The sequence below is a fragment of the Sander lucioperca genome, chromosome 15 (assembly GCF_008315115.2).
Source record: "Sander lucioperca isolate FBNREF2018 chromosome 15, SLUC_FBN_1.2, whole genome shotgun sequence".
In the NCBI taxonomy this organism is placed as follows: Eukaryota; Metazoa; Chordata; class Actinopteri; order Perciformes; family Percidae; genus Sander; species Sander lucioperca.
In genome coordinates, this window is record NC_050187.1 from 19,695,965 (window position 1) to 19,763,915 (window position 67,951).

The window sequence follows — 67,951 nt, forward strand, 5'->3', positions numbered from 1 at the left end:
TATACACTGTCACTGGCTCCAGCTGAGTGCTGATAGATGTCGCTGTGTCCCCTCATAAATAAAAACACTTTGGTCCCTGCTGTGAGAGACTGTATATCAGGGTGTAAATAGCTGAAGGTATCATGTGCTGCAGTACGTCAAGCCCACAGGATTTTTCTCTTTCTCTAACCCTTCACATTTTGTGTCAGAGAATTCTGCAACCGGAAATTGATGCGATAAACTGCAACACAAGAGCCATCAAGATAGGTAAAAGCAGTATTGACTATGGGTCTTTAACTTAATTTTATAGTCCGGAGCCAATATGCAGTAATATACAGCATGGAGACGCTTAACATTGCAGTCATAGTATTTGCATTGTTTGAGTCACAGCCACCTGCCTGTGGATTTACACCAGTAGATCACAGACAATAACAGTAAAGACAGAAGTGCACTGGTTTATGACTTCAGCGCTTTCAGTTTGAAGTCTTCCAGCACCAGTGAGTTTAAATTATGGTGGGAGACGTCCTTGAGATGTGAACATCTCATTTCACCAGGCTGTGCGCAACCACACACACACACACACACACACACACACACATACCTCATTTCATTGGGGGTCTCTGGGAGGCTGGACTCAGTGAAGCATGACATAAGAATTATACATCTGGCAGCAGTAAACCTGCAAACTCTCTCTCTCTCTCACACACACACACACACACACACATACACACACACACACACACACTTGTGACTATTATGAGACAGAACACTAACTTTTTGCTCATCACACTCATCACTCATAACAAAGAATTATTTATTATTTTTGAGGACAAGTGCTTGTAGCTCTGCTTTATGCAAATGTGATGCTGCTTTTTTCCATTAAACTCCTCAAAGAGAGCTGAAACAGCTCTCTGGTTCTTCTTAGATAACGTAAAAGAGTTTTATTTACTTTAATTACTTCTTCAGTCAGGTTGTTGATACATCAAACTAAAAACCAATAAGTTGTGTTATGTCTATATAAAGAAATATGTTCACATAGCCTATACAATTTAAGATTTGACATAAACATTTGTGTTGATGAACTGATTTTTATTTAAATATTGCTCTGTTTAATGCTTTGTTTACAAGCTGCAGTGTTTTATGTCAGATATGAGCACATAGAGTATGGAGTGAGTGACTACTCGACTATTATTGATGATATAAACAGGTTGAAATTGTCATGTCAGTGACCCCCTAAAACCAGGTTTACGCCACACGACTGCATGCGCATCAAGGTTTTACCACATTATTTCTTACACTTAGGTTTATTGCTCAGATTTTATATTCAAGCATTCATTATTCCTTAAAAACTAAGAAATTATGAATATCTAATGCTTGAATATAAACTTTAGGAAAAAATGCAGGATTAATTAATTTCATCTTCATAACTTGATAATTCAAGTTAATATGAAATGTGGTAAATTGAGCTAATTATTAATTAATCAAACTGCAGAAGACAGTCCGCATGTAGATTACAATACTTTGACAGAGGAAAAAAACAGAATGTATGGTCGCAGGTGGATGGAGCAGGAGTCAGAGCATCCGAACTGAACCGAGGAGACTCTGCATCCCCATCCCTGCTGCTCCCCAAGCACTGCCATTTCATAATGAGCACCTGGGGACACGCCCACCCACTGCTTCACAGCTCTGTCATTGGCTATGTGTTTAAATAGTTCGAAGGCTTTCTCCGGCGATTGGCTCAAATATCACACAAGTGATTTCATAAAGCAAATCTTTTGGAAGTTGTGTAAAGGGAATAAGTGGGGGGAAAAAACCCTTGAGATAACCGCAGCATCCACCGCACAAGTAGCTGACTGTAACTCCTTCTCGTTCTCTCTCTCTTTTCTGGCTGTCAGTCGCTGGAGGATTTGTTGGAGTTTTCGAGCGTCTCTGCATCTGTGAGTACGTGAGTTTGTTTGCTGCTGAAGCTGCTGGATGGCTGTAGCGCTCCGCTGGATCTGCTCACGGAGAGCAGATAGAAAGTTGATCTCCGTCCGGATTTGACTGCAACTTTCTGCTTAGAGCAAATCATAAATCCAGATGAAGATGCTTGCTCATCAGTTTTCAGTCAGATAGCTCATTATTCTGTTTTATCATCACCTGCAGTTACTGCCACGGAATAAGTGCTGCTTCACACAAAGTGGATTCCTAAAAAAACCGATAAGCAGATAGTAAAAGGAAAGACGCCCTCAGGTTTCTTTTGTACAGAGACTATTTAATGCAGCAATTATTTTTAAATCGTTGCACATTTTTTTCTGTTTCTTATTTTTAATTAGTTGCTATTTGCTTTTGAACTTATATTCATTTAGAGTTGTGAATTTTATATAAGTTCATGTTTGAAAAACACAAGAGTATATATAGATATTATTATTATTATTATTATTATTATTATTATTATTATTATTATACATTCAAAAGGTATTCAGTATCATGCGTCATATTGCTGATAAATTCAAGAGTTTAACTTTTTACAAAAACTTCTACAACTAACAAAATTGTTTTCATCGTGACCTTTTGTTCATGACATAAAATGTTTTAAACGCCACGATCAGTTGTGAGGCAGATGAGGCGTTATAATGAGTTGCTGCACTGTGTATTTGCTGGGATGAGGTGTTTTTTTTTATTGTCTGATATCCATGGTGGTAAATGATGGATGAATTGGAGCTTAACGTCAATGGCAATTGTTGATTGCTCAGAGTGACTGTTAAGTGTAATTCACTATGCCTGGTACAACACTACTGTGTGTGTGTGTGTGTGTGTGTGTGTGTGTGTGTGTGTGTGTGTGTGTGTGTGTGTGTGTGTGTGTGTGTGTGTGTGTGTGTGTGTGTGTGTGTGTGTGTGTTCTGCAGTGAGGGTGTCCTTCACAGAGAAGAGCCTCTGGAAGTGTGTGTTTGAATCTGAAGATATTGCTGGCTCTTTGTCGCAGTGATCAGAGCTTGGCTTGAACGCTCCAGAAAACACATGCTGATGTTGCACGCTGTGGTAATGGCCTCTTAATGCCAACATAAATAACCAAATCGAAAACATTTCTCTGCTTCAAACAACATTTTTTTCCAGGGCTATTTCATGGCTGTTTTACTACAAATTACGTTATTTGATGCTTGCTATTCTATAGTGGGACAAATTGTTGTTGACCCTGCAAATGTTACATCCTAAAACCCCAATGAGTGCATCAATTGTTGAAAAGTCACATTGCAACTTTACTTGACGACTCAAGGAGGGTGTCTTGGTTTTTACTGCAGTGAATATGGGGAAAAGTGACTGTCCTTGAATGGATAATATAGTACTCCACCATATCAGGTTTCAATCTGTCTTTTTTCTACATCCCTCTTCTATCTAGTTATTACTTAGTACGGCTTAACTATTGGGAATATTTTTCTTTTTCACACTGGTGTTGAACTGAAATATGCTGCAGTTTCAATAGAAGCAAAGAGCCGTCTTATAACGTATCCTAATTCGTATGGCCATTAAAGTTCAGCTGCCCACCTGTGACGGTATTATCTAAAAGTAGTTGTTTTTTTCTCTAACTGTCTTCCTTAAAATGATTCTCCAAGTGCATCTTCCCATACAATATACTTGAAAAGAGTGTACCCTTTTCCACCACAATTTTCTTTTTACTTTTAAAGTTTCCTTTTCCTCCTTTTTTAATTTATAGCTTGCTGCCCCTATCTAACATGGAGTATACGAGCAAGTTCGTAAAGCTGCCTTCTGTAGCCTGGAACTGCTCGGCCCATTTGTCATAACATCATGCACTAATGGGGAGAAACTGCCTCATTTTGAGCTCCCAGTGTTGTTAATTAACCCTTGTTGCTAACAGCCACAGTCTACATTGGCACCAGCTCTCCAGCCAGCGTTATCATTGTGCTGCCTGCCAGCAGAGCTAGTGCTAAACCTGGCCATATTTCTGCAGGTGTCAGCGGAGGTGCTTCCTCTCCCTGCCGACGTGCTTCTAAGAGTATTACTCAAACAGCAATGCGGTTTTTATCTTAAATTGAATTGTTGAGATAGATGTTAAAGAGCCATACATCACCTGGACACTCAGAGAAGAAAGGAAGAATCTGCAGCAGTATAGAAGCAGAGATGGGAATGGCTCAATGGCATTACAGTTGGAACGACGGCCTGCGTTCATAAATCCACAGGCAGAGCAAATCAAGTTGTCAGCTTGTAAAATACATTTAGTGTGTGTGTTTGTGTGTGTGTGTGTGTGTGTGTGTGTGTGTGTTGTGTGTAAAGTCTTGCAGTGCTGTTGGTGATGAGCGTTTTATTTTAGCCTTAATGAGGTGACCTTTCTCTTTCCTCTCTCCCCTCAGTCACGTTTCTCTTCTCTCCTTTGAGTTTGAGCATCAGAAAGCCCACCTCTACCTGCCTGCACTTCAAAAGTCGATTGGATCAATTCCTCTATGTTCACCTTGTATCTACTGACCACTAAAGGACACTTAGACATCACACAGCACTTTTATCCAAAAAAAAGCTTTTCCAATTTAGAGTTGGTCAGTGTCTCTGAGGAAACAGCACCTCAGTTCTGTTATATCAGGTCATATTGGTTCCCTCTATGTTCACTTGGCTTCTGGCTAATGCCCTGCTCCATTTATGGATTTTCTGTCCTGTAATTCCTCAGCCCGTCGGCCTGTGATGGGTTGTTCAGATCTAACCCTGCAGAATGCTGCTGATTGCCGTGGTATATCTTCATCTTTATGTCTGAGTATAGGAGGAAGCTCTGCCAACGATGCGCTGATGTTTTCTTCACGATGGATTTGGAGAATTAGCGACAAGGGCATGTGTTGCAGTTTGCAAGTGTATGATCTACACATTTGTTTCAAATTTATCTCAACTGCATGGACAAAAGTGTGTGTAGTTCAATCGAAGTGTGTTGTGTATGAATTTGTTGGATGGAAATTATAATTTTTTTTTTTTTTTTTTTTACAGATTTACAGCAGCAATGTTCTACTTTTTAGTTCAGACATATTGCTGCACTTTAGCTCTTTGGAAAATGCATTTGAGTAAAAGTGGCAGAGATTTATGAAGCAGCAAAAAAGACAAACAGCATGATGGTTACCTTCCTCCAATTCAGCTGTTGCAAACGGTGTGTTTTTTCCTTTAGGTGAGGATGTTGTGGCTGGTTTTGTTCCTGCCTGCCATCTCCTTGGCTCAGCGATCAGAGCCTATGTTCTCAGCTATAACCAACACTGTCCTTCCTCCTGACTATGACAACAACCCCACCCAGCTCAACTACGGTGTGGCCATCACTGATGTGGACGGGGACGGAGACCTGGAGATATTTGTTGCTGGGTGAGAAAGGGGCAGGCAGGTTGGGTAAAACAGACTTTTGTTACTCAAAATTAGTTTTTTTTTCCCTAATACCCCCTTTGCTCTTCTCACAGTGTTACAAGTACAATTCTTTTTTTAATTATGCACAATAAGAGCAATTAATTAACTGTTGAGTGATATCTAACTCTAAATCAGAGGCTAGATTAAAAGTACGCAGTCCTTTTCCAAGCTAAAGGTTCAAGACAAAGGCAAAAGACTAAAAGACGAGAGATGGCAATAGTGCCTTGAGGCTTGCTTAGCTGATGAAATGATGGGAACAGTCTGGCAAGCCTGCCTCTATCCAGTGAAGCAGCAATGAATTTCCCAATGCTTAACAGAAAATAGATGGACCATAATGACCCTGCTTAATAAATGTCATTTAGCCAAGACACCCTATTCAGCAGGTATGCTGGACAAGAGGGCATCACAAAACCTCATGGAGGATGTCATTTCATTGGGTATTAGAAGTATCTTGGGATAGAGTGTCTTAGTTTATATTACACTGACCATCAGTACTTAAGTATAGCACGGTAAAAGTGTATTCCTATTATTATACAATGGCTGAAGGGACAAGTTAGTGAAGTCACTGTGGTCCCACTTTTTTCACTTATAATCAGACTGTATGGTCAAGTTAACAGTCAGAACAGAGATGAGTGTTAAAAGTGTTGATGGATCTGATTGTGCCCTTTTTTCTGTGTCACTCTTATTGTTATTAACAGATTATGTCCCAAATATCCCATTGGCAGAGTTTTAAAAGCTTTTTGATATATATCCAAATGTGTATGACATTTAAGTAATTTTTTAGAACGTAAATATTTTGGCAAAATCTGATTTTGACTGAAAGCTGTTGCTTGGAAGCTGGTGCAATAAAAGGATGATAGATTAAATTGTTACCCTGAAGAAAATCTAGAATTAGCTGTCAAATTGAGGTTATAGCGATGCCATTACTAAAAATCTATACTGATTGTAAAACATGCAGAATGTTAAAGGCCCTGCCAACTTCTCATTGTAAATGATGAGATCCTTCATGCACACGTTTATTGTAATCAAGAGATTTGGTGGGTTATCTGCTCATAATGCCAGACCACTGTCAACCAAATCTGATCAAACCACACCCACACCGTCCTGATGTAGCAGATCAACATACTTTTAATAAATAAAACTTTTTTTGATTTAGCTTAAGATTGTTGCATATTTAGTCATGGATATTTAAGTTATAGAGACATATTTACTATATATATTTACTGCACTGATTTGGCACTCCTAAAACATTGTTGGACCCCACAATGCAACTCCACTGAGTTACACTGTGATGCAGCTAAACTGCTGACAGTTTGTTTCAAGATTTAGTGGAGCGGTTATGTTAGTAGCGGCTAATGTAGCCTCGAGCTGCTAGCCTCAAGCAGAAGTGAGCAGCGAGCTACAGAGGTCTGGTAAGCTGACTTCTTTCTAACTCCACACTCCCAGATTTATTTTTTCATTTTCAAACTTGTAGTCTTGTAGTGTACTAGGCTTTATACAACTTTGTGCAGTAGTACTATTCACCAAGATATATGAACAGACTTTGATGTGTAAAATCAATCAAATGAGTTCCCCTTTACGATTTAAAATTAAGTTTTCAGGGGCTAAAAACACTTTTACAAAATACAGCACAACCAGAAATTTGAGTACGCATTAACATTGTTTTCAGGAGTTTTAGGCAACATCATTAGTCACTACTCATGAATTGTAGAACAAAAAAATCACACTCCATGATTTAGGCTTCGAAATTCCTGCTGACAGTCTCATGTAATGAAGCTCTAACAGCTTGCCATTGGTGCCTGTTGACAGCTACAATGGCCCAAACCTGGTGCTAAAGTACGACAAGCAGAAGAAAATGCTCATCAACATTGCTGTTGACAACCGTAGCTCCCCGTTCTACGCCCTGCGAGACCGCCAAGGCAACGCCATCGGAGTGACAGCATGTGACATCGATGGAGACGGCCGGGAGGAAATTTATGTCCTTAACACCAATAATGCCTTCTCTGGTACAGTACATGCTTTCACACACACGTGGACACACTTTACCAAAAACATTGACAAATGTTTTTGTGCACACACTCCCATAGGGGTTGTGCCTGTTCTCTGATACAAAGACAAAGAAGGAGAATCACTGTGCAGATATTAAGCTTATCTCATCTGAGTCTTAATCAGATAACAGATAAGCTTTGTGCTGCTATTAATCAATCCAAGAGCTACAGTGCACCCACTGCCAAAACTACAACACCTCACATTCAAGTCACTTTTAGCCACAACAACCACTTGTGTTTCCAATCACCCACGTTTCTTGTATTGCATAACACCACTTTTCTCGCCGCAAAATCTTTGCCTCTCCTGAACTCTGCTTCTCTCCGAATCAAGGTCGGGCGACATATTCAGACAAGCTGTTTAAGTTCCGTAATGGACGCTTTGAAGATCTGCTGAACGATGACATTAATGAACACAGAGATGTTGCCAACCGTATGGCTGGGCGCTCAGTGGCCTGTGTGGACAGAAAGGTACTACACACACACACACACACACACACATACACACACACACACACACACACACACACACACACACACACACACACACACACACACACACACACACACACAAAGTAGAGTCTATGCAGATCCACACTACACCCCACACACACAAACTCCCCAGAGTGTCTTCTGCGTACATGCATGGCTGCTTCTGTTTGTTTACCAGTGATAACTCATGCCCTGCCTACGCCGCCCTACTCAGCATGTGCTATGACAGTTCATTTGGGGGAATGGTGTGCCATTTTCTCTCTTCTGTCCATCGCACCACTGTAATTACAGAGGCCAGGGCTCGTTTGTTTTATAGAACATCGTACGAGGGAGGAGTGATGACTACACACTCCTGCTTTCTGCCTGTAGCAATTTCTCTCTTTCTCTCAATCCCGTTCCCATTGTTTTCTTCCCTCTTTTTACCTCCTTTACTCCCTTTTTTTAAAATCTCTGACTGATCCACTCACTCTCTCTCTTTATGTCTCTAATCTCACATGCATGCATACAGTTCTTACTTCCAATCAGGGGAAGGGATTAAGAAAGTAATACTAGGAAGAGGACAGCAGGGATTACAATATATATTTTTTTCAACCACAGTCCCATCTCACTGAACACTGATAGGTTGTGCAGCTGCCAAACCGATTGGAAAGATATCTGCTTTTAATGGCATAATGCTTTTAGAGAAAGCCAAAACCCTGATGTGTGTTCTTCCATGCTAGTTCCAGCAGACTGACGGAGAGAGAGAATAGATTTTCCTATTGCTGAGCAAGTTTTATTAGAACAGATTTGGCAGAAGGTTACATAGGCCAAAACCAAAGAATGCTGTATAGTCGGTTAGATAGCTAATGTGTTTGGTCTTATTTGGTCATAAATAAAGTGTTATCATTCAGAATAGAAGAGGGATAATTAGTCATCCATTTCTTTCATCCCTCCCAGTCTCCTCGAAAGTGACGTCCCATCATTAGTCTTATACAAACTGATAAAGGTGACATATTGAGGGGTCTCACGTTGAACTGATGGATCCGTTCACTTTGCAATGGCAGGCAAGATGGAGCTTCTGAAAATGAGTGGATTTTGATAGCCAGAATAATTGAAATACGTTCGATAAAAAGCACCTTTGAAAACGAATAAATGAATGTATATGTTACGGTTTAGGGATATTTCTGTTACCAGTTTGTTCATTTCTGTTGCCTTTATTGTTTTATTGTGTACGATTCCTGTGTTCTGTGTTCTGTGTTGTCAAGTTTCTGTGTTTAGTTGTGATTTTAGGTTTTTGTTAGTGTTCCTGTTTCCTGTTTTATTTTGATAGTCTGTTTTCTGTCCTGTCATGTCTAGTTTTACTTTTTGCCTTTGTTGATTGTCCTGCCCCGCCCTGATGTGTTTCACCTGTCGTGTCACCTGTCCCTCATTTGTTCATTACCTCTTGTATTTAACCCCTGTGTTCCCTTTGTCTCTTGTCAGATCGTTTTGTATTCCCCCGTGTCAGTGTGTGTGTGTCTGCGTCAGTCTCTCCTTTTTCTCCCTGGTATCAGTTTTTGCCTGCAGCTCACAGGACTCCTTGATTGGTTTTTGTTTTTTGAGAAAATAAATCTTTGAGTTTCTACACTGCTCCTGCCTGCCTCTCTCTCTCTGCGTTTGGGTCCTCTACCTTCCGCCATCACAACAGAACAATCTGACCAGCCATGGACCCAGCGGAGAAGCTTCTCCTTAAAAAGAAGGTTTTGGAGTTTGGCTGGACCGTGCAGTGTCCGCGTTGCTCTGCGCCGGACCAGCACCCTCCTCTTCTGAAGAAGCTCACCATCCAGCAGCAGTGGTTGTCGGAGAGACCGTGGGTGAATCACTTTGTTCCCCAGTTGGAGGCGATTAAGCACTGGCTTAATCACTTTTTTCAAGCCACCTCCAGTGACTCACCCACCAGCCTGCTTCCTACCCAGTCAGCGTATGCCCCCAACCACCAGCCGTCCTATGAGGGTACCTGCCTGGCGGTTTTCTCTGGGACCCGCGGAGGTCGCAGACGGGGAAGAGGAAAACATGGCTCCCGTCACAACGCCTCGCTCCTCACCCCAGAGTCCTCGTTCCCTAGTGTCCCTGAGCTGACGTGCATCTCTTCTGTTCCCGAGCTGACGGGCAATCCTTCTGTTCCCGGGCTGACGTGCAGCTCCCCTGACTCCGGGCTGGCGTGCAGCTCCCCTGACTCCGAGCTGGCGTGCAGCTCCCCTGACTCCGAGCTGGCGTGCAGCTCCCCCTGACTCCGAGCTGGCGTGCAGCTCCCCCTGACTCCGAGCTGGCGTGCAGCTCCCCCTGACTCCGAGCTGGCGTGCAGCTCCCCCTGACTCCGAGCTGGCGTGCAGCTCCCCCTGACTCCGAGCTGGCGTGCAGCTCCCCTGACTCCGAGCTGCTAGCTAGCATTTCCCCAGAATCCAGGCTAGCTAGCAGTCTTCCTGATTCCTGGCTAGCTAGCAGCCTCTCAACTTCCCCGCTAGCTAGCAACCTCCTTGAATCCGGGCTAGCTAGCAACCTCCCTGAGCCTCGGTTAGCTAGCAACCTCCCTAAATCCAGGCTAGCTAGCAAACCCCCTGAATCCAGGCTAGCTAACAGCCTTCCCGAGCCCCGGCTAGCAACCTCCCTGAGCCCCAGCTAGCTAGCAACCCCCCTGATTCCCTGCTAGCTAGCATCTCCCCTGAATCCAGGCTAGCTAGCAGCCTCTCTGAGTCCCGGCTAGCTAGTAGCCTTCCTGAGCCCCGGCTAGTTAGCAGCCCCTCTGAGTCCAGGCTAGTTAGCAGCCCCTCTGAGTCCAGGCTAGTTAGCAGCCCCTCTGAGTCCAGGCTAGTTAGCAGCCCCTCTGAGTCCAGGCTAGCTAGCACTCTCCCAGAGTGCTAGCTCTCTCCCCGCCCCCCTGAATTTAGGCTGGCTAGCAGCCTCTCAGAGCCCCAGCTAGCTAGCAACCTCCCGGAATCCTGGCCACCTAGTAACCCCCCTGACTCCAGGCTTGCTAGCAGCCTTCCTAGTATCCCCGAGCTTCCTAGTGTCCCCAAGCTGCCCAGTGTCCCAGCACTGCTTAGTGTCCCCGAGCTTCCTAGTGTCCCCAAGCTGCCCAGTGTCCCAGCACTGCCCAGCGTCCCCGAGCTTCCTAGTGTCCCCGAGCTTCCTAGTGTCCCCAAGCTGCCCAGTGTCCCAGCACTGCCCAGCGTCCCCGAGTTTCCTAGTGTCCCTGAGCTTCCTAGTGTCCCCAAGCTGCCCAGTGTCCCAGCACTGCCCAGCGTCCCCGAGTTTCCTAGTGTCCCTGAGCTTCCTAGTGTCCCCAAGCTGCCCAGTGTCCCAGCACTGCCCAGCTCCCCCGAGCCTCCTAGTGTCCCCGAGCCTCCTAGCGTTCCCGAGAGTTTCCTGGAGTTTCCTGGAGTTCCCGAGTTTCCTGGAGTTCCCGAGTTTCCTGGAGTTCCCGAGTTTCCTAGAGTTCCTGAGTTTCCTAGTGCCCCAAGGCTGTCCTTTATCCTTGATCCCTGGCTGACTAGCAGCTTTCCTGATCCCCGGCTGACTAGCAGCTTTCCTGATCCCCGGCTGGCTAGCAGCCTCCCTGAATCCAGGTTAGCTAGCAGCCTCCCTAGTCCCCGGCTGGCTAGCCACCCTCCTGAATCCTGGCTGGTGTCCAGCCCCTCTGAACTGGCTATAGCCACCCCTGAGACCGCCCCTGAGACTTTGCCGGTCCCCGGCACCCCTGTGACCGCCCCTGAGACCGCCCTTGAGACCACCCCTAGGACTTTGCCTTTGATCTGCCCCCCTGAGACTTTGCCCGTGGTGGTCAGGCCCACTCCTGCCCCTTGTGCCCTGTCGGCGGTCAGGCCCACTCCTGCCCCTTGTGCCCTGTTGGCGGTCAGGCCCACTTCTGCCCCTTGTGCCCTGTCGGCGGTCAGGCCCACTCCTGCCCCTTGTGCCCTGTCGGCGGTCAGGCCCACTCCTGCCCCTTGTGCCCTGTCGGCACCCCAGTCAACCTCTGCCCCGGTTGCCTGGCCACCTGACTCCGGCCCAGCTGACCCGCCGCCTGACTCCGGCCCAGCTGACCCACCGCCAGGCCCCGGCCCACCTGACCCGTCGCCTGGTCCCGGCCCAGCTGCCCCTTCACCTGCGCAGCCTCCCAAGGGGCTCCGCCTTTGCCGACCTGCAAACCCCCGGAGGGGCGCTGCCCTCGACGTCCTGCCTGGCCGCCTGAGTGCCCTCAACGTCCAGTACGGTCTCCTGAGGGATTCTGCCTTCGTCGCAGGCCGCCAGGGATTCTGCCTTCGTCGCCAGTGGCCAGAAGGTTTCTGCCTCCGTCGCAGGCCGCCAGAGGGATTCGGCCTTTGTCGCCGGTGGCCAGAAGGTTTCTGCCTTCGTCGCAGGCCGCCAGAGGGATTCTGCCTCCGTCGCCAGTGGCCAGAAGTTTTCTGCCTCCGTCGCCGGTGGCCAGAAGTTTTCTGCCTCCGTCGCCGGTGGCCAGAGGGATTCTGCCTTCGTCGCCGGTGGCCAGAGGGATTCTGCCTTCGTCGCAGGCCGCCTGAAGGTTTCTGCCTCCGTTGCGGCTCTGTCCCCTGTTGCCGAGGCCTCTCTGTTCCCTGTGCCCCAGGGACTCTCTGTTTCCCCCCGAGTGGCCCCTCTGTTTCCCCCAGGCCTCACCGGCCCTCTGTTTCCCCCAGGCCTCACCGGCCCTTTGTTTCCTGTGCCCCCGTGACTTTCTGTTCCCTGTGTGCCAGTGATTTCTGCTCCCTGGTCCCCAGCGACTTGCTGCCTCCCCCGAACTCTCTTTCGCCCTCCCTGGGTTGTTTTTAGTTATGTTTCTTTGGACGTCTGGTATCCGCCCTTGAGGGGGGGCCCTGTTACGGTTTAGGGATATTTCTGTTACCAGTTTGTTCATTTCTGTTGCCTTTATTGTTTTATTGTGTACGATTTCTGTGTTAAGTTTCTGTGTTTAGTTGTGATTTTAGGTTTTTGTTAGTGTTCCTGTTTCCTGTTTTATTTTGATGTCTGTTTTCTGTCATGTCTAGTTTTACTTTTTGCCTTTGATTGTCCTGCCCCGCCCTGATGTGTTTCACTTGTCGTGTCAGCTGTCCCTCATTTGTTCATTACCTCTTGTATTTAACCCCTGTGTTCCCTTTGTCTCTTGTCAGATCGTTTTGTATTCCCCGTGTCAGTGTGTGTGTCTGCGTCAGTCTCTCCTTTTTCTCCCTGGTATCAGTTTTTGCCTGCAGCTCACAGGACTCCTTGATTGGTTTTTGTTTTTTGAGAAAATAAATCTTTGAGTTTCTACACTGCTCCTGCCTGCCTCTCTCTCTGCGTTTGGGTCCTCTACCTTCCGCCATCACAACAATATAGAGGTGGTAGCTTATTCAGGCTTCTCGGTGATAGCTGTAAAGATGGATGTAAAGGGCATGCAGCCAATTCCAGTGACAGAAATTAGCCTTGGGTGAAGACTTATTGAAAAATCGTTGACTTTTAAGTCTGTTAAGTAACTGCCAGTGGCCTTCAGGTCTTTCATTGTAGTTCATTCTCATTTTGTCGTGTGTGTAAGGAAGTGCAACCCTCTCCTCCCACCTCAGCAGGCCATAATGTGATGCTTCATGGCATTTACATCAACAAGACTCATTTACTTTTCTTGTCTTGTAAAAAATATAGTAAAGTTAACACAAATGGTGAAATGGTGTGTGTGTTTGCATTTGTGCATGTGTTTGTATTGATTGAAATATGTTAGGGACTGGTAGGAAAGCTCATTGAAATCCAGTGTGTAGTCTATTAGTGTAGTTCCGTCTGTGAGTTTGTGTCTGCAGGGACTCTGACTGATAATGGAGTGTGAAATTAATCTCCAAAGGGAGGCAGAGGAAGGAGTAGGGAGAGAGACTGAGAGAGGGTGTAAAGGGTAGGAAACAGGGTAAAGGGAGATCAAGAGGGAAAAAAAGGTTTGATTGAAACTGTGCATAACAAAAACAATGGTTGGAGTATAAGCCTGGCATTACACGTAGCCTATTTAATCCTGTTTTAGTTAGCAAAAAATGACTGTGCCCAACCTTTTATTTTGCTTTTTATTTAAAGAAAAAGAGGTTGCTCGCTGTGAAGAAACCATACAAAGAATTATCAAGTGAATCTGCGAGTTTCAGCTCATTGTTTAGCTGTCTGGCCTGTTTTGGTTCACTCTCATAATGTTGTTTTCCGCCACAGCAGGCAGCTGTTTTCAGTGAAAAGCTCTAAAAACTCACTGTACACTAACTGCTCAGCATCGGCTGGCAGACACAGTTAGAGACTAGCTGGTAAACATAGTGGAGCATTTAGCCTTACATTCATCAGGTGGACACAAAGAAGACTTCAAGTGAAACACAATGTTGCTCTGAAACTGCTGGATGTGTAAATAAGCAGCTGTTTGCTATGTTCACTATATTAACTTGTTTCTGCTGCCTTAAGAGGCCAAAAACATCTGTTATTGCAAAAAGAATATATATTTATGGCCAGATTCACATATTCAGGAACAAACAGGCTTGAGAGACAGACAAGGTAGAGAAGATGGAAAGTAGAATTGAGAGATAGACTAATGCATTGTTGGGTAAGACAAATATTAAATATATTATATATTTTATATTTTTCTTTTTAAAGTTTAAAGGGACGATTCACCTAAAGTAAAAAAAAAGATGTTTTGTCACTGGTCTGAGATTTCTGACTGACAGTACTGAAAAAATAAAAAATAAACAGCATCAATGTGTCTTTCCAGAAACAATGTCATTTTAACTGTGGTAAAAGGGAGTTTCAATAAAAACTAGTGACTCTGAAGAAAATTATGCAGAGCATCCAAGATATAGTTTCTGAAAGAGATGGTGCTGTTGAATTGTTCAAATAGCCATTGACCTACATTGTACTTGGGTGGCAGTAGAAATCTACAGTGCCAGAGATCTCAAACACTTGTAGTTGTACTTGAAGTGTCTAGTATTAAGTCATCTAATCTAATATATATAATCATCATTAATCATAATCATCTAATATATATATATATAAATATAGATTTGTAAATTGGGTGAACTGACCCTTTAAGGGTTTTGCAGAATCATGAAATTATATACCAACTAACATTTAGCTACACATGCCATTCCTGGTTTCTCATTCGCATTCATTCTCAGTATCTTAAATATACAAGTACAGTATATTAATAAATGTAAACCATATTTGTGTTTTTCTCCCAGGGTTCAGGCCGTTACGCCATCTACATAGCCAACTATGCCAGTGGCAACGTAGGTCCTCATTCTCTCATTGAAATGGATGAGGCAGCGAGTGATCTTTCACAGGGCGTCATTGCCCTCTCCAACGTGGCAGAGCAGGCCGGAGTCAACAAGTTCACAGGTAGGTATGAATAAATTGTGTGCATGTGTGTGTGTGTGTGTGTGTGTGTGTGTGTGTGTGTGTGTGTGTGTGTGTGTGTGTGTGTGTGTGTGTGTGTGTGTGTGTGAGTGAGGGAAAGACGTAGGCCATCATCCAGCAGGACTGGACCTTCAGTCTGATTTACAGAGACATCTGCAGAGGAGCATGTGCGTGTTGTACATATGGAGTCTGAAATATAGGACTTCAGTACACAGAGGGTGCTAGAGGGGAGGCAGTAAGGGAGAGCTGGAGAGGTGCCAGGTGAGAAAAAAAACATGAAAGAGAATGTGATGAGTGTAAGCGTGAGAGAAGAAAGAGAGTGTTAGTGGGCTCTTTGGCCCTGTCAGCTGTTTACTCCAGTCAAAGTCACAGGGAAGCAAAGGGCGACAGAGACATACATCAGACCAGCTCAACGGCCCAGAGATGGCATCTATCACAGCCGGGTGTTGTTCCCCCAGACTTCTGAAGGTGTGAATACAAGTATGTGGACGTCACTACAGCACAGGGTGTTTTATGTGCAATCAGCTCAGTCAGTCTGATCAAAGTGTTACTGTACATGCCAGTAAGGGAAACAGAGACTGTATTTCCTGCAGAGGTGAACATGTTTTTAATACTGGTGTTATTTTAGAGATTGGTCATAAAATCACTCCTGAATCCTACTGATTTGTAATGGGATGACCAGTAAAATCACTGGTGAGCAGCAGCCTTCCCTGTTGGACATTTTTGTTGATAAATCACCCAAAAAGCCAAATCCATTTTAATTTCCCCTCATCTCTCTTTAAGTAAGATACAAGCTTCTGAAACAGTTTCATTTATTCCATGTGCAAACATTATATACCATTACCTGCCTCTCACATCCCACCAAAGCCAAGCACTGTATCTTATTCTTATTTGTTACATTTTATTTTATCTCGTGCATTGTGTTCACCATTTCAATGCCTCCTATTGTCTTAAATGTTGAATGTGTTTTTATTGTTTTTCTGAACTGCCATTGAAATGCTTTTGAAACTGAATAGATGACCTTGAACTAGATTTTTTCTTCACAAGTAGCACTGAAATTCATCACCGCACTTCACCTCACTTCCCTGGCTTGGATCAACACTTCACTTAACCCTGTGATGGATACCTGTTTGGGTATCGAAGAGGAGAACAATAAATGCCAAAATGAATGATTTCGCCATTATTTGTTTCTTTGATAATAGTGCTGCCTCTATGATACTTTATTGTAACCATTGAAAAGTCCTTGACGCTAATGTCCAAGTAAGTTTTGGAAATGGTAGACGACTTTTTATTTGGAGATAACAAAATCAATCTTCATCAACCATGGATCTTTTTACATGCAGGATGTCATTTAAGCCACCAGAGGGGCAGGGTGAGCCGGCCCAGAATTGCTGTGAATGATGTACGGTGGGCGGCTTTGTCATCAAACTGCCGTTAATCAGAGCAGAGTGACAGGCAGTGAAGTTGTATATCTAATGGTTACATATCTCTGGAGAGACATTAGTGGTTTATGGCCATAGGGGGCGAGTGATATTTGTCTGGGCTGATGGAGCGGGCCAGTAAATCATGAGCGAGGCCTGACTCACAGCACTCAGTCTGCATACTTGGAAGGGCAATCAAAGCCCTTTCAACTCCATAATTAGACTCTGCTGGTCTCAGATGAGACACTTTAGTGAGACACATCATTTTATAGAATGTCATTGGAAAATCCTGGGGTGATATTGAGAGTGTATTGAACAGTCACACAGATATTTTCATGAAGAAATTACTGTTAGCTTTTGGTTAACACAAAATATTCTCAGCGTGTCACGTCTGCGTTTTTGTATTTGTTTGCCCTTGTGCCTATATGTGTTTATCTTTGTGTGTAAGTGTGTATGTGTGTGTGTGTGTGTGTGTGTGTGTGTGTGTGTGTGTGTGTGTGTGTGTGCGTGCGCGCACGTGCGTGCGTGCGTTTGTGTGTATCCCATCAGAGTCAGTGTCAGCAGAAAGACCTTGCCTGCTTAGAGGAAATGGCCTGGAAAGACAGTAATGATCTCTTGCCGTTCACCTTTGTTATGGCGCTGATCTCTCTCCCTCTAGTCTCTCTGTTGTTTCACCTATCCTGCTTCATTTTCTTTCTAAAACAGTCTATTCACCCTCTTTTAAAGTGACAAATTTTCTCTTACCGTTGAGCCTTGTCTCTCTGTCTCTGTTTGTGCAGGAGGGCGAGGTGTCGTGGTGGGGCCCATTGTCAGTCAAACCTTGTCTGATGTGTTTTGCGTCAACGAGTACGGACCAAACTTCCTGTTCAGGAACAACGGAGATGGAACTTTTACTGATGTAGCGCAGCAGGCTGGTAAAAGGAGCATGTACAGTTTAACATATCATAGGCGTAGATCTGTAATTCTATACACACATTCTGCAAAAACAATACACAAGGTAGGCTTTATCATATGATAGAGTGTATTACCATGTACCTGTAGGTGTGGAGGACCCCATGCAGCATGGCAGAGGGGTTGCTCTGGGAGACTTCAATCGTGACGGAAAGACAGACATCATCTACGGGAACTGGAATGGACCCCATCGCCTGTACATGCAGCTGAATAACCGCAAACAGAAGTTCAAGGTGGGTCCAAATGTGTTTCCTGGGTATTTAACAACTCCTAATGCACATAAACAGCAATAGTTACACAAAAAACTTTTGTATCAAAATCGGCTTTAAAGTCTCGGTATGCTTCAAACGAACACGTGGTTTGATGCATCACATGTATATTCCTGTTCCAAATGTTCACACAGGCAAAAAGGCTGCCGTCAAAGAGAGATGCAAGACAAAATGAATGGCAACACATTTTCCGTTGTACATGCAAAAAGTGACAGAATTAGTTGTATGAAGAGTGAAAAAATGGAGCTTTAGAGGAAAGTTCAAACTCTAATAACTATTTACACCTTTGCACGCCAGGTGGAGTGGGCGCGATTGTCTGATATTTGGTTATGGAAAGTAAAGAAAAATCACCCCCCCCCACATACCATCGCCATTAATAAGGTTTGACACGTAGACAAGCACTTTGTTTGAAGCATACTGAGGCCTTTATTATCAGTTGACAACTTACTAAATGCATACGTTGTCACATATCTTGTGGTATCTAACCATGTAGATACTTGTCAAACGTTTTGGTTGGGACTATTTCTTTGGTAGAAAATAGTTCCAATGAAAACTGTTGGTAGGTCGGACAATAATCCAGAGTAATCAGCACTCACTTATAATCTACAGTCTTTGGTTCGAGTGATTCCCCCATCAGGCACTGCAAATGATGTAGAAGAGTTTCAGAGTAAGGTTGTGGTTCTCTCTTCCTCTCTCTCCAGAATCAATGTCTAATGAACAAGCAGCACAAAGACAGCAAGTCTCACCTATTAACTCTGTGAATCCGAGAGTTATCAATGCTAATGCATGGCTAATGAATTAGCACGAGTCAGTCAGTGCTGGCCAACTTTGGGATTGAGTGAAATTTAAAGACAGACGGCCAGTGATATTTACTCAATCAACGACTATAAACTACTCCTGTGAGACAGCCAGCAGTGTGCAGGTGTTTGTGTAGTACGGTTAAGAGCGGCAGAGACAGAGACGGGCTCTGCTGTGTGTAAATCTGCAGTGGTTTCTTGCTTGGTGATCTATCTGTCAGCACCTGCGACTGCATCTTTTACCAAAGAGATAAATGTCACAGGAGGCATCTTTATAGGGGTCAAATAAGGGGTTAATGTGTGATGCTTAGCCCAGAGACAATTCCATCAGTGACACACACAGACGCACAAACACACACACGCAAACACACACACACACACAAGACAAATTGAATTAGCTAACCAATTGTTAAATCACAAGCCCACAATACATTTAAGACCCCTTTCCCCCCACACACGCTGACACTCCTACTAGCCGTGTTGACCTTTGGCATGTATAATGAAGCTGTTGTATCACTCCAGTAAACCGCTAATTAAATTGGGCTGAAACAGCAGCTTGCCTGGGTAGTTGAAAGTGCCGATTAGGCCTGTTTGTGTTTTAATTCCAATCTATTGCTGAGGTTTAACACGCACGGATGCACACACACACGCACAAACTCACTCACACATACGGATGCACGCACGCACGCGCACGTGCACACACACACACACACACACACACACACACACACACACACAATATGTATTTAAAGAGATAAATGCCCCAGATAGAAGTTTCGATTAGTTAATTATTGTGTACCAAAATCAAAGCATGAATAATCTATTATTTACATGAAAATTCCAACTAATCAAACAGTATATTAATGAAATGTACAAAGTAAAAGTAAAAGTACACAATTACAGTAAAAATGCACACATTTATAATATAATTGATGATATTGATTTAATATTTAATATTGTAAAATTTATAATTTATCTTTCCTTATATATTAAAAGTAGAACTGTCCCTCCCTCCCTTGTGGCCCTCAGTTGGCCATCCCCTCTCCTTCACCTGAGAAGCAGAAGGTCACTGTGAGCCCTCCCCACCCCTGGCTTTATGAGCCTTATAATTAAAACAGGGAGTAAATACTGGAAGGAGTGAAGGGCTGCTCTATAACTCTTCCCCAACTTATAACCGTGTCACTGAAGCAAGGTGATATCCGTTACTTTCTTGTGCAAAAACTCCTCTGCTGAGGAGACTTTCTCTGGGCAGGAGAGCTGCAGTTTACTTTTCAGATGTAAAAAAGAGCTATTGTTTTTATCTTTAGGCTTTAGAGTGAGTGAGTGAGTGAGTGAGTGAGTGAGTGAGTATGTGTGTGTGTGTGTGTGTGTGTGTGTGTGTGTGTGTGTGAGAGAGTCAGTGAGTGAGTGAATGAGTGATTGAGTGAGCAGATGACAGATCAATGTCTAACTCAAGGACTGGACACTGATTATTGATGTTGTGGAAATTGAACTTGTGACCTTCAGGTTATGGAACAGTCTTTCTATTCAGTTCAGCTCGTATCACCTGTCATGTTGGACTGAAAACATGTAGGATGCAAGATGTAGATCTGTGGTGTTCTTAAATTACACTACATTTTGTGCATCATCCTCATCTCTCTGAGTAAAGAAATAAATAAAAAATGTAATTTTAAACTGTCATCAGCATATAGAGTAACACAAAGTTCCTGTATGTTTATGAAAGTTTTGGACTATTACTAAATACCTCTGAACCTTGATCTAACCCAAAAGCGACAATAAATAATTAAATACAATTAAAATAATTGAAAACAAACAAAAAAAACAGAATATGAGAGAAACCAACCACATGCACAAATATGTGATGAGCATTGCAATAAACATTCTGTGATTAATACACCTGCAGTACAGGTCAAGTCGGTGATCACAATTTGGTTAATAAAAGGCATTTCCCCCACCTGTGTGTGTGTATGTGTATGTGTATGTGTGTGTGTGTGTGTGTGTGTGTGTGTGTGTGTGTTTACTGACGTACCACGTGTTTGCTTTTTTTCTCAGGACATAGCATCCCAGAAGTTTTCTATGCCATCCCCGGTTCGCACCGTCATGGCTGCTGACTTTGACAATGACAACGAGCTGGAGGTCTTTTTCAATAACATCGCCTACAGGGGCCCCTCCGCCAACAGGCTCTTTAGGTATTCACACATGTTATACAAGTATGATAGTAAGTTTTAATAGCACTTTAATCATGAGCTTAATGGACTACTCTCGTGTCTTGATTTAATATTCTAAAACTGGGCTTGGAAGCTGAGAAGAATTTAAAATTCCAAGCCAAGGATACTTATCTAGTCTGGCATCCCGCCTCCTCTTCTACACATGACTGAATCATTCATTAAGACAGTTTTAGGTCTCTTTTTTGGCTTACCGTTTGGCTTCCTCTTCAGATAATATTAATGAATTCAGGTCTCACAATGCATGAAACATATCAATTGTTAGGACTTAGTAGTAGAATAAACCCATCCTGTCTGAATAAAAATCTGATCTGGCATATTTTTCTGAACAGGATGCAAACGTCATGATGAATGTTACCATGAGCTGGTGGGTCAATTCATACTGAATATCAATAATCAGTGTAAGCCCCAGAGGTTTCCTGGATCAGAATATTCCTGCAGGCCTGGTCATTGGAGAAGAAATTATCTTTCTGGACACAATGATGTCCGACAGGGGTCACTGCTCCACAGCCTGTGGCTCTGCCATCGTCTAGTGTGAGGATAAATCAGCTAATTAAACTCTGCTCTTTGGCACTGACAGAAAGCCGACACTATTGTGCCCAAGCTAATTAATTCAATACAACTAATCAATATTTAGCTAAGCTGAGGGGTTTAAAAGCCAGGATCAGCACATTATTATGCACTGTAAAATGAAATTATAACTTAAGGATACTTGGATATAAAATGCATTGTCACTAAAGGTAAAGGCACTAAAGGTAATTTGTGCATGATTTCTTCCAACTAATGTTTTTCTGAAGACATTCAACTCAAGGGCACATTTTAAAACGTTGGGCCAAAAGTGCTTTACAGAAAGACAACATTCTACGCAAATAAAAGTATGAAAGTATTGTCAGCAAAATGTATTTTCTATTTATCAATAGTTAATTGTGAATGGGCTATTAGGTGTTATATTATATTATTATATATTACATTATTCGGGTGTTATCACTGATGCAAAATATGTAATCAACATTTTAATGTTACTTTATAACAGTTTATCATATTTTATAAACTGATCATATGTTTTATGTGTACAATCTTAATCTGTAAAGTAACTACAGATGCCAAATTAATGTAAAAGTACAATATTTCTTTCTGAAATATAGTGGAGTAGAAGTATAAAGTAAAATGGAAATACTCAAGATCAAGTACTTCAAACTTATTGTGTACTTAGTACACACTGCTTGTATATTTATAGTGGCATTAGTATTGCTGTTTTACAGTGTTTTGATGGGTAACACTGGTATGTTGATTTGATAGGGTGAGCAGGAGAGAGCATGGAGACCCCCAGATAGAAGAGTTGAATGTTGGGGAGGCATCAGAGCCTGAAGGACGAGGAACCGGTGAGTGTGGCAGAAGAGATGGCTGTCTGACAATGATGATGAGCAGTGCAAGAACAAGCCTCATATCTGCTGTTCCAACATCTTACCATTAGATGGCACCAGAGCTCCACTGGGGTTTCCTTATGCGCTTTACACTCACCTAAAGGATTATTAGGAACACCATACTAATACCGTGTTTGACCCTATCCTATCAATATGGGCCAACATTTCTAAATAATGCTTCCAGCACCTTGTTGAATCAATGACACAAAGAATTAAAGCAGTTCTGAAGATGAAAGGGATCCCCCACACCATTACACCCCCACCACCACAAGCCTGCCCAGTGGTAACAAGGCATGACAGATCCATGTTCTCATTCTGTTTACACCAAATTCTGACTCTACCATCTGAATGTCTCAACAGAAATTGAGACTCATCAGACCAGGCAACATGTTTCCAGTCTTCAACTGTCCAATTTTGGTGCGCTCGTGCAAATTGTAGCCTCATTTTCCTATCTTTAGTGGAGATGAATGGTACCCGGTGGGGTCTTCTGCTGGTGTAGCCCATCTGCCTCAAGGTTGTTCATGTTGTGGCTTCACAAATGCTTTGCTGCATAACTCGGTTGTAACGAGTGGTTATTTGAGTCAAAGTTGATCTTCTATCAGCTTGAATCAGTCGGCCCATTCTCCTCTGACCTCTAGCATCAACAAGGCATTTTCGCCCCCCAGGACTGTAGTTTACTGGATGTTTTTCCTTTTTCAGACCATTCTTTGTAAACCCAAGAAATGGTTGTGCGTGAAAATCCCAGTAACTGAGCAGATTGTGAAATACTCAGACCAGCCCGTCTGGCACCAACAACCATGCAAAGCTCAAAGTTGCTTAGATCACCTTTCTTTCCCATTCTGACATTCAGTTTGGAGTTCAGGAGATTGTCTTGACAAGGACCACACCCCTAAATGCATTGAAGCAGCTGCCATGTGATTAGTTGATTAGATAATTTCATTAACGTGAAATTTAACAGGTATTCCTAATAATCCTTTAGGTGAGTGTATAAATTAATAGAAAAAAGATTTGTTTCACATATTTAGTTCTCTGACTGTTAAAACATTAAGTCTCCCTGCATGAGGATAATAAATGTTATGTAGGCCGTTTCCTGAAGTGTTTAGCTGCATTATTATAGGAGCTGTAGCCACAGACTTTGACGGTGATGGCCATCTGGAACTGCTGATATCTCATGGTGAAAGTGCTGCACAGCCACTCTCTGTCTACAAAGTCAACCAGGTGAGTGTTTGTGAGACCTTAAAAGTCTCAAAATCAGTTTGTCATTCAGTGTAGTGTAATCTTAACCAAAATCCTCCCTTTTCTCATTCTGTCTGTGTCTTAGGGGACCACTAACGCCTGGCTGCGAGTGATTCCCCGGACCAAGTTTGGTGCTTTTGCCAGAGGAGCTAAAGTGGTGTTGTACACTAAAAAGAGCGGACCACACACACGGATCATTGATGGTGGCTCAGGGTACCTGTGTGAGATGGAGCCTGTTGCCCACTTTGGCCTTGGTAAGTTTTTATTTCAACAATTAAAGAAAAAAAAACTGTTGCAGTGAGAAGGAAAATGAAAGCTCCATGTGGAAAGCATTGTTTTAATACCTCCAGCCTGATTGGACACCCATGGGAGACTGTGTGAGGGAGCTAAGTGGACAAAGTGGGAAGAGATAGCAGACAGGTGCTGCAGCTGGAAGCTGGCCTGGTTTGTAAGGAACCAGCTCCCTGTCACCTTCTGCCCTAGTATCAACTGGTGGTCACCCAGGCCTGGTAGCTCAGTCCCTACTGCTTCGCAATCATATTCTGTATTAGGACTGTCCAAGCACTGATCAACTAGGGCCTCAATTTTAATGCAAACGTTCTACACCACAGTGGCTTCAGGACAGACCTCCACATTAGCAAAAGCTTCACTACTGATAGATGTGAAATACTTCTCTAAACTCCACTGTAATATTCTTTGGCTCTCAGGAAGCATACCTGCTGAGTAGATCACTGTCTGGCAAGGTAACTCAATATCTGTTTACATTAGAAATGCCACTTTAATTAAGGGCTGCAGAGGCCCTCTGGAGAGGGGCTTTCTCTATGTCTGATTAAAATAGTTAATGACTCTCACTGTGTAGTCTTATTTTGACCACGTTTCATTTAAGGGATTGTTCAGGTGCCGCCGGAAATTCCGCCTGATGTCCCTCATTTCAGCCGGATGTCCGTCACCTTCTGCTTTCTTTGTGTTGGCATTTTAAACTCTGGTCGATTTAAGAGGACTAGGGTTAACTGCTCCTCAGATCTCTACAGGGTAAATCCAGTCAGCTAGCTAGACTATCTGTCCAATCTGAGTTTTCTGTTGGACGACTAAAAAACCTTTGAACGTACACAGTTCCATCAGAACAAGTTCCTTCCTGAGGCTATTTTGCAGAGGCACCGTTGCTCCGTCCACCCAAGACAAGTGTGATTGGTTTAAAGAAATGGCAATAAACGAGAGCATGTTTTCTTCCATCACGGAATGCTGTGAGGACTAGCCAGAGCCTCCGCAGCGCTGTGCTGTGGAGGAAGGTCTGGCAATGCGAGACTAGTGAAAAAGATAAAAAGGGGAAAGCTTTATGAGCCCTCAAGAATCACTAAAGGACTTATAAATGTTCCTCTGTGTGTTGTGTCTGTGCTGTACGTCTGACCAGGTAAGGATGTTGCCACCAATGTTGAGGTGTACTGGCCAGATGGTCGTTCAGCGGCCCGACCCCTGGAGCCTTCAGATGTCAACACAGTGCTGGAGATCCACTATCCAAGAGATGAGGAAGAAGTCACTCCTACTGTGGAAATAGAGGTACAACAGTGCTTCATAATAATCCTCAATTTGCATCATCTCAAAGATCGTTAAGCTTTGCAGAATTGGCTGGCACTCCCAGTGGTAATGTCAAACAAGTAATTTAAGAATTGCACTAAGATGAGAGGGTTCAAAGGAGCACATAGACTCCAGGCTTACAATGTGTTACCTGGTTTGTGCCAATTAAATTGAAAATGTCTTTTAGGAACAGGAGCGGACAGTAATATGATAAGTGCACTATCTGCTTTATTACCTGATCTTGTGTTTGGAAGATAATCCCTGAATCAAATAATAGTTTTAACAGTCTTAAAAGATGCTACAGATGGGTGACAAATGAAATGAAAAACAAACATAAAGTGTCTTAATAAGGTGTTGGGTTCTCCAGAGCAGCTTCCATGTTTGTTGTCATAGATTTATTATTCCCTCATTTGGTATTTGGATGATGGTGGTTGAGAGTGCTGTCTAACATCATTAACACAATTTCTATATTTATCAAGCCATTCAGTGACTCCTCATGTCCTGTGGATCAGGGCATTAGTTATGTCTCCAGCTATTTTATCAGGTTTTTCCATTATTTGTCACCCGTCTGTATAATCACATACAACATCTACACTTCTCATTCAAAAAACATGCTTGTTTCTAATCAGACTGGCTGTGTCTTACAGTGTGGTCATGGGTTTGCTCTGAATGAGAATGGCCGTTGCACAGGTAAGTTGCAAAGATGTTTCCGTTGACCACTCTATGCTTGTGTCAATTAAAATCAAAGTGTCTTTCCTTCCCTCGCCTCCCCCTCCCTCAGATAAAGATGAGTGTACCCAGTTTCCCACTGTGTGTCCCTCTGACCGCCCTGTCTGCACCAACACCTATGGCAGCTATAAGTGCCGTGCCAAGAGGAGATGCAACCAGGGCTTTGAGCCCAACGATGATGGGTCAGCCTGTGTGGGTGAGTGATCCTGGCAGAGTCAGGGTAGACTTAGCTGGATTACCAAGATCAGGAGAACAAAGGAAGCACTGCAAGAGAACGAGATGCCTTAAGCTGCCTTAATTACTCTGGTTTTAAGTAAAGGCTTAGAGGTGCTAACATTCCTCTGACCTTGTCCCCTCTCTGCACCCTGCTGTCTTGCATGACTAACTCCCCCATGTGAATGAGCTCTCTTTCAGCCATAAAGACGCAGAATGTTGGCTAACTTTTCCCTGCCCTCTCTTTTGCCTCTTATTCTGCAGCCCAGGTGGCTTACTTTGGGGGGACGCGGTCTTCTGGAGAACGCAAGCGTTCGGGCCTTTCTTTTTGGATGCTCCCTGTCTCTGTGCTACCACTTGTCTCTACCCATCTTCAGACTGGACTACTGTAGCGGTCACTGTCTTCTCCCCTTCCTAACTCTCTCCACTGCTAAATGGGGATGTACAGAACCTCTCAGATCAAACTTTTCACTGAATCGTCTACTACTTCTTCTCCTATGTGGATGTCTGCTATCTATTTCCATCAGTTATTTACAGCCTTGCCCCCTCCTCACTGCTGCTATGTGTCACCTCTTGGCTCCCAGCCCCCTCTGGACTATAAAGAAACACACAGGGAGCATGCTCGCTGGGAACTACGGGGTTCAGGACTAACTGTGTCAAACTCGCAGAGCCCTCACATCATCACCTGGCACTTATCTTAGTGGGACCTGAACTGAGGCCAAGTCAATAAGTGGAGCTGCAGCGTATAAACAACTACTCATACTTTACAGCAGACCGATCGACTGGCTTCACACACTACATTTATTAGAGACACACTGAGACCCCATCTGTATCTCCATAATGTCACTATGGTAATCCTTGCAATGTCATTCTTATTCTTATTATGGGCTTACTGGGATGCCTAGGAACACCAGGTATCCAAGCTTTAGGCTTATGTGTGTGTGTGTGTGTGTGTGTGAGTAACATATGCCAGACCATCTGTCTTCGATGGCAGGTCACATCCATGTTACTATAATACAACAGCACAGTGAAAAATAAACACACGTGTATGTGTGTGTGTGCACAAGAATAGGCGGGAACAAATTAAAAAATTGTAAGTACAATAGCCGGAAGGTGTACTTGAAACATAATTTACATAGCAATTTTTTAAATCATTTTTCACATAATGCAGAACTGCACATTTTCTTCATCAGCCTACAATATTTACTGCTAATAGTAATTCCTAATTTACTACAAATTGCTTATTTTCCCTTTTGATTAAATAATGGGCCGGTAACAAGAGCATGAAGACAAAAGGAAGAGGATGTGGATTTTCATGGAACATGGAAATTAATGTTCTTGAAAAATACCTCAAACAAAACTTACCAGTTCATTTAATGTAGCGCTGGTGATGTTTGAACAGCGATGGAGGTCTGTGGCACAGAGGAAGAAACTTGTCAGTAGGGTCAATTCATTGTTGATTTTGGTCTTTTTAAGGGATTTGTTGTCAGTAAATAAAATCTAAAACATCACCAGACATATCCTTTGAATTGAGAATATTAAATGAACGTCAACTCAAAATATTTCATGTTATTGATAACTTGGCACCCTTTCCCATTAAAATTAAATAAATATCAAGAAGCAAAGACAAAAGGAAGATGTGTGGCTATGTGGGGGGGGCTGTGATTTTATGCATTAAATTAAAACAAACCTCATTTGTCCTATTACTGTAATGCTGTGGTAAAGTAAAATGCATAAAGCACATGGAACCCTTCATTTTCTATTCAACACTACATACATCATTATTGTCACGTTCCCACGTGTTTCTTGCAACTTTTCAGGAAATTAATAAATATTTTGAGTTAAGTTGACCAAAAAGTGAAAACATTGTCGTCTACAAGATATTGACACAGATTTTTGCCTCCACTTTATTCTGCAGGGAAGAATCAGCTCTCCTCAGCAATCCCACTACAGAAAATGCACAACACAATCCTCTTATCCAGAGTTAGACCGCGATCACTGTCATAGCAGAGGATAGATTCATCAAGTGTTGGCAAGTAAAGTTATCCAGAGTAGTGACTGTGTGTGTGTGTGTGTGTGCGTGTAAACGTGTGATTCATGGATTTCTCCATATTCACTCACTGAGGCAAGTGTTATATATTTTGGAAATATTTGGCCAAAAAAACCTCACACATTCCATTTAAGAAACAGCACCAGACTGGGCCCCTTGACATCAGTCCCCGAGCCTGCTAATGAGCTGGACCCAAACCACAGATGCCACCTGTAAATATCAAACATTTCAGCTGAGACTTAGAGACTGAACTTATTTCTCTCAGAGACATTTGTAATGAAAACTAAGAGGCATCGGAGCATGAAAAACTAATAAACAAACACTGATGGATGTGTTAAAGCAATTAGAGTTACTCACTATGGATCTGTGTTGGATTCACGTCGACAATGTTGTCATGCTCTCTGTGTAAGCCAGACTGTGGAGGAGAGCGAGACCAAGGGTTTAGCAACATCATGTCCACTCAAGTCAAATCTTTGAATGTTTGCTCAGAAATGTTAACTAACAGATATGTCAAAGAGGTTCAACTGAGGTTGCTGTAATGATGTGATTGTAAGGACAGAATGGAAACTTTTTTGTAGTTTGAATCACACTCTTGGGTCAGATTTGAACTGATATTTAAGCTCACAGTTTGCATGAACAATGAAATCCACAGGTGTTTATCAAAACTGCACACTTTTAAAGGACATACCGGTGTTTTTGACCCTTTTGCTCACATTCTTTTACTAAATCTCCACAATCCTTATAACAATGTAGTTATCTGTTGTCAAAGACATGGTTGTGTGAATCCAGTTATATCTTTTCCTATACATGTGTTGAAATGGGTTGTGACATTTCAGCTAATTGTGATGTTTGTAAACAAAGAAAGGATACCACTGAAGATTGTTGGCTATTTGACAGCTCTTAACTATATGTACATGCAATATGCAACCAAACATACATACATTTACAGCATTTACTGTATCTACTCTGGCCATTGAAATCACAGGTCATTATACAAGACTCAACTTGAGATAAGCTTTTCTGTGTCAGGTGAAACTTGAGTTTATTCAAAATATGAGGAATGGTGAAGAAAATAAATGAAAACCCAATATCCACTGCGATGGATTACAATGCCCAGAAACTAGAGTTACATATTTTTGGGATAGACTGGAAGTTCATGGCTACAAAAAAGTAGCGAAATGACACATCAGTAACTACAATAACAGAATAGACTCCACTAAGAGCAAGGTAAGCCTTTCACTCTGGGATTCTTAACTGTGTAATGTACCTTAACAGTGTCATTGAAAGATGGCCAACGACCTGCAGGATGGATGCTGTGTGTGTGTGTGTGTGTGTGTGTGTGTGTGTGTGTGTGTGTGTGTCTCTGTCAGGCATGGTCACTGCCACGGCATTGTTTTGCACCCCAGAGGCTCCAGCTGTGTTTCTTTCTGCTGAAATGAACTGCAATTGGAGATGTCCCTGTACAAAATAAAACCTGGAACACAATGCTCAATGTGTATGTTTCAGGGGAGTTCGGGCCAGTGTTTGTGTGTGGACATGTGCTCCATGTGGAAAAATAACCCAAATGCCTTTTCTTTTTGCGTGCTTCAGACCACTAATCACAGAATGCCCCACAAACAGCACAATATATACATTGCCACAAAAATGACAGAAGATCAGATATACAGTAGACAGATATGTTAAGAAAAAAAGGAGCAGAAGGAGACGAGAAGAAAAAGCTGTATACATGTGGATGTATATACTGTAGTGGCCATTTATTTTTAGCCGCAGCCAGACGGTATGCATGTTTATTTTCTCTTAAGTTTTGTGAAAACGAGCTTGTCCCTGATGCTAACAACCGAGCAGGCTTTTCAGAGCTTCATAAGTGGAGAGTGGTGCTGTGTGCAAACTCTTGTCTCCCGTGTTTTCAGGCCAGTACAGATCTAATTCTAGTAATGCATTTGGGGTTTGTTGCAGCCTGTGATCAAATTAATGCTCCATCATCCCTGCCTAAAAACATTTCAAGTCATTTGATTTAAATTTATTTGACCAATTTCATCGTGCCCAAACACTGAAACAAGTCAACGACATTACAGATTAAGCTACTTTAACAACCACTTGAGCATGAATAGCATCACACAGATGGCTGTTAAGTAGGTTGTAGGTTATTGTAATTGCTAATTTCAAGCCATTTTTCCAACATGTCAAAGACACAGTAATTAAATAAGTGATAACACATTAAATCCATTGTCATTCATTCTATTTCTTTCCCTACGTACATGGTCTGGAACAAATCTCAGTATGCAATGGGCATACATGTACAGTTTAAAGAAAATTCTGTTCAGTTTTTCAACTTATATTTGTAGTCAGCATTTATCCCTGTTTCATCCCTGCTCTCTGCAGGATCTCCTCCCTGCTTCTGTTCCACATTTAAAAAGTTTAAAAAAAAAAGTTTAGTTGCCCCAAGCAACAGATCTAAGATGAACTACACATAATAACCTTTGTTTCACGATTAACCAAGGTGATCAGAAGTGACATTTTAACTTGAACCACATGTTTAACACTGTTTTTATGTAGCATTCTGGGCTGCACACAAAACAAGGGCTGTCAATCACGCTGAGGTTAAATAAACTGAGCAAATCATGCAAGTCATGCCAAAGCCAACAGGCAGGGCAGCGGTAAGCTATAGTGCAGGAAAAAATCGATTTAAAGGAGAGTCTCCAAAACGGGCCAAACACAGAGAGGAATCCTGCAGTTTTCACCATGTTTTACTTCTTTGTCTCTTCATAGAGCGACTCAGCACTGGGTGTTTTTACGGCAGTAGTTCAAAACAAATGTTGAAAATCAGATACAACATCCATACACATGTTCAAAGGGTCTGTGTGTGGGTGGGGTTTTGTGTACAGAATGTCTGCGTCTGAATCTCTCTGTTGCCTCACAGGGGTTTAATGCACAATCATAACTCACTGTGATCTTGAATTTGGGCGGATATGAATAAATGTTTGATCGAGTGAGCACAGCCAGAGTTTTGATGCCTCATGAGACTCTGCGGTAGACTACCAGAGTTAACAAATGATTCTATTTAACTGAATTTCAAAGTTTAGTTGTGTTTGCTGAGGGGAATGAACTAAATGTGTATTTGTGTGTGATTCCAGTAAGAGATGAGCATCAAGAGCAGAATATAGGAGTGAACACCCTCTTCTAATGTCACTACAGACCTAGTCTGTATCCTCAATGTTCCACTTCCGGGATTGCTCCGGTGCCGCAGGAAATTCCAACCGAATGCACGTCTTTTCGCCGATGTCCGTTTCCTTCTGCTTTTTTTGTGTTGTAATTTTAAACTCCGGTGGATTCATAAGGACTATGGTAAACTGCTCCTCAGATCTATGCAGGGTAAATTGAGACAGATAGCTAGACTATCTGTCCAATTTGAGTTTTCTGTTGCACGACTAAAACAACCTTTGATCGAGTTCCTTCCTGAGGCTATTTTGCAGCGGCTCCATGCTGAGCCTAGCGCTGCCCATGACAACTGTGATTGGTTTAAAGAAATGGCCATAAACCAGAGCACGTTTTTCTCCCATCCCGGAATGCTGTGTGGACTAGCCAGACCCTCCTCCACAGTGCTGTGAAGGAAGGTCTGGCAAAGTGAGACTAATACAGACCTGACTTTTCTCTCATGCAAAGTGCTTCTCAGAGGGGCTTCATGTTTGATGCATTACATGCAAGCACACGATTGTAAACTTCACTATATTGACTGCTCTGCATTTGCCAGGCACCGCTGCCAGTCAAAATATTTCTGGAACACAGAGGCAGTGGTGGGATACTGATTTTCTGTCATTTGCAGGAATAAACATTTTAACAAATCAATACCAGAAAGTGACTTTTTCCCTTCTGGGAGGCCGTGACTCAGACTGAAAGGAAATTGTGGAAAAGGTAAAGCAGGCCACTTTTTTTCCCCTGTTTAGAGAATAAGGAATATAAGAGCAGGAAGGGTGTGGAGGAAGTAGAACGGATAGAGAAAGTGTCGTGCAGCCAAAGAAAGAGGAATTTTAAAACTTGGTAACTCAAAACAATTGCAGCAACAATCTGTAGCAGGAGGTGGGGGAAAAAAGATTTTAAGCAACAAAGGAGGTCTGTGTAGAGGAAGAGAGTAGCTTGTTAGCGTGAGAGTGACCTTTCCCCACAGGTGTTGAGATGTTTCTTCAGTCCTCTGCCGTCTTTGAGAAAATATCAGTTCACTCTCACCGCTCCTCCTCTGTCTCCACTCGTGTGATCAACACTAAGCCTCAATATCTGCCAGAAAGTTATCACTCACTTTTGGCCTTATGAGCAGGCTATGATGGATCTACTGTACACCTCTTTTACACACACAGACACACACATACAAAAAGCAGGTTGGGCGCTCACCGCTGCAAAACCTAAACCTACATTCAATTATTTGCTGGCCACTGGGCCAGAGCAAAGAGCTGCAAACAAAACATTGACATATTTCACCTTATAAAGTTGATATAGCAATAGTATTAGCAAACAGTTGCCCATTTACACATCTAGCAAACATGAAACAGCATTATTATTATTGATTTGGAGTTGTGTTTCTGTCCACTGGTGAATTTAAGATATTATTCACTCTCAGTTATTAACTCTGTTTTGGTCGGCACCAACTCCTCTGGTAAATATCTGGCTCTTAAGCTGCTAAATGCTTCACCATGTCCACAAGAAAGTTTTTAACCCTGTTTGTCTGCAGCAGAGGTTTTCCAACTGTGAGGCGGCTCAGAGGGAGCATACAAATTATACTCTTCTAAGCCATCAAATCTGAACACTGACATTCTACACTTCATTTTAGATTGACTTACACTTTCTGAGGCTATATATCCTGTGATGCAAATGAACGTTCAAAAATACACTTAGATATCACTGAGGTTGGCACCAGTAAAGTATATTCTTTAGATACTGCCGGTAACATAAAACCACAATAATACAACATAATTCATCAGTTGATTTATGTTTTATATTAATAATCTGAATCTGCAAAGTAACTAATGTTATCAAATAAACGTAAAAAGTACATTTCCCAAAGTAGAAGGATAAAGCAGTATAAACTGGAAATACTCAAGTAAAGTACAAGTACCTCAAAATTGCACTTAATTACTTGAGTAAATGTACTTTAAACCGTAAACCTTAAATCAAGAGTTTACCTTCCAGTACCAACCACCTGGAGATCCTGCTGCCCTCAGGTGACATGCCTTGGTCTCTTGGTAGTTTCCTGCTGTGGACATCCTGAGAACTGTATGTATGAGAGAGACACATGCAGGGATCGAGTTTCTAAACACTGAATTGATCTGTTAGATACCAACAGCAGCCTGCAGTCACAATGATTCTCATCTCAACTTCATCAGACACTTTATTCATGTCTTGGAGACAGTTGAAACTCTTCTCTACAGGCTTTGAATAATAATAAACTTTGAGAAGAAAATACACAAATTCATTTCAATAAATATGCAAACAATCAGATGTAAACACACAAATAGCATCAAGATAAAATATAAATTCCTCTCTCTTAGCAGCATAACCGAGGGACTTTGTTAATCAGGGATTTCACTTCCTGTTATCTGGTACTTACTTTGTTTGCACACACACACACACACACACACACACACACACACACACACACACACACACACACACACACCGTGCAGCATTAAACATCAATGAAGTTTTAGTCTCCCCAAGGACTCAAAGCAACTCAAAGAGGCTGGTACCATCATCAGCATCAACATCAACATCATCTTATACAGTTTTAGAAATACATGAATATTCTCTCATTTGTAACAGCATAACACACATACAATACTGATGACTCCACATGTCTGAACAAACTTGCTGCACTCTCAAATACAGTACAAGATAAATATACAGTATGATGCGGGAATTTACATACAGAAATGGACTATACATCATCTCTGTTTCTCCTTCAAAGACAAGTGTTAGCACAGAGGTTATCTTGATAGTCCGGATGATAGGCTCAAGGACCCAAAGTTTAATCTGCTCCGTGATAGTGTACTTGTATATCAATGCACATCTTATTATGTGATAATCTTCACTCCCTTGGTCTTCATTAATCAAGTCATTCTTGAAAGAACAAGCTACATAACGCCTTATAATACGGCACACAGTGCTTCTTTTTCACCTCAGCCTTAAAGGATAGGTTCAGATTTTTTTGTAGTTTACATGAATACACTACTCAGGCCCATAAATTCATTGAAAGAGTTATTGGCTTCTGTAAACATTCCTCCTGTAATTGTTCCTGCTCTCTCAATGTATATATGGCAAGGGGATACTTAAGAGTCAGAAGCATCCATTATCTAGGTGCCAATTGTTAATGTCAATCCCTCCAATATTTGTAGAGACATTTTATTTTTAGTCTAGAAAGTGGTGTACCAACCAACAGACCAACGAAGCCATCCCTAGAGAGGTTAGCATGGTTAAAATGTGAACTAATCCTTTAGGAACTTTATATTTTGAATTTGGCACATTTCAGACTTCTGAGGGTCATCATCATTACCCTTCTATTTACCTCCACAATAAAAACTGACATTGTTGATATTACTAACAATATCATAAGCTACATTATCAACACAATTGTGGACAAAATGAAATCCTCATTTTACAGAAGATACTGCAAAGCAGCTAACAGCTGTATAGACAATGTGCTTTCACAGCTGCTCTATCACTTGATTCCCAAATTAAAGATATACCAAAACCTAAAAACGTATTAAGGGACTAGTAGTGGGCAACAGTGATGTTTTGGAATTATATAGCATAATGGCATTCCCATCCACTTCTTTACACTTCACAAACTCAGTGGTCATTGACAAGCATGTACAGTGCAGTTCTTAACCTTTACAGTTTATACACACTCATTGTTTTTTTCTTTATACATTGTCCAATGAGCTCCTTTATTCGCTTATTGACAGTGTTGAGTCGGAGTGCTGAGTTTTTAATTGGTCAGTCCATCAGCCCCAGGTTGGGTATCCATTCCACTGGGATGAAACATGAAGGCATCAAAAAGAACAGGAGGCTGAACACAAGCACAACTGAACTCAACTGCTGTGGTAAACTGTCTTTGTAGGTTCATCTCACTCATCCAGGCAGTAAAACGTTGAGTTGAAATTAAACTATCTGCTGAGGCTGAAGCAAAACGACTTTCCAGTGAGTGGTTTAACTACAACTTCACACTGCTCTAGTAAAAGTACACAAGGCTGGTTGCAAGGCAGGGGCTCTGATGAGGGATTTGGTCAAAACGAACTATGTGGCTAAAGAAGAGGCAAAGGGCTACATTCTCAGAGTTGATTTAGAGATCATGTTATGAGGCGGGTTAAAAGACAACAAAACTGATAATGGTAAAAGAAAGAAGAAGACAGAAACTGTGGGAACAGAAAGAAAAGATGCACCCAAACATTGCTTAAGTTTTTTCAGGTTTTGTTTGACGCTGTGTGGGTGTGCTGTCTACTGGCATCAACATTGTTGCTACATAATGCCTCCACACACAAATAAGCCAGACAGGATGCACTATTTCCCACAAGAGAGACAGATTGCATGCTCCTCAGGTTCTAAAGGTAATGTACAAGAAAGGAAGCTGCAGGGCAGTGCGGTAGTGTGAGTAAGTAGTACTAGAAATTATTTCAATCAGACTATGAATCAGATTTTGTCTTTACACTCAAATTCCTGTAGAATTGTTTTAATTCAGAAATGCAGAACTTCCTCAGTCTGTCACTAGAGAAAGCTAAACTGTTTTTCGGCGAAATGACATACAACTGCCCCCTACATTTCTGATAATAAATAACTAACAGATGACACCAATGAACTTAAAGACTTGAATGTCAGAGACATTTTTAATCTAAAATCTTTATCTGCATCAACATTACTCTGTATTTCTTAATGTTGTTGTGTGCAAGTCAAATATGTTCTAGACGTTCTTTTATGTTCTAGACATTCTTTTTTGATTAATGCTGTATTGCATTTTGTATAATTAGAAATAATCTGCATCTACATGAGCAGCAGAGACAGACTAGAATAGAGTATCAGGTATTAGACTGTGCATGCTGATTCTCCTACACACACCTATATTCGCATCCAAACACACACCTGTCATTAACACCCTACTGGTTACCATACAATGTGTGCTCGGTTCTCATTTGGGATACTGATCATTCCTCTCTGACGTCTCCTTAATGATCAGCAAGCTTTCATCTCAACATAGGTGAGGCTGGGACTAATGGAACAGACACATACACAACACACCAGATACAGTACATGTACACACTACCAGGGAAACTAGTGCAGGCTTACAGGGCCTGGTATTGCTTGTGTTCTCAATGAGCTAAAACCACAGAAAATATTGTCTGGCTAGGTTGACTCCGACTCTACGTCTGCCAGAATCTGTGTGCAGGAACGCTTGGTCACTAGCCACAGGTGTGTGTATATACTGTATGTACTATGTGCTTGTATGTCCCCTGCTAGTGTCTGTATTGCTAGTGCCAGAGTACTGCATGCATGTGTATGTAGGAGTATGACCTACAGCTGTGATGTGGATCACTAGTATCCACTGCTGTGAATAAGGATAAATAATCCAAGGTGCTTTCTGTTAGCCGTTTGATATTGAAGCCAATGCATATGAACAGAGCAGTCCCACAGCAGGCCCAATTTGCCAGCATTCAAAGTGGCTTGACCCCAACCAGCTGACATGAATGCAATCATTCAGCCAGACCGGGGAACACTGGGTCTCCCAGGAGCCCGGCAGTTTTCCTACTTCCAGATTTCAGAGCTGAAGCACAGACCTAAGACTACACTGTCAATGCGTCAGCAGATAGACATAGTGACGGTGGCCCCCCTGAAAACAATCAAGCCCTGACATCCAGTCTAATCAAGAGTAAGCCTGCTGAATCAGCTATACAACAGAGATGATGTGACTCATGGAAACAGACGTGATGGAATGAGAGAAAAGGTGAATGGAAAAATTGGAACAAAAGAAATCATGATTAGTTTGGTTTGGATAGCTGTTGGAGAGTAAAAGATATTCCCTCACAGACACTCTGGATGTTGGCTCGTATATGTGTCTACTGCCTGTGTGTGGGTTCTGTTGCACTTGTGTTTGTTCTGCTGTCCAGTGTGTTTGTGTAAACCAGTTCCTATTCTCGAGGTGGTACGTCGTAGGCCCCAGCAGGGAGAGTGTGAGTGCTGTAGATCACCTCCTTGCCTTTTTGCTCTCCACTCTTAGTCTTAGAACCTGGTGCTCTCATGTTTCAGCATGCGGATGTTGGTAAGTGTCCCGCTGCCCCTGTGGTGGTACCCGTAAGCCTGGCGCTGCCCCTCCAGTCACCGGGCGCTGCTGCCTGCCGACGACATGCTGCTGCTGGGACTGGAGCTGCCCGAGCCCCGGTCTTCAAACACACTGATCTCTAGCTGAGGAAATGAAGAATGTCAAGGATCATCATGTATTAAAATACAGGGTTGAGAAAGTGCTGGTGGATACAATTCCACAACCCCCGACAACAGCCCTGGATCCTTTCATATCCAAACCCTCTGCTCACTTATACTAGATGTGTAAAGCTAGACCAGACTGCAAGACTTTTGAAATCTACATGTTTCTGTACTGCTCTCACTTTTCATCCCAGTGTTGTCTTGTTAATGTGGGGGTGCACAACTTAAACAACTGATATCAGTTGAGGTGTACTCATGAGATTTTTCTACTTGGAGAGATCAGTGACTGGCGTGAATAATTGCAAAATTCAACAAAAGCACACAAGAAGTCACATTGCATGGTCTTCTCCTGTCTCAGACTTGTCTCCAAGGTGCTTCAGAAATGATTGCATCTTCTTTTTGTTTAAAAAATGTTGTAGAATCTGGAACAGCTTGTGACAAGGTGAAGATATGTCTCAATACCACTCAATTTAGATTTGCGGATTTGCCCACTTAAGGGTTTTTGAGTCAAATCTCAATGTGTTTAAATTTAAATTGTGATCTCAAAGTGATACAAGTGAGATGCATGCTATGCAGTTCGTTGAGAGAATGAGGTCTCTAACTAGCCTTCATAAACAGAGACCATTTTGTATAGGAATGCATTGACTAATAAGTGTTGGTAATCGGTTGGCCCTGTGACTTGGAGCCTGTTCTTTGAGCCAGGTCTGTGTGATGGTCTACTGGACACATTCTCTCAGATGAGGACATGAGGAACTGACATGAGGAAATGTGAAGGAACACTCTGACTGACATAGAGAGACATACATCTGGCCACTTAAAATAACAAAAAACATACAATGAGTGTGAAGAGAAAATATTGTGATAGAGCACCTTATTTTGGAATGACTAAACAGAACAAGATGGCCTGAGCAAACAAAACACAACATCACAAGTGCATACACACCTTAGGCTGCTGATTCATCACATCCCCCTTTGTCTTTTTCACATTTTCTTATCAAAGGACATTTGAAGGTAGCATGCATGCTTTTTATCATCCCCGTACTGCTTCAGATTTACTCCTGGGAATGACAGTTGGCCATTGAACAGCTCCTCTGCAGCAGCTGGAGTTTAAGTGCCTTGTTCAAGGGCACCTTGATGGTAATTTATGAGGAAGAGAAGGTACTTCATATTCATTTATCCAACCCAGATGTTTCTAGCAGTTCCAGTAATTCTAAGTGGAGACCTTCCACTCATGAACCCTGGTTTCTTCAACCTCTAAACTACTGCCAGCTCCTCTCAGTCTTTTATATGTCTGGCTGTCCTTTTTGTTGCACACTTAAAGCAGCAGATGAGCAAAGGATACAACCCTCATTCCTCTCTCTACGGGGTCTGTTAGCAGCAGACCTCTAGGAGCGTAGATCTTCTCATTCTGCTCCTGGACGTAGCCTGATATCTTCTTCAGCATCTGGAGTAAAACAGAGAGGTGGAGAGGAGTTAAAAAAGGACAGAGGTGCATTTGGAGATAATCCAGATTTGTTTAGAACCATTGGAGGCATGATGAAAACCTTAAAAACACAAGCAGAACATGTGATCTAGCAGAAAATGATATTCCAACTGTGGATCCATTACCCGCATATTACTTTTCAAGTGCACTCTGTGATACATGTAATAACCATGTACCTAAAAGAGGCTAAACAAGGACAGGACTGCAGCAACTTTAACCTCCTCCTGTGCCGTCTTGGGTGGAAAAAAATAAAAAATGGAAGAAATGAGTTTGCAGTCCTTCTGCGCATAGTTAGCATATGACATACGATACTAACTCTCTCGAGTCATTGCCCGTCTTTATTTTCCCTGAACATTATAATCTAAACTCAAAGTAATTCCATTATGCTCTAAGTACGGCAGTTATTTTTATACATAGTTCCAAGCCACTCATGTCAAGCAAGGCTGTATGAATTGAATTACTAAAATTGACGAGCATGAGCTTTTCTCTTTTTGAAGTTTTCCATTTGGAAGCTTTAGTTCCTAATTCCAAAGATGGCCCTCTCAGGCTAAATGTCATGCCTTGGTTAACTGTCGGGGCAATTTGGAAACAGTCTCAAATGTGAGGTGGACAGTTTATTTAGATTGCATTGGCACTGGACTTATTTCTCAGTTTTGCAAGTGAGTATTGCATCAAATGTGCAAAAACCACAGAGCAGCAGTGGAGTGAAGCTGAGCACTAAGTTCAGACCATGCCTTGGCACACAAATTCAAACAGGCATGCCTGTATACACTCTCCTACGCATTACAACTACACACACAGTTTGCCCTGGAGACTAGGAGAGTGCACTGTGATGTAGTCCCATGTTGCTGCTGATAGCAACCAAATGACTGCTGACTGATGCCCGGTAATGCTAAATGGACAGATATTAGCTAAAGTGGCATCATTAGAGCAGCTTATTCAGCCTCAGCTATGCCTCTGCGGACACCAACAATGCTGATGTGCCATGCCTTTCCTACACTCTGTCTAACCATGTCAATCAGCTAAACCACGCTCCACTGGGCCTCGTGTACACTGAGAGAGCTGTCACCACTACTAAAAAGGAGGTGCAATCTTTAGCACATCTGTGTGTCTGTACTAGAACAACACACATTTGTATCACTTAAAGAAAGAAATTACAGCATTACATACTGTATATTCTACTGTATATCAAAAGGAAAACAAAGGTTTATTACAACTTTGGTCTTATTTTTGTAGCTTTGGAATTCGTTTCTCACCAAGTTAATTGTTGAGATCTGGGAACACGGCTAAAATGAAGTCCAATTGGGTGAGAAACATAAGTGGTCAGACAATCAGTTTGTTGTACAGTTGTACAAGTAATATTATTTACAACTTTATTAGGATGTAAAACCGAAATTGACAGCACCTGGAAGTCTGGCTAACCTTGGGGTTTGTTTAAAACCTGTAGGATTTTGTTTATCTTTCCCAGTCAGTCATTTTAGCAATTACCTACAAAACTACAAAAAGAGGATCCATGTTACAAGCTACAATTATCCTTAGAAGTATGCTGTATTGGGATGGACACTTTTGCGTCTGATTTGTTGAATATGACAGCTTCCTTTTTTGTAAGTTAACTAAAGGTCACTGCAGCACTCAGCCTTGAGAGATTAAAACAATAGAAACTGAGTAACACACTGAGCAGCGCTCCTCTGGGATGTCAAAGGCCTGTTACAGCTGCAGGCACAGCTGCTAATATAGTAACCCCTGCTAGTGGAGACTAAACCACAGAAAAATACATCGTTCTGTCTCCCATTGGAAGAAGATGAAGAAAAAAAGACATTTTTTTCAATAAAATTATTTGGAAAATGTTACAATCGGTGAGCAAACAAGACATGAAATTCCTCAGTGAAAAGCCATTTAAGAAGCCATCAAAAGGCAGTGGTTTGCTCTACTGCGCTGCTTTAAATCAGTCAGATCTATGTCAAGTACACCTAAGCAGAAATCAATACATATTTGGCTTGGAACAATGATAGTATCACCACAAACACAATACAAACTGTGTCTTTTGTTATAAATGCCATCAAAGAGAATGAAATATCATAGAGAAAAAGAAGAGACACACAGAGCCCTGGCTAATGGGTTTATTGTGGTCTAGGGAAAAGGCCAATCCTTTCACTGCTAGAGAGCCCTCAGGGCAGCTCAATCCTCTTAAGCGTGACAATATGACAGTCTAGTATACAAGCTGTGGCGCTGTTGTACTGGCATGTCTGTGACAGCCCTTCTGGGAAAAGCTTTGTGAGTGTGTGCATATCGCCTAAGATGCAAAGGTGTCGCAGTCTGTTTCACATGCATGCCACAAGTGTTTATTCCTCTGCTAGAATAAAAGTTGTTCATGTCACCAAGTGCAATATAAAAGGAATAATGTGTGTATACATGTGTCTTAGTAAGTCCCATTTGTGCGGCCACATTCTTGTGAATAATAGAAGAACAAAAAATAGGAGATGGAGGGAACATTGTATGCATGAGGAACGCTTTATGAATGTTTGTGCGCACATGTATCTGTTCTAACATGCTGGGAGCAATCAGTGTCCTTTGATAGGGTGAGAAGTAAGCATCAAGGGGTCTGGGTGCTCCAATGAATCTGCACACTGATCCACGCTCACTGGTGTGTGGCCTCTTTATCAGCACACACGCATGTGCGCGCACAAACAGCATCAACTTGGGTGGGTATATTTGATCATGTGCAGTCATAACGTCATTCAACCAAGATGATTAAGTTACATAAGTAAATAAACAACTCTCCTGTGGGGTTGATAGCATCTCAATGGAGCGGCTCCCAGCTGACAAGGAGATGAAAGGAGCTTCAGACCAGGCTGTTTGTGCATGGCTTCAACAGAGCAACAAGTCCTTTTGTGCTTCTCGGTCAAGGTCCCAGTACCTCTGTACTGCTTTGATAAAGAAATGTTTACAAATGCAACAAGACTAGGGAGATGAATGTTGACACAAAGCCATGCTGGGACTTCACGCCACTCCAGTTTCATCTAAACACCGGCAGGTAGCCACACAGACACGAAAGGATTAATCAAACTCACTTGGTTGGTCACTTGATTGCGTTCTGTATGCGTGTGCTCTTGTTCAATCTCATGTAGCAACAAGCTGCAACACAGCCGCGCAGACGTTTAATCACCTGCCCTTTCTCAAGATAGACATCTTGGTTCTGCTGAAGGTAAATGTCATGTTACATTTGGCGTGCCATGCTGTGCCCACCGGCACACAGCTGTGGACTTAAACACCGGTTTTAAAAGCTAGTGGATGGACAGCTGAGGGGAATATTGTGCAAGAGAGAATCAGATCGTATCTCCTGTTTTTTTGGCTCTGCTGCCCTGTGTCAGTGGGTGTAAATAACTATGTGTTCTGACCTCAGAGAGCCATAGTGCATTAGGACAAACAATGGAATGCTTTTGTGTGAGATAAAGCTGGCTTCCATAAAAATGGATAAATATGGCAGTAAATAAGTCTTGTGGATGGGCAGTGGAGTTTATAATAACCCACTGTAAATGAGTAATGGTTGAGCTGAAATATTCCTACGATGACTCACGCTAAAAAGATCCAGATCCATTCAATTACCTTGATATTTTTAATATAATTTTTTTTTAATGTTTGAATATTTATCATGGCAGCACAGTGGGGCCTTTCTCTGTGGAGATAGCAGGGCCTGCGTGGGTTTCTACCAGGTGTTATGGTCCTGCTCACATGCATATTTGCAAGGTTTGTAAATTGCCTATGGGTGTGAATGCATGTTTGTCTATATGTAATGGTTGTGTGAAAGACTGGCGACCTGTCCAGGGTGTACTCTGCCTCTCCCCCAATAAAAGCTAGAAAATACTCTATAGCCCCCTTCTAGCCTCATCAGGACAGCTGGACAGAAAAAAGATGGATATCTTTCTATATTTACAGCAACAGTCCACTGTTTTTTCCTATTCATGCTTCATCAGGTTTGCTCTGCGATCCATAACGTTTCCTAACAGACTGTTATGAGACTCTGGCCTCTGGAATAATGATTGAGTTTTCTATAGATCTATTTTAGCTGCAGAAATGAGAAAACACTGAGTAGCCATACCAAAACAAGCTCTAATAAAATAACAAAAAAAATCACCTTTTTTTGGTCATGTTTTTTGCTTGGAATAATCTCATCTAATTCTTAGAGAGAAAGAAAATGAGCATATTTCCCCAAACTTTGTTTGTTGTTTTGTTTTGCATTGATAAAACCTCTTCGTTTAATTATCTTTCTGGTCCACAAATGCTATTTGGCCATTTTGTGTGCTGGCATTTAGGTGTGCACAGGTTTATTACCTTCTCATAGCGTGTCTCCATGCAGAGGAAGACGATATAAGCTGTTGCACAAGCCAGACATCCTTCCAGGTACGACTGACCTCCAATTTTTTCAGCCTCCACATAATAAGAGTTCAGGGTCTTCACTGTCTCCTCAAGCAAGGTTCGCTCAATCTACTTACAAACACAAACAAATGTCCAGGTAGAGATATGAAGGCATGCACACAACATAAGGACTGCGATGAAAAGTGTTCTGGCATAACCGTGGGAGCAAGCTGTTCAGCTATAAAACAGCCTGCCAAACATACCAGCTGCATTCTGCTCAACCCAAAGTACTCCTACTTCATCAATTTATCAACACACCTCACTTGAAGAAGAAGAAGAAACATGAGGCTAACATAAAAAAAATACTCATAAGTGTTACAGCATTGGGTAGTGGTTTGAGCAACTGACAGAAAACATTTACATTTAAAATGTTTACTAATGGTGCCTTTGCACTGACTCCCTGTGTTTCTCTCTCTCTGTTTATGTTTCTTTCTTGCTGTGTGTGTGGACTGTCTGCTTCAGATGCTAATTGCTAGACAAATCTACAATAATACTCCAACATAACATTATTCACAGATGCTAATACAGCAAGGTAAAAAGAGCAAATAAACAGCACATTCTTTCCTAGAGCCCAAAGTGTTTGAACATAACAGCAAGGGCTTCTGAGCACAAACAGATGTTTTAATATAGTTATAATATTTACTTATTCTACTTGTGTCTGTTCATTTACTGACAAGTTTAAGTTAATGCACAAGCAAATATCAAATCATTCACGTGTTCTGTCATCCAGGGTGCACCACTGTAGTAATCTTATTAAGATATATTGAGCCATCACTCTTTCTGTGATGGAGAGTGGGGTTGTTTCAGGTGAGTTGGGATTTTGCCAGCATATCACATTAGCCTGGGTGTGTGAGTGTGTGTTTGTGCTCACCCTGTTGTCGAGCTCTGAGGGGAATTTGGTCTGGAAGCGGCACACGGTTCCTTCGCTGTAGTCTCTCTGTACAAACACCTTTGTTACCAGCGATGCACTGTGCCTCAGCTCCTGAAGGTTGTGAAACTGAGCGGAGGAAATACACACGTTAAATTTGTGCTGCATAAATACATTTATATTCATGCAGGTGCAAGAGTAGCATGTGATTTTCTGGTATGTAGTGTTTTTGATCCGGTAATATACTGTGACTCCAGACCAGATACAGAGAACTTAAATTCTCAGAAATTCCAGTCTGACCAAAAACCATCTCAATACAAGTTATCCAAATGTCCTGCTAGTTTTTTTTTTTTTTTTTTTTTTTTTCATGGTTTTTCTGCCTTTAATTGACAAGACAGCTAGGTGAGAAAGGGGGAAGACATGCAGGAAATTGTCACAGGTCGGATTCGAACCCTGGACCTCTGCGTCAAGGCATAAACCTCTAAGTATATGTGCGCCTGCTCTACCCACTGATCCAACCCAGCCACAATGTCCTGCTAGTTAGGGCCCGAGCGCTGACAGCGGCGAAGGCCCTATTGAAACTGAAGGAATTCTTCCTTCTTTCTTTCTTTTTCCCAGCAAATGAATCGCCTTTTTGAGGGGCTTAACATACTCAAAAACTCACCAAAATTGGCGGTCGCATCAAGAGCAAAATGGCTTGCTAGCACCCCCTACAAAATTAAAAAAATTGAGCCCCTGCAGTACGTTTAACGTAGACTAACAAAACGTAGTATACATATGTAGCATGTCAAGACGTACAAAAAAGCTCATTGGAGCCATACCCTAAACCCAACAGAAAGTCCGCCATTTTGAATTGAAAGTTCGAAATTAGTGCGATTTTGGCCATTTCCACATGTCGTACTTTAACGAACTCATCCTAGAGATTTGATCCGATCAATTTCAAATTTGGTCTGTGCCATCTTAAGACGTTAAAGATGAAAGTTATTAAAAGAAAAACTTTTCATAATAGGGCATGGCCGGGGCGGGGCAGCCATTTTGTGCGTTTCGCCATCGAAACAGGAAGTGGGTGTAACTTGAGTGTACATTGTCCAATTGGCTCAAAACTTTTCCAAAGTGAGTCCAACCCTGACGACATCTACAGGCCGTTATTGGCTCAAAGTCATAGCGCCCCCTAGTGGCAACAGGAAGTAGACCTAAAAGTCAAGGTGCTATACTTTAAAGAACTCCTAGAGATTTCATCCGATGGACTTCAAATTTGGTCTGTACCATCTCAACACCTTAAAGATGAAAACTTATTAAAAGAAAAACTTTTCGTCAAACAGTGTGGGCATGGCGTGGCTGCCATTTTGAGCATTTATCGATGAACGAAGAAGTTGTTGTAACTTTAGTGTACATTGTCATATCTGCCCGAAATTTCTCAGGTTTGACAAGGGTCCAGGCCTGAGCACATCTACAGGCCAAAATTGACCCTTTCATAGCGCCCCCCGCAGGCAACAGGAAATCAGCCTTATATGACAAACATCATCCGATTTACATGAAACTTATAATGTGTGGTCTACATGCGATACTGAGCTGCCCCCTATACGTTAACCACGCCCACATACTCAGGCCACACCCCTTTCATAACATTTGAACCGTTTAAGGTAGAGTCTTGTGTGAGGTATCACTGAACTCAGCACAGACTTCCTTCTTCATTGGTGATGGTTTGGCCCGCCCCCTATGCTTAAGCCATGCCCCTTTCATAACTGGTGACCTATTTAAGATAGAGTCTTGTGTGAGGTATCATTAAACTCAGCAAAGACTTCCTTTTTTTATTGGTAAAGGTTTGCCCCGACCCCTATGCTTTAGCCACGCCCCCTTTCATAACTAATGACCCGTTTGATGTACACTATTGTGTGAGGTATCATTGAACTCAGCAGAGACTTTTGTTTTCATTGGTCATGGTTTGGCCCCTTTTCACAGTTAATGAACTGTATGACGTAGAGTCTTGTGTGAGATATCATTGAACTCAGCAGAGAGTTCCCTTTTCATTGGTGACGATTTGCAGTGTCTGAGTGCTGCGCAAATGCACGGTCGCAAGGATCAGCGTCCGCCAGTAACCCCGACGCGCGCAGAGGAGCGACGGCCCGTCCAACGCTGCATGCAGCTTTAATTTTGGGTTGTACTTTTTACCTGACAACAGAGGTACAACAGGGCTACACAGTGAGAGAATGGTACTATGCTACAACATAAACAGCAGTACAGGCACAGTGAGCACTCTCACTGCATTCCTCCAGTATCAACAGGCCCAATAGCAGTAATAATGAACACACTGAAAGACACCCCCTTTACAGCAATTTGGTTCTGCGTGGTGTGTTTTACACACAAACAGTCATTCTCAGGGAAGAATACAGCAGCAAGCAAGTGGGCCAGTGTAACTTGCCCCCTGTTGATCTAAAGGACTCCTCAGAAGAGGATGGTAATAAGAGATACATTAGGAGTGTAACAGTAAGGAGAGAGGGATGAACAAAAAGGGGGTGAGAAAATAGAGTGAGAAACAGTAAGAGAGTCATGTATTCATTTCAGAGCCTCAAATACTTTTAGAAAAACTCCATGTTTCACAGAATGTGTTTAACATCTGTGCAGTTGTTTCCTTATTATATTCACTTAATTTTATTCCATGGATAGTTTGGCTAGCTACTGCAGTGTTGCTATAATTTGAAAGCAAGAAGAGCCTCTGTTTATGAGGTTACCTGCATGTACTGTATGAGCGCCAAGTAAGCAGACATAGTACAGTGTCAGCCTTTCATCTCTATCTCTCACAACCAAGAATAGCATCCAAGCTGCTATTTTCGTCAGCCAAGAGCCAAAATCATCTCACAGCCACTCGATCTTTCTGTCTGCCAAAGCTTTTAATATACTTCTTTTTGGCTCCTCCATCTCTCTAACACACTCCACCCCTCCTCGCTCCCGCGCTATCTTCGGGCCATCGTGATGAACAAGTCACTATTAATAGGAACAATTATCAGCACATGCTTGAGAATAATTTATCCAAGTCAGAATCAGTTGGCCGAGAGGTTCTTTGTTCGTCACTGTAAGACTGTGTGTGGGTGTGTGTGCTGAATGTATGTGCGTATAAACAGTATAAATGGAAGTATGTGTTTAAGCAGCCATACCACAGGGGAAATGCTCTATTAAAAATAGGTCCTGCAATCAAATGTTTACTTGAGTAGGTTAAACCTTTTACTTTAACAGATATTAGCAGTAAAAAGTACTCAAGTATCTAAGTAAGAGATGTAGAAAGAAAAATTAAAAAAGAAGAAGAAAGGATGGCAATATTTTAGTAGACAGGGGTCCTGGGAGGAGTCAAGTTCAGAGGCATCTGAGTGAAACTGGCCAGCTTGCCTTGCACTGTCACATGCACTGCATTCAGGCCAGTGGGACATCACGGTATGTTTTGGCTTGTTGTTGACCTACTGCCCTCTGTCTTACATCTCTGTACTACATGGAGCTCACAGCTGAGCAAAGCAGGCAGGAGTCATGTGTCTCTGTGGCAGCCAATCAAACACTGAGTCCATTTATTTGTCCAAACACAGCATGGGGAAGTCGTGGTTAAAAGTCAAAACTGAAAAATGTTGTGCCAGCCAGTGTATTCTGTGTCATTTCATGTAATGTTCTGATTAGGTGGTTTGTAGACGTGGGTTGTAGCAGCAGTTGTGAGAATTTGGTCCTCAATTTGGTCCTTCCTCTCAATCAAATGTGTACTTCTCTGCAGCTCAATGTTAATTGAACTCACCCTAAATAACCAATAACAATTTACTTACAAATGCCAAAGTTCGCCAACAGTTATTCTGCTTTGATACAAGAGGATTCCATAAAATATTTCTTTAGTCACGTGGTGTTGATGTTACTGGCATTGCGGTCTTGTCTGTGTCCATTTAAGCCTTTAAGATAAATGTTTTCTGTTGGCAGAGTGCTCATGTTTACTCTCCTGCGTGGGAGATATGGGTTCAAATCCAGCCTATTACTGTGTCTAAATATAGTACACAAGCAGACAGCAATGTTAAAATGTCATACTGATCACACGTGACTCTAATAAGAAGCTCTTCTCCATTCGGCACCGTCTGACTTCTCCTTACACCCACACATATATCACTTTTAGATTGGTTTACATTTGTTTGCATTTACATTGACTGAATGCAGAAGTGAAATAAACACAGGCAAGATAAGTTAAAGAAGGACGTGTCACCAGTTAAGAGGCTCATAAAAACACATTTCATTAAGCAAACAAAAGATAGCGACTAATGAACAAAACAGCAAAGTAAACAAATGATGCATTTCATATTTTATGAGCAGAAATAACCACTGGTTGACCAGACAAATAAAAGGTGAAGAACTAAACTACTCTACGTTAATTTAAACCAGAAGTAAAAGATGACATAGGATGCATCAATGACCTCTCATGACCAAGGATGTAGCTAAAATGAAAAAAGAATAGCACTTTTAACATATTTTCTTTGTCATTCCAACTCTGTTAGCCTCCCCCTATCTATTTCCTCCAGCTTGGATCTAAGGGACTGCGTTACTGGCATTGCCTTGACATGTTTCGTAGTCTAGTCACTTCGACTTAAGGAACACATAGTGACAGCAAGGGTGAGTGCTGCCAGTGGGCAGACATTGCAAAAGGTGCACACACACACACACACACACACACACACACACACACACACACACACACACAATTACAGCACGCACAGTAAATACATTCAGAGTTAGATGTTTCAGTCTCGCGCCAAAGCTCTTTCGGCATTTTTCTTACTTTCAGCTCTCTCTTTTCATCTCTTCATAATATAACTGGTTTTCTGCCACTGGTAGCAGCATTTTTTATGTTTGCCGCCAAACTAAGCTAGCCAGAGGTCTATAAAGCATATAAAGTTTAGACAGTGTTGACAAAACAGTCAAATTTCCATGAGATCTAAGTGGAAGATCAGTGACTGTGGCCAAAGCTGGAAGAGGAAATCTCTTGTGGATAAAGGTGTAGCATTGTTTCAGTAGAGAGCTGAGCCTGTGCCAGCCTCTGAGATGATTCCTGTGCTTGGACACATTATTCGTCAACTTTGTGTAGTACTTGAGCCAGTGCTAGCCTACAGACTGAGATGAGGATCTGGCAGTAGTGGACTTAATGGATCCAGAGACCGTCCATGCAGCACTAGCAGTCTGCAGTATGAGCTGAGTGTTAGTCACTTAACATAGTCATTTGCTGACTTGGAATACAATAAATATCAATGAGTTCTAATACAATTTGAGACAGTGAGACTGAGAGAGAGAGAGAGAGAGAGAGAGAGAGAGAGAGAGAGAGAGAGAGAGAAAAGAGAGAGAGATAAAAGCATGGATGGGAAGCAAACTGTGCTGCTCATCTCAAACACCAATCACCGATGGTTACAAACTGCAGCAGTCTGTTCACATTAAATATGCCATGGATAATTGATGGGCCTTTGACATAAAATCTGTCCTGGTTGTACACACCGGATGTGTTTGTGTGCATGCACGTGTACTGTATGTGTGTGTGCTTGTAATTGATGGGGCTTGGACAGGGATACTGGCAGACCACCAAAAGAAAATCAGGGCCACTCTGCCAATGTCTTGCAGGCTCAGAAAAAAGAAAGAAAAAACACAATCATGAATCCTGCCCAGCTTACTGTCCATTGCACTTTACCTGCAGCACCATTAAGCTTGAATTACAACTTCACTCACTCATAAATTGGACGCTTTTAGCTGTATCCAAAATACATATGAACACACACACACACACACACACACACACACATACCTACACTCATGCATGCACATATTGCTTGCACGAGTGTAAGCTAGCTCAAACTTGCAAAGTAATGGCTGTCTCCTCTAGTGAGATCATTATTATGATAACTAAGGCAGCCATGTCTTCAGCATTATGGTGACATACACCGAGGACACAAAGGAGGAGAGAGGAAGATGTGCTGCTGGCCTGACAGCTACCGGGCATTACTGAGGCTATAAATACATCCGAAAACACTAGGAGTAACGAGTTGTACTATGTGACTGCCTGAAAAACACGATTTCTGTCATGGGCTCTGTGCATCTTTGGCTTGGTGCTGTATAGAGTTGTTAATCATGTTGACTACATTTATTACAGGCATGAAGAGAGCAGAGTATAGAAAGCTGATTCACTATGTGGCCAAGGACAAAGCCTTGTCAAGCTAATTTAAAAGTATGACAGAGAGAGAGAGAGAGAGAGAGAGAGAGAGAGAGAGAGAGAGACCCTGTCCCTGTCCATGGTGCTGAGTGCTCCATCATTATTACTCTCATCAGGCTCCTCAGCTTTGGGTACAGGATATCTCTACCTGAATGATATTGGTTTATGTTTCTTACTAGACAATGCATGAAAAAAACAACATTATGTATGGAAATAAAGTATAAAGTGTGATGAAAGTAAATGAAATTGAAGATCCTGCAACAATATTTTCTTGCGTGAAGATAACGTGACATGACTCTGTCCTACTACTCTTCTTCAAATTCACAATAAGCCAGGTCCAGTGGGCTGATTGGATTGAATTAAGGCAACATTCACAATAAACCACAGAAATCGGAGGCAGAAGAAACAGTCAGTTTAAAAGACTGCATTTCTTAGGGGAAAAAAAACAAACGGAGGTACAGAATCATTTCGGGTTTTGTTCAAAAGGTAGCGGAAGAGCTGAATTCCTTACCTCTGTCGCCATATTGCAGTAAGCGGGTGCAGGTTCTGTCCCGTGCTGAAAACGGCAACCGTTACTGGTGCTGTGTGGGACAACGCGAGTATAGAGCTTTGGCAGGAAGACTGGAGGCACGAGAGCGCGTGCATGTGCGTGACTGAGCGCGCACCCTGCGAGTGTTATCGCGGATGGGGAAGGGGGGTTATGTTCGAATAATTTGCGCTCAGAATTAGTCCTCAAAGTCAGGCTTTCAAAACGCAAATGAGTGATTTCCCAAGTATTAGCGGTTTATTAAGGTTTGGGTTTCTTTTTGTGGGCTATCAATAATTTCATTGATTATCAATAATTCAAATAAAGTGTCATGGTTTCCGTTTAGACCACTCCAAGCAAAATAACAACTGCCATTTCTTCACTAAAAGGCAAGAGATGAATGGAATGTCCGAAAAGGCATACAAATATGTAATACATATTAGATCATTAAATCACAGGTCAATGACAATGTGAGCCCCAACGGAAATATGAATTTATTCTAAAGCATGAATCACTTGTTACTGCGAGCATGCAGTGAAGCTCAAATGAATTCAAATTGAAGCCTGTTTTCATATAGGCTAATACTGTGCAGTCATCCTGTGTTTACTGTTGCCAACACTGCTATCCTTTGGTGCAAAGTGGTCATCCTGCGGTGACTCATACTGTAGCCCATATGTTTATTGCACCATTAGAAAAAGTGCTCATATTAAACATTCATCAGAGCCCACTTGGCTGTTCTATATTGCCACTTTTTCATTTTAAGAATAGAACATTCTTCAAGTTCACCACCGGATCAAGGTCTAACTTGGTTTAAATGTTTTACAAGGTTGACTTAAAACTCACAAATATGGCTCAAAAGAATGTGGGAGCCCAGATAAAAGCTCCTGTATTTCTGCTCTTGAAGCTCCCAAGGACAGGAAAATGTTTTTGATTAGATAAGGGAAATCACTTTCATTGGGCTATTTTTGGGGTAAAACTCTTTTTTTTCTATTACATGTTTGACATCAAGAGTCATGACATGTGCTAAAATTAGCCACTTTTTCTCTCACTACAATACACATTCGCCAAGGTATGCTTAGATCACATTTCTGGAAGAGACGCTCACATGCACACACAAATATATCCACATAGACCCGGCAGCATCCAACTCTTATGAATGGAAACAGAATCCAAAAATAAGATGGAAGAGCTTTAACAAAATCAGAATTATGCAGAACTAATATTATTTGCCAGGATCCTGCTGCTTGCTCCAGATCGCTTGAAAAGATGCATATCTAATCACTTATTTTCATATGCATGTGTGTTTATTCCCCAATCAACATTCTCCAGTGTATTTCCTCTTCAAGGCTTTGAGTCATACACCCACACCACATCACGTAAACCTAAGCCTAAGGAACCTTGAGTCTTCAGCAGATTTTGTGTATTATATATAGGAAGTGGAACTAAAAATCTCTAAAGGCTGTAATGCTCATTACATACAAAAACGCTGGTCTACGTAATGACTCCGTTGATTACGGGAAGGTGTTTACGTAGGTGGACCGTTCAATGCAGTAGGCTGTGAGAAAGTGAAAATGGAACTTGTTAGCACACAAAGTGTTGTTTGGCAGTACTTTCAGTCAAAAGAAGGCGATTCAAGTCGAGCTACATGTTCAATTTGCAATGCCGATTTGTCTCATGGTGGCAAGGACCCTAAACACTACACAACATCACCGCTGTTAAAACATTTGCGTATGAAACGTCTGAAAGAACACGAGTTGTGCATGAAGGAATCTACAGACAGCAGCCAAAATGCAGCAACTTCAGGTACGGCAAAGGAAGGACAGTCAAAGCTAAAAACTTGTGTTAACCAGACAGTGCCTCTCCCGGGCTGTCAGGTGTTCTCTCGGCAATGAGTCTCCCTACAGTGGGAGCGGAGCGACCAAACGGCCGGCTGCTGCTCGTTAGCTAACATTAGCTTTCTAATTTCACCCACCCAACATGCCTTTATCATACACTGGTTAGCGAAAATTTGCCAAACAAAATTGTCACTCATCTGGCGATAACGATGTGCTTTCCTACGATGTGAAAAGAGCGTGTGAATTCAACATTAAGTCGTTACATTTAACTATTTTAGAGGCTGTGGACGTTGTTTATTTCATTAATGTGTTCACTGTGTTAATGAACTGAGGATGGGAGTAGGATTTGGTTTCAGTTTCGGATTTGGCAGAATCTTAACCAGTGGATTCGGTGCATCCCTACTATTGGACTGATGTTAAACCATAAGCTTTTTGTTTGTCATTTCCAAAAAGACCAATATTCATGTTTTCTGACGGACATCTTTGGTCAGTGTCTCCAAAAACGTTTCAAATAACTCATGAAAATGAAAATGTTTAATTATGAAAGTTTACTGATCTGTCACCATAGGTTAAGGTTTGGTTAGGTTTAGGCACAAAAACTATTTGGTTAAGGGTTAGGAAATCTTTGCCATCATGGTCGTCAAAGAAGATCTACTTGTTTTGGGTTTGAGGAAAAAGAAACCCACGTTATCTGTTGGTAGGAAACAGGATGCATGGTGTCCCGAGTCAAAGCCGCACACTTCCTCCCTCCCTAAGTTTTCTGCAGCAGTATGATGTCATGCTATATCTGCCATTGCTCCTGTCAGACAGACTAATTCACACGACAAAGAGAGGTCCTTTTCAGGTAAATGTAAACGTAATATTTTGCCATGTTATGTTCGTGGTAATCTCAAAGCAGCTGAATCTGACAAGAATGCAATCATTCATTTTAGAGGTATCCTGTCATCTATGGAAGTCACTAAAGTCATTAGGATTTTACCACTAGGGACCATGAATGTCTGTACCCAATTTCATCCAATCAATCCAATAGTTGTTGAGATAATTCATTCATTTGAACAGACTGACATCGCCATCACCCAAGTCACGCTGCTAGCATTGCTAAGAAGGAAGTCTATTTTAAGGCAGTGGTATAAAAAAGGAGCAGCTGGGATCTATGGTAAAGTTGTAGCTTCAGCTAGTTACAGTAGTCTGTATGTATGTATGTATGTATGTATATATGTATGTGTGTGTGTGTGTGTGTGTGTGTGTGTGTGTGCACGTGTAGGGTTGTCACAGATATTTATATTTGGTCACAAGATTGACACAGAAATGTATATACTGTATGATTATTTGAGTGAAATAGGAAAGATATTGGGTCTTGGTTTTGGGTTGATTGTCTTTTGGTTTTCTAGCAGAAGCAAGCAGACTGAAGAAAATTACTGGGTTGTTACATTCAAACTTCCATCAAGGCTGAACATATGCATTCCTATTCATATTGAGAATGTAATGAAAGAAGATGTCTTCATATTACATCTCATTCTGGTCTTAAAGTGTGTCTGAATCTGCACTTCAGCAGAAAATAATAACTTTGCCACAGCCTTAAATTATCATAATGACCCATAGCACCCCACACACACACACACACACACACACACACACAGCCTTTTCACATTTCATACTTCATGAAAATATTTATTTCAGAAAAAACATTCTTGGTTTCCACTTCACTCCCAAAACTGCCAGTTTCTATTTGAAACTTGTGCTGTGAAAGATGGTGATACTGACTCCGCAATGAAAAAGCAAAAAAAGATCTAAAGAAAACACCAACTATTACTGAGGTTTCTCTGCTCTCATGTTCTTAGACTGGCAGTGTTAAGGTAGCATTAAGCAGAGTTTCTTGGTTAACAGAGTTTGGATGGGGGATATGTTTATGTGGTGAATTGTATGTTTTGTATGTTGTTAAAAAATGAATCACGAAAAAATAATATTTTCATTGCTTCACCTTGCCGTTGTATACATCAATTCTCTCGTCAAAGCCATAAGACTCCTATGACAAAAACAGTAATTTTACCTCCCAGAAAACAGGAGTTGCTGGTCTGGACTGGTTAGTTGGTTTGTGTTAGAAGGCTCGTTCCAGATGAACTGCGCCTCGCCTGTAAAATGGACGAAAGCAGGCGGCAGCAGCCAGGGGCGGAGACAAAAAGCCGCGGTCAAATCGGACAGTTTTCAGCCGTTTCCAGCAGCCTTCAGGCTGAACAGGAAGTCACATAAACACTCACATCCTGTTAGGTCCGGTTCCGATTTAATAAAATGTTATCAGACCCATATATCAGCTTGTACACAGTCTCCAGTTGTTTTTATTAAGACAGAGTAGCTGTCAATATGCTCTACATACGATCTGTTGCTGATTTTAATTAACAACACACTGCATTGGGCGGCGATCGCCGGTGATCGATTTTGCACAGACCTCGAACCTCATCTCGAACGAGCCTATTGTTTGACTTTGTTGTTTTGAAAAGATTAGAAACTAACAAAACTAACAAACTAACCGATCGAGGCAGCGGTGGACTCCCGTGTTCTGTGAGGTAAGCTGTTTTTGTCGAAGGAGTCTGGTGGCTTTGACGAGAGCGATATAACAGCTTCAGTTCCCTGTCGTAAAGGGCTGTTTGATAGCAGGGTAAAGCGGTGAAAATATTCTAAATATAGTGTACACTTGAACTGATATAGATTTTTTGGGTGGTCCCAAAAAATGAAAATGCGTTTTGCTGCTGCCCATGTCCATTGCTTAACTTCCATGTCGTACTTCTTTCTGCTTCTCCAAAATGGGGACGTGTCGACTGCCATCTACAACAGATAATACACTGACTATGGATAAGTACCTCATACAATGCCACTTCATAAGATCTGAACTATCCCTTTCATGTATCTGTATGTTTGTTTGTTCACATTGGCGCATTAGATATTCAGAAATGAATGTACTGTGATCTTTGACATTCCCCCATAATAACACAAATATGTTTGAATGTTTGGTTGTCGTCATGAAAACGCTTGTCTTTGTGTGTGACTGTTCCGTCCTGGAATGTTGTCTTGTCCCTCTTCTTGGCAATCAAATCAGAGCTGAAAAAGTTTAGAGTGGATTATATTTCCTGGGAGGTTTGCAGACTAAATGATCTCTGTTGGCGAGATATGAGCACTGGAGCAGATCTGTTTATGTAGTACAGCTTGTATGTGTCTTATAGTGTCATCAGCTTTTCTTTTGCATGCACATGCTACCTGTACAAGGCAGTGATGCATGAGATTTGTGTTCATGCGTACTGTGTTTTCTATCTCCAGGTGATCTGGGCATTGTGCCACAGCAAACACCCTTCTCCTATTGACATAACCACAAGTTGAGAATCTCTCACACACACAAATACACAGATACTGTCAGAGGAGCACATTGAAAGCGATCTTGTTCTCTTCCAACATGACTGGAAATGAGAACTCTCTAACCAAAAAATATATCAACTTGGAATCTTTAAAAGCAAATAAACATCTCCTCAAATGCCTTCTAACATTTCGGATACCAAAGTCGAACTAAATAAAATTCCACAAGTTTTTTCAAGTCTGCATTTTGGATCTATTTGCAACACATCCTCCATCTTTCATAAGTACAGGCTGGATTATGTTTGTTTGTGTGTCTGGTTGGCCTGTAAACAGTTGGTCTGGTCATGCAGGAATGTTAATATGTCCCTCTTGCTGGAAATCAAATCTGAATAGAAGATTGTTTTTTATTTTAGAGCCAGCGGATATTCTCGTTATCTCATCTGATTTTCTGATATATCTGCTGGCTGGTTAAATTTTGCATACCAGCTGGAATATTGGTTTGCTCCAGACACAAAGCAACTTCGTCATCGTGATTCACATGTCATTACAGGAAGAAACCTCTGAAAAGAAATGAAGAAGACATTTGGAAGAGAATAATCTGCTCATACTGACTAAAGAGCCACATTCACAGTTAAATAAAGGGGTTGATGAAAAGGATGAATAGATGGCAAGAAAGTAAGATGCTAATTATGAGATATATTAGAAAGAGAAAGGAGCGTGGGATGTCTGCATAGACGAGGAAGACCTGTGTTTTAGGAGTTACATAAAAGCGAAACAGTGAACATTTGAGTGCTTGTTTTAGGAATAAGAGGGAAGAGCTGGCTGCAGCTACGGCAGACAGATAAACCGAAGAGGCCAACATCTCTGTTCCCTGCTATGTCTTACGTGGGCCAAAACACAATCAGAAACTTCCTCTTTGTAAAAATCCATGACTGCTCTTTAATAGCTGCTGAAAAGTGGAAATTAGACACTAAAAAGGAAAATACCAAATGAACTGTATAATAATCCAACTGTATTATAACTATGTATTCATTCCAGGCCAGGCTAAAAATATTACAATACAGTTGAATAGGACAGCTGGAATGGTAGAGTGACACGCTGGAGGCAAAACAGATCTTCCTCTAATAAATTTCAGATCAAGGGAGAGACATCAGCAGGATTTAGTTCCTCTGGGCTATCAGGCAGGGTTTGCAACAGAAGAAAAAATGAGGTAAGAGAGAGATAAAAACACAAATATAGAAGATAGAGAGGATGTGATTTGTGTGCACGTAATCCCTTGTTAGCGACAATATTGTTAATTTAGCAGTGAGGAAGATAATAACATGCAAGAAATGAAATTCCCCTACCAGCTCGAGGTAGTTTACGGCTCCATGAGGAACTGACATTGTGCAAATTTTGTAGGAATAAATAAAGTAGATTAGGAGTAAAAATTATTTAAATGCTTTTGTCACAAACTGACCTCAGTTATTGGCATATAAATATTACTGTAGCGCTTGTTGCACATTGCACTGTGAAGGCATGGTTTATAAGCTCGGCATTCTCCCTTTAATAATGACACATGACAAGTAATGGTTATGACTGACACAAACACTTTATACTGTTCCCACTTTAAAATGCAATCCCATTAAAGTGATGGTTCACAGGCTTTTCCCTGTCTTACTGAATAATTATATTCTCACTGTATGATGTGGTGACAACTGTGGTTCTTCAGTATTCCCACTGCCAGAGGGAAAGGGATGAGAGAAATGAGATGAGCCAACAGATTCTTGCCTAGATGGTTCATATGCACACGGCTGCACTGCCATATAAAGTCACATAAAGAGAATAGCTGCCCCTCTCAGCTGAGAAACACACACACACACACACACACACACACACAATGTTAACATGCAAGTCTTGGCTCGTCATTATTCAGTGCCTAATGTTTATCCAGCTTTAATCTGGAGCTTTGCAAAATCATAAAGCTAGATTTGTAAACAAGCTTAGAGTAGAGTAAAACCCCAAATCCACAAGGCTTGTTGTCTCACTATAGGTTCCAATTACAGTTTTTTCCAATTGCTAAAACACAATTTTGCAAACTAGGCTGGTTTTATCAAAATACTTAACACAATTCACAAAACCACACACCCAAACTGCAAAATACCTCATATATCCTGCAAAGCACTGCAACCAAAACTACATATAGCATTATCAAAATCAAACTTTTGCAACAAATGGCACACACTTCATTCATGTTACCAGATTTTTGTCTAACCTGTTGGGCATAATGAAAAACACTCATCTTACTTTGCCATAATACTAAAATAGTTCAAATTGTAGAAAATTCTTCAGATTGTTCATATGCACAGAAATATTTGCAGATACACACACATGCTGTTGTATTTTTATTTTTTTTATTTTTCACCAAACAAGTCAGTGCATTATATGCACAGCAGATATACAGTATTTACATTGGACTGAACAAAAATATGCTCAAAAAGAAAAGAAAAAGAGAATTGCAGAAAAAATGTGCAGAAAAAATATATATAAAATATAAAAAAGGCATCATAGTGCTTACTTCCTGATTGAAGTGGTAACAATTAATCATTGAGGTGTTTGGCCGGTGGCGCATATATTGTCCATTAGCTCATGTAGTGTCATTTTGAATGGCAGTGTTTTGAAATGGCAAACATGTGACTTCATGTCAGATTGTTGTGTCTTATGTAGAGAACCGTGTTCAGTGCATTTAAAAAGTGCCATTTTGAATTGCAAAATGTGTGTAAAGCAGAAAATGTGTTTACTTTTGGAGACTTGAGAAGATGTTATGCTCTCTGTGTGTCAGTTTAAATAACTGTGCTATGCATGTCATTTTAGTGTGTTAGCAACTGCAAAAAAAAACTGTAAATGATGACCTCGCTATAGCTATGTTCAGAAAACAGCTCTGTAAAATGGTCGACAGGTCTCTCAGCTCCTGCAGGTTTAAGATGGGCACATGTGGAAAGGCTTTAATAGCAGAGAAAACATCCCGGTCTGCTCACATAGCTTCCCCCTGAGCTAGTGGAACTCACAGCATGCTTACATACGTATATGTCTGGTTAGTTGCCATGGTTTCACTCACCTTAGCGCCTGCTACTGTGTCTTGTAAAAAATAGTCCCGAAACTAGAAGCTATTACTGAGGCATGAGGAGATTTTTCCTTTTAAAAATAGTTCCTATTGCAGTGGAAATATATTTATGAATAATCAATGAGTTCACTTTCTCAGAAAAACATTCACTTGAGTGTTGCTCTGCAACCTTATGTTCTTGCCTTACCTGTCTTTTTGTCTATTATGTTACACTATTTTCAGCACCGTTTCATTTGAGCCATAAAAACTAAAATAAATGTTGTGTGTCTGCACTGTCTTTGCACGTATAGTGCCGTTTGATGAGATGCTCCCTCAGAGCCAAGCATCAAAGCTACCGTGCATGATTATTAAACAGCAGGCATGGGCTCACAAAAAGCCATATTAATGGATTTAATGCAATGATGTGATTTCATGCTCTGGTTGGGAGATTCTTAAGCTTGTAAGTGCTAATTGAGGATTCCGCTAAATTTGCTTTTTTACATGGTGATGTCTGCTAAATCTGCTTTTTATTTACAAAGCCGTGCAATCTGAAGCAGCGGTTTTGAATTTCTGTGCCATTTGTTCTGGATCAGAGAACTGAGTTTATTAATAGTTAGTTTCAGAAAACAAAAGAAATAAAGGTGGAGAAGGATTTGTGATACATAGGCCAACAAAATACAGCTTGATACACTGTTACTTTATCAATATTAACAGTTTTCCTCATATCTTAGTTTTTATACAATGATCAAAAACAAATATGAATAATTTCAATAGAGCTGAGTTTCCATGAACGCTACATCTATCATTTTCTGTCTGCTGGTATTAACCCAGATTATGCTAAGCAGTATTGATTAGAGGAAGTGAGTCAATTATACAGACACACACACACACAGCTCCACTCACAGAGAAGTGAAAACATGACAGGAAAAAGGGCCTTATTCCTATAATGAAGAGAGAGGGTCCTGCCAGGAGGCAGATGACACTGCATTAGTCTTCACAGCCAGGAAGGAGAGATGGTGGAGAAAGAGAGAGAGAGAGAGAAAAAAAAGAGAAGACTGTTCTTCTTACATAATAGGTGATTTTAAGAGGTTTGAGACTCCCATGTCCAGTCCATTTTAAATGGATGCTGGGGTTAGCAGAGGACACAAAAACTGAAATAAAAGAGTTCTCACTCGGTTCATGACAGTCATGGCTTTAAAACATTTTGTGTACATAGACCTTCTGTCCTGATATGGTGCAATGAAAATATTGGAAGCGCACACAGCACACAGTGAAACACCAGACACAAAAGGTTGACTTGTTAAACATACAGAATTTATGAGCTTTCAGGACTTTGCACAGTAAAGCCCTGTCATTGATACTGACAGCAACGAGTGTGAAAGCTGTTGGATTGAGCCCCAAGATAGAGTGCTCTGTACTGTAGTGGAGTGTAATGATACCACCACCAGCAGTCGTCCCACTGAGAGAAGAAAAATGAGCCTGTCAGGAGAAAGAAAAGAAAAGAAAAGAAAAAGACAGAAAAAAAACCGAAAAACCCCCCCTCAAAATTCTGATGTGCTGTTTGGCTGTAGATCTGCTTTTTGCAGCCAAGTCTCTGCATAGATTAAAATTAACTTATTCCATCAAACATCCAGCGAAGCAACCTGCCAGTTATCTGGCTGCTGTTTGTTTACAAGGTGGAAGGATCCAGTTCCTTCTGAATGAGGACTAAGAGCATACAACAAGAAACACCAGGTGTAGAACTGGTAGAACAGAAGACATTTTTATTACTGTCACGGTAATGTTCATTTTACTAAATGAGCCTCATAATTGCAAGTAATCAGTTTTCAAAGAAATAGACTAATGCACATCTCCCACATTAAATCAGACAGTAACACCACTCTCACTCTTACCATATGAAAATGACTGTAATCATAAATGAAAGTGAGGGTTTGGGTTGTATGCCAAGTGTGCCTTGTTGAAGCCCACAGTGAGAGCAGAATTTCAGGTTGTTGGGAAGCTTATTTCTTGCTGTGGCTGAAATACAGAACAGGCTGGTGGAGTTTATAGTAGAAGGTAAGATGAAGCCAGCCAGTTTCCTGCCTTCAGATGGTAGAGCAGATGGCGAGGGCCGATGAAACAGCCTGTCATCCAACTCTACATCAGAAGCACTCACTTCCTCGTCATTTAGTGGTAGCAGGTACGACGCTTCTTACTTACAGTGTAAGGTGTTTAAAAATGCACACAAAAACATATGATACCAGTCAAGGTCTGTTCGCTTCATAAAGCACCAGGCATGATCATTTAATTCTGGCAGGAATAAGGAATTCCCTTCCACTGTTTTAGAGGTATCAAGGTAATTTTACATTGTAAGAAAGAGTCGCACCTCAGATCCAGGGTCCAGGTCAGCCAAGGAGGCCAAAGATCAACTGTGTCCACTGCCCCCTCTAGTGGACATCCACAGTTAAAGGTAGAGTAATGAAAAGTGTATGCCTTTTCCTTAGACACTAAAATTTAGAGCTGTGGTTTGCATGTTTGTTTAAAAGAGAAACTTTATCAGTGATTGATTATCTGATACACAATATATGTAATTATTTTTCAATGCATTAGCATTTGGGAAATGAGCAACAAGAGCGAACTTGAGACTAATAACGGAAAGAACAGAAAGGCTCATATTATTCTATCATCCGGGCAAAACTAGAGAAGGAACTTAATATATCAAACAGGATTGTTTTTGTCTGTTTTTAATAAACTGTCATCTTCTGTTTCAGCGCCACAATTAATGTTTTAATGATTTAATCAAAATATACATTTTGAACAAATAAAGGGAAACTGAGGGGAAATGGTGGAGCATGTGAGCCAGGGATACTGAATACTTTGTTTGACAAGTGAGCAAATTTGTGTTATCAAACTTGTTCTGAAAGGAACCTGGGTGTGGTAGATGTTTTACTTTTGTTCTATTGTACACCAGTATGGCGAGATACTACTCCGCCCTGAGAAAGCTCTTATCAAATCAGGAGAATCATCTGGAGAAAACAACAGACAAATCCTCATCCAACTCTAATCTAAGATAATGGGGAAAAAATTATGAACCAAAGATGACAAGTACAAAACCAGCAGCTTCCGACAGCTTGCACGCTTTTTAAAATGAAATAATGAACACTGAATGTCAAGCCTTAGTACACACACACACACACACACACACACACACACACACACACACACACACACACACACACAAAGGAATGATTGAATAAGTGCACACAATAATGCACACATAAACACCCGCAAAGACTCCCACACAGTGTTTCTACAGATACTTGGAATCAGCCACACAGAGCAGAACCCTGCCCACTTCTTCCCAGAACTGCTGGCTACTTTATTTGAGCTTAATCAGAGGAGCTGAAGTGTGTGAGAGAGAAAGAGGCTGACATGCATTAACATTAACGGTAATTTCAGTCATTTTGTATCATTAAAAACCTCTACAAGACACAATAATAATTTACCAGAAGGCTTCCCCTAATCATATGAAATCAATTCTCACAGGGCACAAATGTAAAGAAACATAAGACGTGCATTCAGTTTTCTCCTCTGCTGTCTTTCCTTCTTTCTCTCCCTGGAGTGCAATTTGGAGAGATATTCTTCTTCCCTTGTTTCTCCTCATGTGCTGCCTGTCCCTCTCTATCTCCCCAGTCATCTTGCTGTCTCTGCCAGTCTTCTGTTACTTTGAAGTGCTTTGTGCTTTCCAGACTCAGACAGCCTTCCCTATGCTGAGCTCTGGCCCATACAAGGAAGTGCCAAACGCAAAAAAAAATGCTGCTAATTACAGCAGTGTGTATGTGTAGCTACACATGTGTATGTTCATCAAAACATGTTCATCATAAGTCTAATTACACTATGTCATGTCTTCTTGTGTCACTGCTTGTGATTCCCAGATCATCATAGAAATGTATTTTAACATTCTTTCTTAGTATGTCATATTTGTCTTTTTTTTTCCTGCGGTGGCTCTAGTATAATGATCCATAAACTTGGCTGTCTTACTGCCACAGTCTACCCAATGAGCTACACAGGGTGGCCCCAGACCAGATCACAGAATTTCTTGGCTCACGTACCTTTAATCAACCAGTCATTTTCCAAACTGTAAGAGTGCCAATCCCAGATTATTTTTAGAGCCCACCTGGGTCTTGGACTCAGGAAATTATTTCTTCTTCTGTTCTCTGACTCAAAGGAATATGAGCTCTAACTGTCCTCCAAATGTCCCATCACCTCCCAACAGTGATGGAGACAAACTAGCGATCTCATCAGCAGAAATCCATATGATGTTTTCAGGGGAATCAAGCGGGGGGGAAGAGAGAGCTGAGAACACAGGAGGAGTGAGAGGGTGAGAGTAGCAAGAAAGGGAACTATTGTGAGGAGCACTGATTTGTGTTTTGGCAGCAAAGTGTCAGCATCCACGTGTCAGAAAAGATGGTTTGCATTTGATGGACAAGAGGAGCAGGATTATGCATACAAACTGTGGGATGGTTTGACTGTTAGATCCAACACTGAGACCATTTCATGTGTAAGCACAGACACATACAGTCCTTAATAAATGTGTCTTGGATCTTGCAGAATATGAAAAGTGGTTATTGAATGTGGTTCTGTAGCTGTGCAGGGGTTCACATTTGCCAAGACTCCACTTTAAAGTGAAAGAATGAGTTTTTATAGAAGCCAATGCTCCGTTTCCAGCAGTGATGATCGATCTAATCAATGAAGTTTTCCAGACAGTTGTCAGAATCGGCTTTTTGAGTTTGAGCAAATGCAAAACAAGAAAATGTATTTCTGGTTTATTTCCAGGTAGAGAAATGCTAGCCTTGATTTATTAATGGTTATATTTGGTTCTGAACATATGAAATTCTGTAAAGACAGGACAAAGTTGTTACTGTATGTTCATAGCTCCACAGTACCATGGCTAATGTATAATATACCGCATCCAATGGAAACAATTAGTGCAATAAAAAAACATACATACAGCATTACAGCCATCGGGTACAGGAAGGGAGGAGTCTGTTTGGAAATTAAAGCTGTCAAATGGCACAAAGTGTAACCAGACTGCAGCAATAATCAGAACAGTGACCCAGGAAACAAACGTGGAGACGGAGACAATCACAGAAGGATGAGGTCAGGAATGAAGGTGAAGAGAAAGATCAAGTGAGCGCTTCAGCACCTGACAAAAGAAAAGGACAGAGAGAGTATCTGTCAGCACCCAGAGTGGACCTGAATAAATGGAGGAAGGAGAACAGTGTTCTTGTAACTCAAAGCCTGTCCTCAAAACTGCTGTCACGAGAAGGAAAATTGTGCTGTCACTAAAAAGAAAGAGAGAATGAAGGAATAGACCCAAAGGATACAGAGTCTAATAGCTCTTGCTTGTAGTAGATGAAACTGAAACCATTCCCCATCTGGATGGATTTAGATTAATTACAGTAAGTATGGAGTTTAGCCTGCTAATCTAAAATGACACAGCACAGAGAGAGAGAGAGAAAGGAATTCTTAAACTTTTGTCTGGGAAATGCCAACATTGCCACAATAAAAGCTATATTGTAATTCCATCCAAAAACAGCTCATTTTGTATGATCGTTGGCACTTTAAAGGGTCTGTATCTACTGTAGAAGAAACCACAGCTGCTCAGGTTGTTTTCTCACCTCGCTGAGACAGGTCTGTTTACAACCAGGACTTCTGGCTCACACACATACAGCTGGCAGCTCTTTCTCTACATCTACACACACTGTTCTCTGTGGGCACACTGTGGTGACTTTCGTGACTGTAGGGACAGAACATCATACAGCGTGGGGGTCATGTTAAATCAACGCACATACAGTACATGCACACAGAAAGATTTTCATGCAATCAAAAACACAGACTTTCTTGCCAAGATAAATTGTATTCATTATTTTTTAGGTGGTTATTCTTTGTGTTCCCGACTTATTCAGGTCACCCATGATGTAGATCAAAATGAGTGGGGGAAAGGAAAATGTTAGTGTGTCTGTCTGTATGAGTATCTGTGCTTGCCCACAAAAAAGGCAATCATACCTTGACAGCGGGCAGTATGAGTCACGGGACACATTACGGTATCAAATCCTTGTTACCAACATATACAATAAAAATAAATAAATAAACATGTGAATGCAATATGTTAAGAAAGCTTGGTGGAGCAATAATTCTTAAACTGGGTGAAGACCTGCAATAGACAGACCACTGATCAGCCACTCGGAGGGCATCATAAAAATCAAGATCTTGTCAAATTTACTGAAAAAACTCTAATATGAAATGCCAATTTTTGTTGGTTTACGTTTAAGTTTAGGCAATTTTGACAACAACAAACCTCTAGTTAAAGGTTTTTAACTGATTTTTGTTTTGCCCGCTTCAGGGCAGTGAAACTAAGTTGTGAACACACCATTGACATACGTATCACCTTTAAAGTTGCTATGTTAGCAAAAAGCAGTGTTTGGACTCTCTTGGACGCTCTTTCAGCTCTGTTTTTGGTCTCTAGCAACTCCTGAAGTAAATATCTGGCTCTTTAGCTGCTAAACTCGCCACTATGTTCACCGGCTAGTCTGTAACTGTGTCTGTTTGCCTGCTGCGGACGAAAACAGTAAAGTTGCGGGTCGGGCAGCTAAACTATGTTCCTAAACTCGCTATAAAGCTCTGTAAAGCCACAGGGGAGCTGCAGATTCAGATGATATTTCTCTGTTCATCACTATGAACAACCCCTTTCACATTGACACATTGAGATTTCATACATTGTTGTTATTGTCAAAATGTTAACTTAAAGTGGCTATCAATATTTTTGTAATAATTTGGTTATGGTTTGGGAATTGTTTTGGTCACTGTAAAAAAAAGAAAAAGCAAAATAAACTTAATTTGTAGTTTCTATTTTATATGTAGTTTCCTTATGGGCCTATATGACAGACGTATATATATCTGAATGAGGCGGGGTGTCAGGTCATGAATGGAAAAGTTTAAGAACCCATGATGAACTTTATTGCTTTTTCACACTCGACACAAATAGACCTTTCCGCGCTGCTGAATTTACCCAAAGATCATCTGAACAGTGCAATAATGTTTCAAGTTCTCCTTATTACACATTTTTGCACCTGTGAAATTGGTTGGGTTGGTGTAGATTACCTTGAATGAGACTTCAGTGAGCAGAGCAGCAGGCAGTGCCCTGGAACCAGCCCAACACATGCCTGTCTAATGGCTGTGATATGTGAGTGGGACAGAGCACGCTCTGCACACTGTGCCTCATTGATGAAGACGGGAAGATTTTCCTCTGACCAGGCATGGAATAGCCAGGTGGTCTGCCCTTGACATTTTTCATCTGTGCAAATTGGTATGTGTGGGGTAAATGTGCATGAGAGAGAGACACAGTGAGTAAGTCAGAGAGAGAACGAGGAGAGAATTATGCTTTTCCTATTCCAAAGTTTGTATTGTCCAAAACTAGCATAGGTGTATGGTAACCAGACTGGAAGAGGACAGATGAAGTGGTTTGGAACAGCGGCCTCGCTGCCAATATGAGACTGCTGTCCTTCCATTAACACAGTACAGTAGCATGTCTGCCCACTGTATTATTGAAAAGCACCATTGTACTTAACAATTAACTAGTTTGTTCTTACCTTCATTTATCTGGGCAGAGTTTGTTCAGGACACATGGTCTTACGCAATATGTCACATTCTTTCAGTTATGCCCAGTTCACTTCAGTCGTCTACTTCTGCTGGCCTCTAACTGCTCCAATTATGTGCTTTGCTCAAGAACAGCTAAAATATACAGTAGTTGCTATGGAAAAACATTAGTAATGGATTAATCCCAGTCAACGTTGCCCACTGTCTAAATAATGTGCATATTATTTTTACTACCCACCCATTAGACTTCTGTAATATTACAAAGTTGGTAACATATGTATTAACTGTTTATACAAGTGTACAAATCATTCACAGGTTGATTTAAAACATTTATAAATGTATCTCAAAATACCGAAGACATACAGTAAGACTATAGATTTACAACTATATTATGGTGTGAGTGTGTTATGAAACATTCCTTAACTGTTTATACACCACTTATAAATGCTTCATAGGTTATAGTTGTTAACAAAGACAATAAACACTGCATTTACAAAGAAAATTACATCCAGCTATCGCTCCTTTTGAGTTTGAATGAACTTGTTATTTTTGGACAGAAGCATCTGCCAAATACATGTAATGTAGTTTATTAATGGTTTATATGCTGCTTGTAAATGCTAAACAAGAGGGGTTTAAAATAAAGTATTTCAGCCAACCTAAACTTGCGGTTTTGTCTGCCTGAGATACAAATGACTCAGATTTTTAATGAGATTCATTTCATTGTTATCTTAAACTCGAATGACCCTGAGTGCTGTCACTGTGTCCATAAAATTGATTACTGGAGAACGTCCAGAATGTTTTATTGCGATGCCACCATAAAAAATGCCCTTATGCACTTGTTTTGATATTTGTGTCAGAATTGTTCCCATTGATAAATGTGGAAGGTCTGTGAAAATAACCTTGTGAATGGTTCTTTTGCAGATGACAATTTAAATAACAAA

At 41.5% G+C, this 67,951-nt stretch overlaps 2 protein-coding genes across 3 annotated transcripts; one reads left to right on the forward strand and one right to left on the reverse strand.

Annotated features, from left to right (window-relative positions):
* The first annotated feature begins 1,739 nt into the window (after nt 1-1,739).
* Nucleotides 1,740-27,179, forward strand: crtac1b (cartilage acidic protein 1b). 2 transcript variants are annotated; one of them, XM_031305227.2, is made up of 15 exons: nt 1,740-1,916; nt 5,120-5,307; nt 7,156-7,352; nt 7,726-7,862; nt 15,080-15,236; nt 17,455-17,589; nt 17,717-17,859; nt 20,745-20,881; nt 22,217-22,299; nt 23,459-23,559; nt 23,663-23,831; nt 24,989-25,134; nt 25,800-25,842; nt 25,934-26,077; nt 26,359-27,179. In XM_031305227.2, the coding sequence occupies exons 2-15, from the start codon at nt 5,126-5,128 to the stop codon at nt 26,484-26,486; spliced, it is 1,902 nt and encodes a 633-aa protein (XP_031161087.1). In that variant the 5' UTR covers nt 1,740-1,916; nt 5,120-5,125; the 3' UTR covers nt 26,487-27,179. The 2 variants fall into 2 exon arrangements, with proteins under 2 accessions (XP_031161087.1, XP_035848489.1); XM_035992596.1 differs by lacking the exon at nt 25,934-26,077 and having other exon boundaries at nt 1,741-1,916.
* A 6,316-nt stretch (nt 27,180-33,495) lies between these two features.
* Nucleotides 33,496-51,248, reverse strand: golga7bb (golgin A7 family, member Bb). The gene is made up of 5 exons (XM_031301245.2): nt 51,096-51,248; nt 44,374-44,499; nt 43,419-43,571; nt 38,946-39,047; nt 33,496-37,585 (listed from the first exon to the last, which is right to left on the reverse strand). Exons 1-5 carry the CDS (start codon nt 51,105-51,107, stop codon nt 37,499-37,501), a joined length of 480 nt encoding a protein of 159 aa, XP_031157105.2. The 5' UTR covers nt 51,108-51,248; the 3' UTR covers nt 33,496-37,498.
* Between the last annotated feature and the right edge of the window lie 16,703 nt (nt 51,249-67,951).

Excerpts from the sequence above, each read along its gene's own strand:
- crtac1b (XM_031305227.2), top strand. The coding sequence starts at position 5,126 with ATGTTGTGGCTGGTTTTGTTCCTGCCTGCCATCTCCTTGGCTCAGCGA. Across the intron at positions 7,863-15,079 it reads TGGCCTGTGTGGACAGAAAG|GGTTCAGGCCGTTACGCCAT; the intron begins GTACTACACACA and ends TTTTTCTCCCAG. Across the intron at positions 25,135-25,799 it reads CTCCTACTGTGGAAATAGAG|TGTGGTCATGGGTTTGCTCT; the intron begins GTACAACAGTGC and ends TGTGTCTTACAG.
- golga7bb (XM_031301245.2), bottom strand. Across the intron at positions 39,048-43,418 it reads TGGAGACACGCTATGAGAAG|ATGCTGAAGAAGATATCAGG; the intron begins GTAATAAACCTG and ends GTTTTACTCCAG. Across the intron at positions 37,586-38,945 it reads TAGAGAGAGGAATGAGGGTT|CTAGAGATCAGTGTGTTTGA; the intron begins GTATCCTTTGCT and ends TCATTTCCTCAG.